The following is a 72,089-nucleotide window of genomic DNA, read 5'->3' as shown; positions in this document are numbered from 1 at the left end:
GCCTGATGATAACCCTAACCCTAACCCTGACACTATCCTAGGGCAGATGCTAACCCTAACGCTAACCCTAACACTATCCTTGAACTGATGCTAACCCTAACCCTAACCCTAACACTATCCTAGGCCTGATGATAACCCTAACCCTAACCCTAACACTATCCTAGGCCTGATGATAACCCTAACCCTAACCCTGACACTATCCTAGGGCTGATGCTAACCCTAACCCTAACACTATCCTAGGGCTGATGCTAACCCTAACCCTAACACTAACACTATCCTATGCCTGATGCTAACCCTATCCCTAACCCTCCTAGGGCTGAGGCTAACCCTAACCCTAACACTATCCAGGGGTGATGCTAACCCTAACCCTAACCCAAACACTATCCTAGGGTTGATGCTAACCCTAACCCTAACACTATCCTAGGGCTGATGCTAACCCTAACCCTAACCCTAACACTATCCTTGGGCTGATGCTAACCCTAACCCTAACACTATCCTGGGCCTGATGCTAACCCTAACCCTAACCCTAACACTATCCTAGGGCTGATGCTAACAATAACCCTAACACTATCCTTGGGCTGATGCTAACCCTAACCCTAACCCTAACAATATCCTAGGGCAGATGCTAACCATAACCCTAACCCTAACACTATCCTTGGGCTGATGCTAACCCTAACCCTAACACTATCCTGGGCCTGATGCTAACCCTAACCCTAACCCTAACACTATCCTAGGGCTGATGCTAACCCTAACCCTAACACTATCCTTGGGCTGATGCTAACCCTAACCCTAAGCCTAACATTATCCTAGGGCAGATGATAACCTTAACGCTAACCCTAACACTATCCTTGAACTGATGCTAACCCTAACCCTAACCCTAACACTATCCTAGCCCTGATGATAACCCTAACCCTAACCCTAACACTATCCTAGGGTTTATGTTAACCCTAACCGTAACACTATCCTAGGGCTGATGCTAACCCTAACCCTAACCCTAACACTATCCTAGGGCGGATGCTAACCCTAACCCTAACCCTAACACTATCCTAGGGCTGATGCTAACCCTAACACTAACACTATCCTAGGGCTGATGCTAACCCTAACCCTAACCCTAACATTATCCTAAGGCTGATGCTAACCCTAACCCTAACTCTAACACTATCTTAGGGCTTAGGCTAACCCTAACCCTAACACTATCCTAGGGCTGATGCTAACCCTAACCCTAACCCTAACACTATCCTAGGGCTGATGCTAACCCTAACCCTAACACTATCCTAGGGCTGATGCTAACCCTAACCCTAACCCTAACACTCTCCAAGGGCTGATGCTAACCCTAACCCTAACCCTAACACTATCCTAGGGCTGATGGTAACCCTAAAACTAACTCTAACGCTATCTTAGGGCTGAGGCTAACCCTAACCCTAACACTATCCTAGGGCTGATGCTAACCCTAAACCTAACCTAACACTATCCTAGGGCTGATGCTAACCCTAACCCTAACACTATCCTAGGCCTGATGATAAAACTAACCCTAACCCTAACACTATCCTAGGGCTGATGATAACCCTAACCCTAACACTAACCTAGGGCTGATGCTAACCCTAACCCTAACACTATCCTTGGGCTGATGCTAACCCTAACCCTAACCCTAACAATATCCTAGGGCAGATGCTAACCCTAACGCTAACCCTAACACTATCCTTGAACTGATGCTAACCCTAACCCTAACCCTAACACTATCCTAGGCCTGATGATAACCCTAACCCTAACCCTAACACTATCCTAGGCCTGATGATAACCCTAACCCTAACCCTGACACTATCCTAGGGCTGATGCTAACCCTAACCCTAACACTATCCTAGGGCTGATGCTAAACCTAACCCTAACCCTAACACTATCCTAATGCGGATGCTAACCCTAACCCTAACCCTAACACTATCCTAGGGCTGAGGCTAACCCTAACACTAACACTATCCTAGGGCTGATGCTAACCCTAACCCTAACCCTAACATTATCCTAGGGCTGATGCTAACCCTAACGCTAACTCTAACACTATCTTAGGGCTTAGGCTAACCCTAACCCTAACACTATCCTAGGGCTGATGCTAACCCTAACCCTAACCCTAACACTATCTTAGGGCTGATGCTAACCCTAACCCTAACACTATACTAGGGCTGATGCTAACCCTAACCCTAACCCTAACACTATCCTAGGGCTGATGCTAACCCTAACCCTAACACTATCCTAGGGCTGATGCTAACCCTAACCCTAACCCTAACACTATCCTAGGGCTGATGCTAACCCTAACGCTAACACTATCCTAGGCCTGATGCTAACCCTAACCCTAACCCTAACACTATCCTAGGGCTGATGCTAACCCTAACGCTAACCCTAACATTATCCCAGGGCTGATGCTAGCCCTAACCCTAACACTATCCTAGGGCTGATGCTAACCCTAACCCTAACCCTAACACTATCCTAGGGTGGATGCTAACCCAACACTAACCCTAACCCTAACACTATCCTAGAGCTGATGCTAACCCTAAACCTAACCGTGACGCTAACCCTAATATTATCCTAGGGCTGATGCTAACCCTAACCCTAACCTTAACACTATCCTAGGGCTGATGCTAACCCTAACCCTAACCCTAACACTATCCTAGGGTGGATGCTAACCCAACACTAACCCTAACCCTAACACTATCCTAGAGCTGATGCTAACCCTAAACCTAACCGTGACGCTAACCCTAATATTATCCTAGGGCTGATGCTAACCCTAACCCTAACCTTAACACTATCCAAGGGCTGATGCTAACCCTAACACTAACACTATCCTAGGGCTGATGCTAACCCTAACCCTACCCCTAACACTATCCTAGGGCTGATGCTAACCCTAACCCTAACCCTAACACTCTCCTAGGGCTGAGGCTAACCCTAACCCTAACACTATCCTACGGCTGATGCTAACCCTAACCCTAACCCTAACACTATCCTAAGGCTGATGGTAACCCTAACACTAACACTATCCTAAGCCTGGTGCTAACCCTAACTCTAACCCTAACACTATCCTAGGGCTGATGCTAACCCTAACCCTAATAATATCCTAGGGCTGATGCTAACAGTAACCCTAACCCTAACACTATCCTAGGGCTGATGCTAACCCTAACCCTAACCCTAACACTATCCTAGGGCTGATGCTAACCCTAACCCTAACACTATCATAGGCCTGATGATAACCCTAACCCTAACCCTAACACTATCCTAGGGCTGATGCTAACCCTAACCATAACACTATCCTAGGCCTGATGCTAACCCTAACCCTAACCCTAACACTATCCTAGGGCTGATGCTAACCCTAACCCTAACACTATCCTAGGGCTGATGCTAACCCTAACCCTAACCCTAACAATATCCTAGGGCTGATGCTAACCCTAACCCTAACACTATCATAGGCCTGATGATAACCCTAACCCTAACCCTAACACTATCCTAGGGCTGATGCTAACCCTAACCCTAACACTATCCTAGGCCTGATGCTAACCCTAACCCTAACGCTAACACTATCCTAGGGCTGATGCTAACCCTAACCCTAACACTATCCTTGGGCTCATGCTAACCCTAACCCTAACCCTAACACTATCCTAGGGCTGATGCTAACCCTAACCCTAACACTATCCTAGGGCTGATGCTAACCCTAAACTTAACCCTAACACTATCCTAGGGCTGATGCTAACCCTAACCCTAACACTATCCTAGGCCTGATGAAAACCCTAACCCTAACACTAACACTATCCTAGGGCTGCTGCTAACCCTAACCCTAACACTATCCTAGGGCTGATGCTAACCCTAACCCTAACCCTAACACTATCCTCAGTCTGATGCTAACCGTAGAACTCACACTATACTAGGCCTGATGATAACCATAACCCTAACCTTAACACTATCCTAGGGCTGATGCTAACCCTAACCCTAACCCTAACACTATCCTAGAGCTGATGCTAACCCTAACCCTAACACTATCCTAGGCCTGATGATAACCCTAACCCTAACCCTGACACTATCCTAGGGCTGATGCTAACCCTAACCCTAACACTATCCTAGGGCTGATGCTAACCCTAACCCTAACCCTAACACTATCCTAGGCCTGATGCTCACCCTATCCCTAACCCTAACACTCTCCTAGGGCTGAGGCTAACCCTAACCCTAACACTATCCTAGGGCTGATGCTAACCCTTACCCTAACCCAAACACTATCCTAGGGTTGATGCTAACCCTAACCCTAACACTATCCTAGGGCTGATGCTAACCATAACCCTAACCCTAACACTATCCTGGGCCTGATGCTAACCCTAACCCTAACCCTAACACTATCCTAGGGCTGATGCTAACCCTAACCCTGACACTATCCTTGGGCAGATGCTAACCCTAACCCTAACCCTAACACTATCCTAGGCCTGATGATAACCCTAACCCTAACCCTGACACTATCCTCGGGCAGATGCTAACCCTAACGCTAACCCTAACACTATCCTTGAACTGATGCTAACCCTAACCCTAACCCTAACACTATCCTAGGCCTGATGATAACCCTAACCCTAACCCTAACACTATCCTAGGCCTGATGATAACCCTAACCCTAACCCTGACACTATCCTAGGGCTGATGCTAACCCTAACCCTAACACTATCCTAGGGCTGATGCTAACCCTAACCCTAACACTAACACTATCCTAGGCCTGATGCTAACCCTATCCCTAACCCTCCTAGGGCTGAGGCTAACCCTAACACTAACACTATCCAGGGGTGATGCTAACCCTAACCCTAACCCAAACACTATCCTAGGGTTGATGCTAACCCTAACCCTAACACTATCCTAGGGCTGATGCTAACCCTAACCCTAACCCTAACACTATCCTTGGGCTGATGCTAACCCTAACCCTAACACTATCCTGGGCCTGATGCTAACCCTAACCCTAACCCTAACACTATCCTAGGGCTGATGCTAACAATAACCCTAACACTATCCTTGGGCTGATGCTAACCCTAACCCTAACCCTAACAATATCCTAGGGCAGATGCTAACCATAACCCTAACCCTAACACTATCCTTGGGCTGATGCTAACCCTAACCCTAACACTATCCTGGGCCTGATGCTAACCCTAACCCTAACCCTAACACTATCCTAGGGCTGATGCTAACCCTAACCCTAACACTATCCTTGGGCTGATGCTAACCCTAACCCTAAGCCTAACATTATCCTAGGGCAGATGATAACCTTAACGCTAACCCTAACACTATCCTTGAACTGATGCTAACCCTAACCCTAACCCTAACACTATCCTAGCCCTGATGATAACCCTAACCCTAACCCTAACACTATCCTAGGGTTTATGTTAACCCTAACCGTAACACTATCCTAGGGCTGATGCTAACCCTAACCCTAACCCTAACACTATCCTAGGGCGGATGCTAACCCTAACCCTAACCCTAACACTATCCTAGGGCTGATGCTAACCCTAACACTAACATTATCCTAGGGCTGATGCTAACCCTAACCCTACCCCTAACACTATCCTAGGGCTGATGCTAACCCTAACCCTAACGCTAACACTATCCTAGGGCTGAGGCTAACCCTAACCCTAACACTATCCTACGGCTGATGCTAACCCTAACCCTAACCCTAACACTATCCTAAGGCTGATGGTAACCCTAACACTAACACTATCCTAAGCCTGGTGCTAACCCTAACTCTAACCCTAACACTATCCTAGGGCTGATGCTAACCCTAACCTAATAATATCCTAGGGCTGATGCTAACAGTAAACCTAACCCTAACACTATCATAGGGCTGATGCTAACCCTAACCCTAACCCTAACACTATCCTAGGGCTGATGCTAACCCTAACCCTAACACTATCATAGGCCTGATGATAACCCTAACCCTAACCCTAACACTATCCTAGGGCTGATGCTAACCCTAACCATAACACTATCCTAGGCCTGATGCTAACCCTAACCCTAACCCTAACACTATCCTAGGGCTGATGCTAACCCTAACCCTAACACTATCGTAGGGCTGATGCTAACCCTAACCCTAACCCTAACACTATCCTAGGGCTGATGCTAACCCTAACCCTAACACTATCATAGGCCTGATGATAACCCTAACCCTAACCCTAACACTATCCTAGGGCTGATGCTAACCCTAACCCTAACACTATCCTAGGCCTGATGCTAACCCTAACCCTAACGCTAACACTATCCTAGGGCTGATGCTAACCCTAACCCTAACACTATCCTTGGGCTCATGCTAACCCTAACCCTAACCCTAACACTATCCTAGGGCTGATGCTAACCCTAACCCTAACACTATCCTAGGGCTGATGCTAACCCTAAACTTAACCCTAACACTATCCTAGGGCTGATGCTAACCCTAACCCTAACACTATCCTAGGCCTGATGAAAACCCTAACCCTAACACTAACACTATCCTAGGGCTGCTGCTAACCCTAACCCTAACACTATCCTAGGGCTGATGCTAACCCTAACCCTAACCCTAACACTATCCTCAGTCTGATGCTAACCGTAGAACTCACACTATACTAGGCCTGATGATAACCATAACCCTAACCTTAACACTATCCTAGGGCTGATGCTAACCCTAACCCTAACCCTAACACTATCCTAGAGCTGATGCTAACCCTAACCCTAACACTATCCTAGGCCTGATGATAACCCTAACCCTAACCCTGACACTATCCTAGGGCTGATGCTAACCCTAACCCTAACACTATCCTAGGGCTGATGCTAACCCTAACCCTAACCCTAACACTATCCTAGGCCTGATGCTCACCCTATCCCTAACCCTAACACTCTCCTAGGGCTGAGGCTAACCCTAACCCTAACACTATCCTAGGGCTGATGCTAACCCTTACCCTAACCCAAACACTATCCTAGGGTTGATGCTAACCCTAACCCTAACACTATCCTAGGGCTGATGCTAACCATAACCCTAACCCTAACACTATCCTGGGCCTGATGCTAACCCTAACCCTAACCCTAACACTATCCTAGGGCTGATGCTAACCCTAACCCTGACACTATCCTTGGGCAGATGCTAACCCTAACCCTAACCCTAACACTATCCTAGGCCTGATGATAACCCTAACCCTAACCCTGACACTATCCTCGGGCAGATGCTAACCCTAACGCTAACCCTAACACTATCCTTGAACTGATGCTAACCCTAACCCTAACCCTAACACTATCCTAGGCCTGATGATAACCCTAACCCTAACCCTAACACTATCCTAGGCCTGATGATAACCCTAACCCTAACCCTGACACTATCCTAGGGCTGATGCTAACCCTAACCCTAACACTATCCTAGGGCTGATGCTAACCCTAACCCTAACACTAACACTATCCTAGGCCTGATGCTAACCCTATCCCTAACCCTCCTAGGGCTGAGGCTAACCCTAACACTAACACTATCCAGGGGTGATGCTAACCCTAACCCTAACCCAAACACTATCCTAGGGTTGATGCTAACCCTAACCCTAACACTATCCTAGGGCTGATGCTAACCCTAACCCTAACCCTAACACTATCCTTGGGCTGATGCTAACCCTAACCCTAACACTATCCTGGGCCTGATGCTAACCCTAACCCTAACCCTAACACTATCCTAGGGCTGATGCTAACAATAACCCTAACACTATCCTTGGGCTGATGCTAACCCTAACCCTAACCCTAACAATATCCTAGGGCAGATGCTAACCATAACCCTAACCCTAACACTATCCTTGGGCTGATGCTAACCCTAACCCTAACACTATCCTGGGCCTGATGCTAACCCTAACCCTAACCCTAACACTATCCTAGGGCTGATGCTAACCCTAACCCTAACACTATCCTTGGGCTGATGCTAACCCTAACCCTAAGCCTAACATTATCCTAGGGCAGATGATAACCTTAACGCTAACCCTAACACTATCCTTGAACTGATGCTAACCCTAACCCTAACCCTAACACTATCCTAGCCCTGATGATAACCCTAACCCTAACCCTAACACTATCCTAGGGTTTATGTTAACCCTAACCGTAACACTATCCTAGGGCTGATGCTAACCCTAACCCTAACCCTAACACTATCCTAGGGCGGATGCTAACCCTAACCCTAACCCTAACACTATCCTAGGGCTGATGCTAACCCTAACACTAACATTATCCTAGGGCTGATGCTAACCCTAACCCTACCCCTAACACTATCCTAGGGCTGATGCTAACCCTAACCCTAACGCTAACACTATCCTAGGGCTGAGGCTAACCCTAACCCTAACACTATCCTACGGCTGATGCTAACCCTAACCCTAACCCTAACACTATCCTAAGGCTGATGGTAACCCTAACACTAACACTATCCTAAGCCTGGTGCTAACCCTAACTCTAACCCTAACACTATCCTAGGGCTGATGCTAACCCTAACCTAATAATATCCTAGGGCTGATGCTAACAGTAAACCTAACCCTAACACTATCATAGGGCTGATGCTAACCCTAACCCTAACCCTAACACTATCCTAGGGCTGATGCTAACCCTAACCCTAACACTATCATAGGCCTGATGATAACCCTAACCCTAACCCTAACACTATCCTAGGGCTGATGCTAACCCTAACCATAACACTATCCTAGGCCTGATGCTAACCCTAACCCTAACCCTAACACTATCCTAGGGCTGATGCTAACCCTAACCCTAACACTATCGTAGGGCTGATGCTAACCCTAACCCTAACCCTAACACTATCCTAGGGCTGATGCTAACCCTAACCCTAACACTATCATAGGCCTGATGATAACCCTAACCCTAACCCTAACACTATCCTAGGGCTGATGCTAACCCTAACCCTAACACTATCCTAGGCCTGATGCTAACCCTAACCCTAACGCTAACACTATCCTAGGGCTGATGCTAACCCTAACCCTAACACTATCCTTGGGCTCATGCTAACCCTAACCCTAACCCTAACACTATCCTAGGGCTGATGCTAACCCTAACCCTAACACTATCCTAGGGCTGATGCTAACCCTAAACTTAACCCTAACACTATCCTAGGGCTGATGCTAACCCTAACCCTAACACTATCCTAGGCCTGATGAAAACCCTAACCCTAACACTAACACTATCCTAGGGCTGCTGCTAACCCTAACCCTAACACTATCCTAGGGCTGATGCTAACCCTAACCCTAACCCTAACACTATCCTCAGTCTGATGCTAACCGTAGAACTCACACTATACTAGGCCTGATGATAACCATAACCCTAACCTTAACACTATCCTAGGGCTGATGCTAACCCTAACCCTAACCCTAACACTATCCTAGAGCTGATGCTAACCCTAACCCTAACACTATCCTAGGCCTGATGATAACCCTAACCCTAACCCTGACACTATCCTAGGGCTGATGCTAACCCTAACCCTAACACTATCCTAGGGCTGATGCTAACCCTAACACTAACCCTAACACTATCCTAGGCCTGATGCTAACCCTATCCCTAACCCTAACACTCTCCTAGGGCTGAGGCTAACCCTAACCCTAACACTATCCTAGGGCTGATGCTAACCCTTACCCTAACCCAAACACTATCCTAGGGTTGATGCTAACCCTAACCCTAACACTATCCTAGGGCTGATGCTAACCATAACCCTAACCCTAACACTATCCTGGGCCTGATGCTAACCCTAACCCTAACCCTAACACTATCCTAGGGCTGATGCTAACCCTAACCCTAACACTATCCTTGGGCTGATGCTAACCCTAACCCTAACCCTAACACTATCCTAGGCCTGATGATAACCCTAACCCTAACCCTGACACTATCCTAGGGCAGATGCTAACCCTAACGCTAACCCTAACACTATCCTTGAACTGATGCTAACCCTAACCCTAACCCTAACACTATCCTATGCCTGATGATAACCCTAACCCTAACCCTAACACTATCCTAGGCCTGATGATAACCCTAACCCTAACCCTGACACTATCCTAGGGCTGATGCTAACCCTAACCCTAACACTATCCTAGGGCTGATGCTAACCCTAACCCTAACACTAACACTATCCTAGGCCTGATGCTAACCCTATCCCTAACCCTCCTAGGGCTGAGGCTAACCCTAACCCTAACACTATCCTAGGGCTGATGCTAACCCTAACCCTAACCCAAACACTATCCTAGGGTTGATGCTAACCCTAACCCTAACACTATCCTAGGGCTGATGCTAACCCTAACCCTAACCCTAACACTATCCTTGGGCTGATGCTAACCCTAACCCTAACACTATCCTGGGCCTGATGCTAACCCTAACCCTAACCCTAACACTATCCTAGGGCTGATGCTAACCATAACCCTAACACTATCCTTGGGCTGATGCTAACCCTAACCCTAACCCTAACAATATCCTAGGGCAGATGCTAACCATAACCCTAACCCTAACACTATCCTTGGGCTGATGCTAACCCTAACCCTAACACTATCCTGGGCCTGATGCTAACCCTAACCCTAACCCTAACACTATCCTAGGGCTGATGCTAACCCTAACCCTAACACTATCCTTGGGCTGATGCTAACCCTAACCCTAAGCCTAACATTATCCTAGGGCAGATGATAACCTTAACGCTAACCCTAACACTATCCTAGGGCTGATGCTAACCCTAACCCTAACCCTAACACTATCCTAGGGCGGATGCTAACCCTAACCCTAACCCTAACACTATCCTAGGGCTGATGCTAACCCTAACACTAACACTATCCTAGGGCTGATGCTAACCCTAACCCTAACAACATTATCCTAAGGCTGATGCTAACCCTAACCCTAACTCTAACACTATCTTAGGGCTTAGGCTAACCCTAACCCTAACACTATCCTAGGGCTGATGCTAACCCTAACCCTAACCCTAACACTATCCTTGGGCTGATGCTAACCCTAACCCTAACACTATCCTAGGGCTGATGCTAACCCTAACCCTAACCCTAACACTCTCCAAGGGCTGATGCTAACCCTAACCCTAACCCTAACACTATCCTAGGGCTGATGCTAACCCTAACCCTAACTCTAACACTATCTTAGGGCTGAGGCTAACCCTAACCCTAACACTATCCTAGGGCTGATGCTAACCCTAAACCTAACCTAACACTATCCTAGGGCTGATGCTAACCCTAACCCTAACACTATCCTAGGCCTGATGATAAAACTAACCCTAACCCTAACACTATCCTAGGGCTGATGCTAACCCTAACCCTAACACTAACCTAGGGCTGATGCTAACCCTAACCCTAACACTATCCTTGGGCTGATGCTAACCCTAACCCTAACCCTAACAATATCCTAGGGCAGATGCTAACCCTAACGCTAACCCTAACACTATCCTTGAACTGATGCTAACCCTAACCCTAACCCTAACACTATCCTAGGCCTGTTGATAACCCTAACCCTAACCCTAACACTATCCTAGGCCTGATGATAACCCTAACCCTAACCCTGACACTATCCTAGGGCTGATGCTAACCCTAACCCTAACACTATCCTAGGGCTGATGCTAACCCTAACCCTAACCCTAACACTATCCTAGGCCTGATGCTAACCCTATCCCTAACCCTAACACTCTCCTAGGGCAGAGGCTAACCCTAACCCTAACACTATCCTAGGGCTGATGCTAACCCTAACCCTAACCCAAACACTATCCTAGGGTTGATGCTAACCCTAACCCTAACACTATCCTAGGGCTGATGCTAACCCTAACCCTAAACTTAACACTATCCTTGGGTTGATGCTAACCCTAACCCTAACACTATCCTGGGCCTGATGCTAACCCTAACCCTAACCCTAACACTATCCTAGGGCTGATGCTAACCCTAACCCTAACACTATCCTAGGGCTGATGCTAACCCTAACGCTAACACTATCCTAGGCCTGATGATAACCCTAACCCTAACCCTAACACTATCCTAGGGCTGATGCTAACCCTAACGCTAACCCTAACATTATCCCAGGGCTGATGCTAGCCCTAACCCTAACACTATCCTAGGGCTGATGCTAACCCTAACCCTAACCCTAACACTATCCTAGGGCGAATGCTAACCCAACACTAACCCTAACCCTAACACTATCCTAGAGCTGATGCTAACCCTAAACCTAACCGTGACGCTAACCCTAATATTATCCTAGGGCTGATGCTAACCCTAACCCTAACCCTAACACTATCCTAGGGCTGATGCTAACCCTAACCCTAACCCTAACACTATCCTAGGGCTGATGCTAACCCTAACCCTAACACTATCCTAGGGCTGATGCTAACCCTAACCCTAACCCTAACACTATCCTAGGGCTGATGCTAACCCTAACGCTAACACTATCCTAGGCCTGATGCTAACCCTAACCCTAACCCTAACACTATCCTAGGGCTGATGCTAACCCTAACGCTAACCCTAACATTATCCCAGGGCTGATGCTAGCCCTAACCCTAACACTATCCTAGGGCTGATGCTAACCCTAACCCTAACCCTAACACTATCCTAGGGCGGATGCTAACCCAACACTAACCCTAACCCTAACACTATCCTAGAGCTGATGCTAACCCTAAACCTAACCGTGACGCTAACCCTAATATTGTCCTAGGGCTGATGCTAACCCTAACCCTAACCTTAACACTATCCTAGGGCTGATGCTAACCCTAACACTAACACTATCCTAGGGCTGATGCTAACCCTAACCCTACCCCTAACACTATCCTAGGGCTGATGCTAACCCTAACCCTAACGCTAACACTATCCTAGGGCTGAGGCTAACCCTAACCCTAACACTATCCTACGGCTGATGCTAACCCTAACCCTAACCCTAACACTATCCTAAGGCTGATGGTAACCCTAACACTAACACTATCCTAAGCCTGGTGCTAACCCTAACTCTAACCCTAACACTATCCTAGGGCTGATGCTAACCCTAACCCTAATAATATCCTAGGGCTGATGCTAACAGTAACCCTAACCCTAACACTATCCTAGGGCTTATGCTAACCCTAACCCTAACCCTAACACTATCCTAGGGCTGATGCTAACCCTAACCCTAACACTATCATAGGCCTGATGATAACCCTAACCCTAACCCTAACACTATCCTAGGGCTGATGCTAACCCTAACCATAACACTATCCTAGGCCTGATGCTAACCCTAACCCTAACCCTAACACTATCCTAGGGCTGATGCTAACCCTAACCCTAACACTATCCTAGGGCTGATGCTAACCCTAACCCTAACCCTAACACTATCCTAGGGCTGATGCTAACCCTAACCCTAACACTATCATAGGCCTGATGATAACCCTAACCCTAACCCTAACACTATCCTAGGGCTGATGCTAACCCTAACCCTAACACTATCCTAGGCCTGATGCTAACCCTAACCCTAACGCTAACACTATCCTAGGGCTGATGCTAACCCTAACCCTAACACTATCCTTGGGCTCATGCTAACCCTAACCCTAACCCTAACACTATCCTAGGGCTGATGCTAACCCTAACCCTAACACTATCCTAGGGCTGATGCTAACCCTAAACTTAACCCTAACACTCTCCTAGGGCTGATGCTAACCCTAACCCTAACACTATCCTAGGCCTGATGAAAACCCTAACCCTAACACTAACACTATCCTAGGGCTGCTGCTAACCCTAACCCTAACACTATCCTAGGGCTGATGCTAACCCTAACCCTAACCCTAACACTATCCTCAGTCTGATGCTAACCGTAGAACTCACACTATACTAGGCCTGATGATAACCATAACCCTAACCTTAACACTATCCTAGGGCTGATGCTAACCCTAACCCTAACCCTAACACTATCCTAGAGCTGATGCTAACCCTAACCCTAACTCTATCCTAGGCCTGATGATAACCCTAACCCTAACCCTGACACTATCCTAGGGCTGATGCTAACCCTAACCCTAACACTATCCTAGGGCTGATGCTAACCCTAACCCTAACCCTAACACTATCCTAGGCCTGATGCTAACCCTATCCCTAACCCTAACACTCTCCTAGGGCTGAGGCTAACCCTAACCCTAACACTATCCTAGGGCTGATGCTAACCCTTACCCTAACCCAAACACTATCCTAGGGTTGATGCTAACCCTAACCCTAACACTATCCTAGGGCTGATGCTAACCATAACCCTAACCCTAACACTATCCTGGGCCTGATGCTAACCCTAACCCTAACCCTAACACTATCCTAGGGCTGATGCTAACCCTAACCCTAACACTATCCTTGGGCTGATGCTAACCCTAACCCTAACACTAACACTATCCTAGGCCTGATGATAACCCTAACCCTAACCCTGACACTATCCTAGGGCAGATGCTAACCCTAACGCTAACCCTAACACTATCCTTGAACTGAGGCTAACCCTAACCCTAACCCTAACACTATCCTGGGCCTGATGCTAACCCTAACCCTAACCCTAACACTATCCTAGGGCTGATGCTAATCCTAACCCTAACACTATCCTTGGGCTGATGCTAACCCTAACCCTAAGCCTAACATTATCCTAGGGCAGATGATAACCTTAACGCTAACCCTAACACTATCCTTGAACTGATGCTAACCCTAACCCTAACCCTAACACTATCCTAGCCCTGATGATAACCCTAACCCTAACCCTAACACTATCCTAGGGTTTATGTTAACCCTAACTGTAACACTATCCTAGGGCTCATGCTAACCCTAACCCTAACCCTAACACTATCCTAGGGCGGATGCTAACCCTAACCCTAACCCTAACACTATCCTAGGGCTGATGCTAACCCTAACACTAACACTATCCTAGGGCTGATGCTAACCCTAACCCTAACAACATTATCCTAAGGCTGATGCTAACCCTAACCCTAACTCTAACACTATCTTAGGGCTTAGGCTAACCCTAACCCTAACACTATCCTAGGGCTGATGCTAACCCTAACCCTAACCCTAACACTATCCTAGGGCTGATGCTAACCCTAACCCTAACACTATCCTAGGGCTGATGCTAACCCTAACCCTAACCCTAACACTCTCCAAGGGCTGATGCTAACCCTAACCCTAACCCTAACACTATCCTAGGGCTGATGCTAACCCTAACCCTAACTCTAACACTATCTTAGGGCTGAGGCTAACCCTAACCCTAACACTATCCTAGGGCTGATGCTAACCCTAAACCTAACCTAACACTATCCTAGGGCTGATGCTAACCCTAACCCTAACACTATCCTAGGGCTGATGCTAACCCTAACCCTAACCCTAACACTCTCCAAGGGCTGATGCTAACCCTAAAGCTAACCCTAACACTATCCTTGAACTGATGCTAACCCTAACCCTAACCCTAACACTATCCTAGGCCTGATGCTAACCCTATCCCTAACCCTAACACTCTCCTAGGGCTGAGGCTAACCCTAACCCTAACACTATCCTAGGGCTGATGCTAACCCTAACCCTAACCCAAACACTATCCTAGGGTTGATGCTAACCCTAACCCTAACACTATCCTAGGGCTGATGCTAACCCTAACCCTAAACTTAACACTATCCTTGGGCTGATGCTAACCCTAACCCTAACACTATCCTGGGCCTGATGCTAACCCTAACCCTAACCCTAACACTATCCTAGGGCTGATGCTAACCCTAACCCTAACACTATCCTAGGGCTGATGCTAACCCTAACCCTAACACTATCCTAGGGCTGATGCTAACCCTAACCCTAACCCTAACACTATCCTAGGGCGAATGCTAACCCAACACTAACCCTAACCCTAACACTATCCTAGAGCTGATGCTAACCCTAAACCTAACCGTGACGCTAACCCTAATATTATCCTAGGGCTGATGCTAACCCTAACCCTAACCTTAACACTATAGAAGGGCTGATGCTAACCCTAACACTAACACTATCCTAGGGCTGATGCTAACCCTAACCCTACCCCTAACACTATCCTACGGCTGATGCTAACCCTAACCCTAACGCTAACACTATCCTAGGGCTGAGGCTAACCCTAACCCTAACACTATCCTACGGCTGATGCTAACCCTAACCCTAACCCTAGCACTATCCTAAGGCTGATGGTAACCCTAACACTAACACTATCCTAAGCCTGGTGCTAACCCTAACTCTAACCCTAACACTATCCTAGGGCTGATGCTAACCCTAACCCTAATAATATCCTAGGGCTGATGCTAACCCTAACCCTAACCCTAACACTATCCTAGGGCTGATGCTAACCCTAACCCTAACACTATCCTAGGGCTGATGCTAACCCTAACCCTAACCCTAACACTATCCTAGGGCTGATGCTAACCCTAACCCTAACACTATCCTAGGGCTGATGCTAACCCTAACCCTAACCCTAACACTCTCCAAGGGCTGATGCTAACCCTAACCCTAACCCTAACACTATCCTAGGGCTGATGCTAACCCTAACCCTAACTCTAACACTATCTTAGGGCTGAGGCTAACCCTAACCCTAACACTATCCTAGGGCTGATGCTAACCCTAAACCTAACCTAACACTATCCTAGGGCTGATGCTAACCCTAACCCTAACACTATCCTAGGCCTGATGATAAAACTAACCCTAACCCTAACACTATCCTAGGGCTGATGCTAACCCTAACCCTAACACTAACCTAGGGCTGATGCTAACCCTAACCCTAACACTATCCTTGGGCTGATGCTAACCCTAACCCTAACCCTAACAATATCCTAGGGCAGATGCTAACCCTAACGCTAACCCTAACACTATCCTTGAACTGATGCTAACCCTAACCCTAACCCTAACACTATCCTAGGCCTGATGCTAACCCTATCCCTAACCCTAACACTCTCCTAGGGCTGAGGCTAACCCTAACCCTAACACTATCCTAGGGCTGATGCTAACCCTAACCCTAACCCAAACACTATCCTAGGGTTGATGCTAACCCTAACCCTAACACTATCCTAGGGCTGAAGCTAACCCTAACCCTAAACTTAACACTATCCTTGGGCTGATGCTAACCCTAACCCTAACACTATCCTGGGCCTGATGCTAACCCTAACCCTAACCCTAACACTATCCTAGGGCTGATGCTAACCCTAACCCTAACACTATCCTAGGGCTGATGCTAACCCTAACGCTAACACTATCCTAGGCCTGATGATAACCCTAACCCTAACCCTAACACTATCCTAGGGCTGATGCTAACCCTAACGCTAACCCTAACATTATCCCAGGGCTGATGCTAGCCCTAACCCTAACACTATCCTAGGGCTGATGCTAACCCTAACCCTAACCCTAACACTATCCTAGGGCGAATGCTAACCCAACACTAACCCTAACCCTAACACTATCCTAGAGCTGATGCTAACCCTAAACCTAACCGTGACGCTAACCCTAATATTATCCTAGGGCTGATGCTAACCCTAACCCTAACCTTAACACTATAGAAGGGCTGATGCTAACCCTAACACTAACACTATCCTAGGGCTGATGCTAACCCTAACCCTACCCCTAACACTATCCTACGGCTGATGCTAACCCTAACCCTAACGCTAACACTATCCTAGGGCTGAGGCTAACCCTAACCCTAACACTATCCTACGGCTGATGCTAACCCTAACCCTAACCCTAGCACTATCCTAAGGCTGATGGTAACCCTAACACTAACACTATCCTAAGCCTGGTGCTAACCCTAACTCTAACCCTAACACTATCCTAGGGCTGATGCTAACCCTAACCCTAATAATATCCTAGGGCTGATGCTAACAGTAACCCTAACCCTAACACTATCCTAGGGCTGATGCTAACCCTAACCCTAACCCTAACACTATCCTAGGGCTGATGCTAACCCTAAGCCTAACACTATCATAGGCCTGATGATAACCCTAACCCTAACCCTAACACTATCCTAGGGCTGATGCTAACCCTAACCATAACACTATCCTAGGCCTGATGCTAACCCTAACCCTAACCCTAACACTATCCTAGGGCTGATCCTAACCCTAACCCTAACACTATCCTAGGGCTGATGCTAACCCTAACCCTAACCCTAACACTATCCTAGGGCTGATGTTAACCCTAACCCTAACACTATCATAGGCCTGATGATAACCCTAACCCTAACCCTAACACTATCCTAGGGCTGATGCTAACCCTAACCCTAACACTATCCTAGGCCTGATGCTAACCCTAACCCTAAAGCTAACACTATCCTAGAGCTGATGCTAACCCTAACCCTAACACTATCCTTGGGCTCATGCTAACCCTAACCCTAACCCTAACACTATCCTAGGGCTGATGCTAACCCTAACCCTAACACTATCCTAGGGCTGATGCTAACCCTAACCCTAACACTATCCTAGGCCTGATGATAACCCTAACCCTAACACTAACACTATCCTAGGGATGATGCTAACCCTAACCCTAACACTATCCTAGGGCTGATGCTAACCCTAACCCTAACCCTAACACTATCCTCAGTCTGATGCTAACCGTAGAACTCACACTATACTAGGCCTGATGATAACCATAACCCTAACCTTAACACTATCCTAGGGCTGATGCTAACCCTAACCCTAACCCTAACACTATCCTAGAGCTGATGCTAACCCTAACCCTAACACTATCCTAGGCCTGATGATAAACCTAACCCTAACCCTGACACTATCCTAGGGCTGATGCTAACCCTAACCCTAACACTATCCTAGGGCTGATGCTAACCCTAACCCTAACCCTAACACTATCCTAGGCCTGATGCTAACCCTATCCCTAACCCTAACACTCTCCTAGGGCTGAGGATAACCCTAACACTAACACTATCCTAGGGCTGATGCTAACCCTTACCCTAACCCAAACACTATCCTAGGGTTGATGCTAACCCTAACCCTAACACTATCCTAGGGCTGATGCTAACCATAACCCTAACCCTAACACTATCCTTGGGCTGATGCTAACCCTAACCCTAACACTATCCTGGGCCTGATGCTAACCCTAACCCTAACCCTAACACTATCCTAGGGCTGATGCTAACCCTAACCCTAACACTATCCTTGGGCTGATGCTAACCCTAACCCTAACCCTAACACTATCCTAGGCCTGATGATAACCCTAACCCTAACCCTGACACTATCCTAGGGCAGATGCTAACCCTAACGCTAACCCTAACACTATCCTTGAACTGATGCTAACCCTAACCCTAACCCTAACTCTATCCTAGGCCTGATGATAACCCTAACCCTAACCCTAACACTATCCTAGGCCTGATGATAACCCTAACCCTAACCCTGACACTATCCTAGGGCTGATGCTAACCCTAACCCTAACACTATCCTAGGGCTGATGCTAACCCTAACCCTAACCCTAACACTATCCTAGGCCTGATGCTAACCCTATCCCTAACCCTAACACTCTCCTAGGGCTGAGGCTAACCCTAACCCTAACACTATCCTAGGGCAGATGCTAACCCTAACCCTAACCCAAACACTATCCTAGGGTTGATGCTAACCCTAACCCTAACACTATCCTGGGGCTGATGCTAACCCTAACCCTAACCCTAACACTATCCTTGGGCTGATGCTAACCCTAACCCTAACACTATCCTGGGCCTGATGCTAACCCTAACCCCAACCCTAACACTATCCTAGGGCTGATGCTAACCCTAACCCTAACACTATCCTTGGGCTGATGCTAACCCTAACCCTAACCCTAACAATATCCTAGGGCAGATGCTAACCATAACCCTAACCCTAACACTATCCTTGGGCTGATGCTAACCCTAACCCTAACACTATCCTGGGCCTGATGCTAACCCTAACCCTAACCCTAACACTATCCTAGGGCTGATGCTAACCCTAACCCTAACACTATCCTTGGGCTGATGCTAACCCTAACCCTAAGCCTAACATTATCCTAGGGCAGATGCTAACCCTAACGCTAACCCTAACACTATCCTTGAACTGATGCTAACCCTAACCCTAACCCTAACACTATCCTAGCCCTGATGATAACCCTAACCCTAACCCTAACACTATCCTAGGGTTTATGTTAACCCTAACCGTAACACTATCCTAGGGCTGATGCTAACCCTAACCCTAACCCTAACACTATCCTAGGGCGGATGCTAACCCTAACCCTAACCCTAACACTATCCTAGGGCTGATGCTAACCCTAACACTAACACTATCCTAGGGCTGATGCTAACACTAACCCTAACCCTAACATTATCCTAAGGCTGATGCTAACCCTAACCCTAACTCTAACACTATCTTAGGGCTTAGGCTAACCCTAACCCTAACACTATCCTAGGGCTGATGCTAACCCTAACCCTAACCCTAACACTATCCTAGGGCTGATGCTAACCCTAACCCTAACACTATCCTAGGGCTGATGCTAACCCTAAGCCTAACCCTAACACTCTCCAAGGGCTGATGCTAACCCTAACCCTAACCCTAACACTATCCTAGGGCTGATGCTAACCCTAACCCTAACTCTAACACTATCTTAGGGCTGAGGCTAACCCTAACCCTAACACTATCCTAGGGCTGATGCTAACCCTAAACCTAACCTAACACTATCCTAGGGCTGATGCTAACCCTAACCCTAACACTATCCTAGGCCTGATGATAACCCTAACCCTAACCCTGACACTATCCTAGGGTTGATGCTAACCCTAACCCTAACACTATCCTAGGGCTGATGCTAACCCTAACCCTAACCCTAACACTATCCTAGGACTGATGCTAACCCTATCCCTAACCCTAACACTCTCCTAGGGCTGAGGCTAACCCTAACCCTAACACTATCCTAGGGCTGATGCTAACCCTAACCCTAACCCAAACACTATCCTAGGGTTGATGCTAACCCTAACCCTAACACTATCCTAGGGTTGATGCTAACCCTAACCCTAACCCTAACACTATCCTTGGGCTGATGCTAACCCTAACCCTAACACTATCCTGGGCCTGATGCTAACCCTAACCCTGACCCTAACACTATCCTAGGGCTGATGCTAACCCTAACCCTAACACTATCCTTGGGCTGATGCTAACTCTAACCCTAACCCTAACAATATCCTAGGGAAGATGCTAACGCTAACGCTAACCCTAACACTATCCTTGAACTGATGCTAACCCTAACCCTAACCCTAACACTATCCTAGGCCTGATGATAACCCTAACCCTAACCCTAACACTATCCTAGGCCTGATGATAACCCTAACCCTAACCCTGACACTATCCTAGGGCTGATGCTAACCCTAACCCTAACACTATCCTAGGGCTGATGCTAACCCTAACCCTAACCCTAACACTATCCTAGGCCTGATGCTAACCCTATCCATAACCCTAACACTCTCCTAGGGCTGAGGCTAACCCTAACCCTAACACTATCCTAGGGCTGATGCTAACCCTAACCCTAACCCAAACACTATCCTAGGGTTGATGCTAACCCTAACCCTAACACTATCCTAGGGCTAATGCTAACCCTAACCCTAACCCTAACACTATCCTAGGGCTGATGCTAACCCTAACCCTAACACTATCCTAGGGCTGATGCTAACCCTAACCCTAACCCTAACACTATCCTAGGGCTGATGCTAACCCTAACGCTAACACTATCCTAGGCCTGATGATAACCCTAACCCTAACCCTAACACTATCCTAGGGCTGATTTTAACCCTAACACTAACCCTAACATTATCCCAGGGATGATGCTAGCCCTAACCCTAACACTATCCTAGGGCTGATGCTAACCCTAACCCTAACCATAACACTATCCTAGGGCGGATGCTAACCCAACACTAACCCTAACCCTAACACTATCCTAGAGCTGATGCTAACCCTAAACCTAACCGTGACGCTAACCCTAATATTATCCTAGGGCTGATGCTAACCCTAACCCTAACCCTAACACTATCCTAGGGCTGATGCTAACCCTAACACTAACACTATCCTAGGGCTGATGCTAACCCTAACCCTACCCCTAACACTATCCTAGGGCTGATGCTAACCCTAACCCTAACGCTAACACTATCCTAGGGCTGAGGCTAACCCTAACCCTAACACTATCCTACGGCTGATGCTAACCCTAACCCTAACCCTAACACTATCCTAAGGCTGATGGTAACCCTAACATTAACACTATCCTAAGCCTGGTGCTAACCCTAACTCTAACCCTAACACTATCCTAGGGCTGATGCTAACCCTAACCCTAATAATATCCTAGGGCTGATGTTAACAGTAACCCTAACCCTAACACTATCCTAGGGCTGATGCTAACCCTAACCCTAACCCTAACACTAACACTATCCTAGGGCTGATGCTAACCCTAACCCTAACACTATCATAGGCCTGATGATAACGCTAACCCTAACCCTAACACTATTCTAGGGCTGATGCTAACCCTAACCATAACACTATCCTAGGCCTGATGCTAACCCTAACCCTAACCCTAACACTATCCTAGGGCTGATGCTAACCCTAACCCTAACACTATCCTAGGGCTGATGATAACCCTAACCCTAACCCTAACACTATCCTAGGGCTGATGCTAACCCTAACCCTAACACTACCATAGGCCTGATGATAACCCTAACCCTAACCCTAACACTATCCTAGGGCTGATGCTAACCCTAACCCTAACACTATCCTTGGCCTGATGCTAACCCTAACCCTAACGCTAACACTATCCTAGGGCTGATGCTAACCCTAACCCTAACACTATCCTTGGGCTCATGCTAACCCTAACCCTAACCCTAACACTATCCTAGGGCTGATGCTAACCCTAACACTAACACCATCCTAGGCCTGATGATAACCCTAACCCTAACCCTAACACTATCCTAGGGCTGATGCTAACCCTAACCCTAACACTATCCTAGGGCTGATGCTAACCCTAACCCTAACCCTAACACTATCCTAGGGCTGATGCTAACCCTAACGCTAACACTATCCTAGGCCTGATGATAACCCTAACCCTAACCCTAACACTATCCTAGGGCTGATGCTAACCCTAACCCTAACCCTAACACTATCCTAGGGCTGATGCTAACCCTAACCCTAACCCTAACATTATCCCAGGGCTGATGCTAGCCCTAACCCTAACACTATCCTAGGGCTGATGCTAACCCTAACCCTAACCCTAACACTATCCTAGGGCGGATGCTAACCCAACACTAACCCTAACCCTAACACTATCCTAGGCCTGATGCTAACCCTAACCCTAACAGTATCCTAGGGCTGATGCTAACCCTAACCCTAACCCTAACACCATCCTAGGCCTGATGCTAACCCTATCCCTAACCCTAACACTCTCCTAGGGCTGAGGCTAACCGTAACCCTAACACTCTCCTACGGCTGATGCGAACCCTAACCCTAACCCAAGCACTATCCTAGGGTTGATGCTAACCCTAACCCTAACACTATCCTAGGGCTGATGCTAACCCTAACCCTAACCCTAACACTATCCTTGGGCTGAATCTAACCCTAACCCTAACACTATCCTGGGCCTGATGCTAACCCTAACCGTAACCCTAACACTATCCTAGGGCTGATGATAACCCTAACCCTAACAATATCCTTGGGCTGATGCTAACCCTAACCCTAACCGTAACACTATCCTAGGGCAGATGCTAACCCTAACGCTAACACGAACACTATCCTTGAATTGATGCTAACCCTAACCCTAACCCTAATACTATCCTAGGCCTGATGATAACCCTAACCCTAACCCTAACACTATCCTAGGGTTTATGTTAACCCTAACCCTAACACTATCCTAGGGCTGATGCTAACCCTAACCATAACCCTAACACTATCCTAGGGCGGATGCTAACCCTAACCCTAACCCTAACACTATCCTAGGGCTGATGCTAACCCTAACACTAACACTATCCTAGGGCTGATGCTAACCCTAACCCTAACCCTTAACATTATCCTAGTGCTGATGCTAACCCTAACCCTAACTCTAACACTATCTTAGGGCTGAGGCTAACCCTAACCCTAACACTATCCTACGGCTGATGATAACCCTAACACTAAACCTAACACTATCCTAGGGCTGATGCTAAACCTAACGCTAACCCTAACACTATCCTTGAACTGATGCTAACCCTAACCCTAACCATAACACTATCCTAGGCCTGATGATAACCCTAACCCTAACCCTAACACTATCCTTAGGTTTATGTTAACCCTAACCTTAACACTATCCTAGGGCTGATGCTAACCCTAACCCTAAACCTAACACTATCCTAGGGTTGATGCTAACCCTAACCCTAACACTATCCTAGGGCTGATGCTAACCCTAACCCTAACCCTAACACTATCCTAAGTCTGATGCTAACCCTAGCCCTCACACTATCCTAGGCCTGATGCTAACCCTATCCCTAACCCTAACACTCTCCTAGGGCTGAGGCTAACCCTAACCCTAACACTATCCTAGGGCTGATGCTAACCCTAACCCTAACCCAAACACTATCCTAGGGTTGATGCTAACCCTAACCCTAACACTATCGTAGGGATGATGCTAACCCTAACCCTATACTTAACACTATCCTTGGGCTGATGCTAACCCTAACCCTAACACTATCCTGGGCCTGATGCTAACCTAACCCTAACCCTTACACTATCCTAGGGCTGATGCTAACCCTAACCCTAACACTATCCTTGGGCTGATGCTAACCCTAACCCTAAGCCTAACATTATCCTAGGGCAGATGCTAACCCTAACGCTAACCCTAACACTATCCTTGAACTGATGCTAACCCTAACCGTAACCATAACAGTATCCTAGCCCTGATGATAACCCTAACCCTAACCCTAACACTATCCAAGTGTTTATGTTAACCCTAACCCTAACACTATCCTAGGGCTGATGCTAACCCTAACCCTAACCCTAACACTATCCTAGGGCTGATGCTAACCCTAACCCTAACCCTAACACTATCCTAGGGCGGATGCTAACCCTAACCCTAACCCTAACACTATCCTAGGGCTGATGCTAACCCTAACCCTAACACTACCATAGGCCTGATGATAACCCTAACCCTAACCCTAACACTATCCTAGGGTTGATGCTAACCCTAACCCTAACACTATCCTAGGCCTGATGCTAACCCTAACCCTAACGCTAACACTATCCTAGGGCTGATGCTAACCCTAACCCTAACACTATCCTTGGGCTCATGCTAACCCTAACCCTAACCCTAACACTATCCTAGGGCTGATGCTAACCCTAACACTAACACTATGCTAGGCCTGATGATAACCCTAACCCTAACCCTAACACTATCCTAGGGCTGATGCTAACCCTAACCCTAACCCTAACACTATCCTAGGGCTGATGCTAACCCTAACACTAACACTATCCTAGGGCTGATGCTAACCCTAACCCTAACCCTTAACATTATCCTAGTGCTGATGCTAACCCTAACCCTAACTCTAGCACTATCTTAGGGCTGAGGCTAACCCTAACCCTAACACTATCCTACGGCTGATGATAACCCTAACACTAAACCTAACACTATCCTAGGGCTGATGCTAAACCTAACGCTAACCCTAACACTATCCTTGAACTGATGCTAACCCTAACTCTAACCATAACACTATCCTAGGCCTGATGATAACCCTAACCCTAACCCTAACACTATCCTTAGGTTTATGTTAACCCTAACCTTAACACTATCCTAGGGCTGATGCTAACCCTAACCCTAAACCTAACACTATCATAGGGATGATGCTAACCCTAACCCTAACACTATCCTAGGGCTGATGCTAACCCTAACCCTAACCCTAACACTATCCTAAGTCTGATGCTAACCCTAGCCCTCACACTATCCTAGGCCTGATGCTAACCCTATCCCTAACCCTAACACTCTCCTAGGGCTGAGGCTAACCCTAACCCTAACACTATCCTAGGGCTGATGCTAACCCTAACCCTAACCCAAACACTATCCCAGGGTTGATGCTAACCCTAACCCTAACACTATCCTAGGGCTGATGCTAACCCTAACCCTAAACTTAACACTATCCTTGGGCTGATGCTAACCCTAACCCTAACACTATCCTGGGCCTGATGCTAACCCTAACCCTAACCCTAACACTATCCTAGGGCTGATGCTAACCCTAACCCTAACACTATCCTTGGGCTGATGCTAACCCTAACCCTAACCCTAACAATATCCTAGGGCAGATGCTAACCATAACCCTAACCCTAACACTATCCTTGGGCTGATGCTAACCCTAACCCTAACACTATCCTGGGCCTGATGCTAACCCTAACCCTAACCCTTACACTATCCTAGGGCTGATGCTAACCCTAACCCTAACACTATTCTTGGGCTGATGCTAACCCTAACCCTAAGCCTAACATTATCCTAGGGCAGATGCTAACCCTAACGCTAACCCTAACACTATCCTTGAACTGATGCTAACCCTAACCCTAACCCTAACACTATCCTAGCCCTGATGATAACCCTAACCCTAACCCTAACACTATCCAAGTGTTTATGTTAACCCTAACCCTAACACTATCCTAGGGCTGATGCTAACCCTAACCCTAACCCTAACACTATCCTAGGGCTGATGCTAACCCTAACCCTAACCCTAACACTATCCTAGGGCGGATGCTAACCCTAACCCTAACCCTAACACTATCCTAGGGCTGATGCTAACCCTAACCCTAACACTACCATAGGCCTGATGATAACCCTAACCCTAACCCTAACACTATCCTAGGGCTGATGCTAACCCTAACCCTAACACTATCCTAGGCCTGATGCTAACCCTAACCCTAACGCTAACACTATCCTAGGGCTGATGATAATCCTAACCCTAACACTATCCTTGGGCTCATGCTAACCCTAACCCTAACCCTAACACTATCCTAGGGCTGATGCTAACCCTAACACTAACACTATCCTAGGCCTGATGATAACCCTAACCCTAACCCTAACACTATCCTAGGGCTGATGCTAACCCTAACCCTAACACTATCCTAGGGCTGATGCTAACCCTAACCCTAACCCTAACACTATCCTAGGGCTGATGCTAACCCTAACGCTAACCCTAAAACTATCCTTGAACTGATGCTAACCCTAACCCTAACCCTAACACTATCCTAGGCCTGATGATAACCCTAACCCTAACCCTAACACTATCCTAGGGTTTATGTTAACCCTAACCCTAACATTATCCTAGGGCTGATGCTAACCCTAACCTTACCACTATCCTGGGCCTGATGCTAACCCTAACCCTAACACTAACACTGTCCTAGGGCTGATGCTAACCCTAACCCTAACACTATCCTAGGGCTGATGCTAACCCTAACCCTAACCCTAACACTATCCTAGGGCTGATGTTAACCCTAACCCTAACACTATCCTAGGGCTGATGCGAACCCTAACCCTAACCCTAACACTATCCTAGGGCTGATGCGAACCCTAACCCTAACCCTAACACTATCCTAGGGCTGATGCTAACCCTAACCCTAACTCTAACACTATCTTAGGGCTGAGGGTAACCCTAACCCTAACACTATCCTACGGCTGATGCTAACCCTAACCATAACCCTAACACTATCCTAGGGCTGATGCTAACCCTAACCCTAACACTATCCTAGGCCTGATGCTAACCCTAACCCTAACCCTAACACTATCCTAGGGCTGATGCTAACCCTAACCCTAACACTATCCTAAGGCTGATGCTAACCCTAACCCTAACCCTAACACTATCCTAGGGCTGATGCTAACCCTAACCCTAACACTATCCTAGGCCTGATGATAACCCTAACCCTAACCCTAACACTATCCTAGGGCTGATGCTAACCCTAACCCTAACACTATCCTAGGGCTGATGCTAACCCTAACCCTAACCCTAACACTATCCTAGGGCTGATGCTAACCCTAACCCTAACCCTAACACTATCCTAGGGCTGATGCTAACCCAAAACCTAACCGTGACGCTAACCCTAATATTATCCTAGGGCTGATGCTAACCCTAACCCTAACCCTAACACTATCCTAGGGCTGATGCTAACCCTAACCCTAACCCTAACACTATCCTAGGGCTGATGCTAACCCTAACCCTAACACTATCCTAGGGCTGATGCTAACCCTAACCCTAACCCTAACACTATCCTAGGGCTGATGCTAACCCTAACGCTAACACTATCCTAGGCCTGATGCTAACCCTAACCCTAACCCTAACACTATCCTAGGGCTGATGCTAACCCTAACGCTAACCCTAACATTATCCCAGGGCTGATGCTAGCCCTAACCCTAACACTATCCTAGGGCTGATGCTAACCCTAACCCTAACCCTAACACTATCCTAGGGCGGATGCTAACCCAACACTAACCCTAACCCTAACACTATCCTAGAGCTGATGCTAACCCTAAACCTAACCGTGACGCTAACCCTAATATTGTCCTAGGGCTGATGCTAACCCTAACCCTAACTTTAACACTATCCTAGGGCTGATGCTAACCCTAACACTAACACTATCCTAGGGCTGATGCTAACCCTAACCCTACCCCTAACACTATCCTAGGGCTGATGCTAACCCTAACCCTAACGCTAACACTATCCTAGGGCTGAGGCTAACCCTAACCCTAACACTATCCTACGGCTGATGCTAACCCTAACCCTAACCCTAACACTATCCTAAGGCTGATGGTAACCCTAACACTAACACTATCCTAAGCCTGGTGCTAACCCTAACTCTAACCCTAACACTATCCTAGGGCTGATGCTAACCCTAACCCTAATAATATCCTAGGGCTGATGCTAACAGTAACCCTAACCCTAACACTATCCTAGGGCTGATGCTAACCCTAACCCTAACCCTAACACTATCCTAGGGCTGATGCTAACCCTAACCCTAACACTATCATAGGCCTGATGATAACCCTAACCCTAACCCTAACACTATCCTAGGGCTGATGCTAACCCTAACCATAACACTATCCTAGGCCTGATGCTAACCCTAACCCTAACCCTAACACTATCCTAGGGCTGATGCTAACCCTAACCCTAACACTATCCTAGGGCTGATGCTAACCCTAACCCTAACCCTAACACTATCCTAGGGCTGATGCTAACCCTAACCCTAACACTATCATAGGCCTGATGATAACCCTAACCCTAACCCTAACACTATCCTAGGGCTGATGCTAACCCTAACCCTAACGCTATCCTAGGCCTGATGCTAACCCTAACCCTAACGCTAACACTATCCTAGGGCTGATGCTAACCCTAACCCTAACACTATCCTTGGGCTCATGCTAACCCTAACCCTAACCCTAACACTATCCTAGGGCTGATGCTAACCCTAACCCTAACACTATCCTAGGGCTGATGCTAACCCTAAACTTAACCCTAACACTATCCTAGGGCTGATGCTAACCCTAACCCTAACACTATCCTAGGCCTGATGAAAACCCTAACCCTAACACTAACACTATCCTAGGGCTGCTGCTAACCCTAACCCTAACACTATCCTAGGGCTGATGCTAACCCTAACCCTAACCCTAACACTATCCTCAGTCTGATGCTAACCGTAGAACTCACACTATACTAGGCCTGATGATAACCATAACCCTAACCTTAACACTATCCTAGGGCTGATGCTAACCCTAACCCTAACCCTAACACTATCCTAGAGCTGATGCTAACCCTAACCCTAACTCTATCCTAGGCCTGATGATAACCCTAACCCTAACCCTGACACTATCCTAGGGCTGATGCTAACCCTAACCCTAACACTATCCTAGGGCTGATGCTAACCCTAACCCTAACCCTAACACTATCCTAGGCCTGATGCTAACCCTATCCCTAACCCTAACACTCTCCTAGGGCTGAGGCTAACCCTAACCCTAACACTATCCTAGGGCTGATGCTAACCCTTACCCTAACCCAAACACTATCCTAGGGTTGATGCTAACCCTAACCCTAACACTATCCTAGGGCTGATGCTAACCATAACCCTAACCCTAACACTATCCTGGGCCTGATGCTAACCCTAACCCTAACCCTAACACTATCCTAGGGCTGATGCTAACCCTAACCCTAACACTATCCTTGGGCTGATGCTAACCCTAACCCTAACACTAACACTATCCTAGGCCTGATGATAACCCTAACCCTAACCCTGACACTATCCTAGGGCAGATGCTAACCCTAACGCTAACCCTAACACTATCCTTGAACTGAGGCTAACCCTAACCCTAACCCTAACACTATCCTGGGCCTGATGCTAACCCTAACCCTAACCCTAACACTATCCTAGGGCTGATGCTAACCCTAACCCTAACACTATCCTTGGGCTGATGCTAACCCTAACCCTAAGCCTAACATTATCCTAGGGCAGATGATAACCTTAACGCTAACCCTAACACTATCCTTGAACTGATGCTAACCCTAACCCTAACCCTAACACTATCCTAGCCCTGATGATAACCCTAACCCTAACCCTAACACTATCCTAGGGTTTATGTTAACCCTAACCGTAACACTATCCTAGGGTTCATGCTAACCCTAACCCTAACCCTAACACTATCCTAGGGCGGATGCTAACCCTAACCCTAACCCTAACACTATCCTAGGGCTGATGCTAACCCTAACACTAACACTATCCTAGGGCTGATGCTAACCCTAACCCTAACAACATTATCCTAAGGCTGATGCTAACCCTAACCCTAACTCTAACACTATCTTAGGGCTTAGGCTAACCCTAACCCTAACACTATCCTAGGGCTGATGCTAACCCTAACCCTAACCCTAACACTATCCTAGGGCTGATGCTAACCCTAACCCTAACACTATCCTAGGGCTGATGCTAACCCTAACCCTAACCCTAACACTCTCCAAGGGCTGATGCTAACCCTAACCCTAACCCTAACACTATCCTAGGGCTGATGCTAACCCTAACCCTAACTCTAACACTATCTTAGGGCTGAGGCTAACCCTAACCCTAACACTATCCTAGGGCTGATGCTAACCCTAAACCTAACCTAACACTATCCTAGGGCTGATGCTAACCCTAACCCTAACACTATCCTAGGGCTGATGCTAACCCTAACCCTAACCCTAACACTCTCCAAGGGCTGATGCTAACCCTAACGCTAACCCTAACACTATCCTTGAACTGATGCTAACCCTAACCCTAACCCTAACACTATCCTAGGCCTGATGCTAACCCTATCCCTAACCCTAACACTCTCCTAGGGCTGAGGCTAACCCTAACCCTAACACTATCCTAGGGCTGATGCTAACCCTAACCCTAACCCAAACACTATCCTAGGGTTGATGCTAACCCTAACCCTAACACTATCCTAGGGCTGATGCTAACCCTAACCCTAAACTTAACACTATCCTTGGGCTGATGTTAACCCTAACCCTAACACTATCCTGGGCCTGATGCTAACCCTAACCCTAACCCTAACACTATCCTAGGGCTGATGCTAACCCTAACCCTAACACTATCCTAGGGCTGATGCTAACCCTAACGCTAACACTATCCTAGGCCTGATGATAACCCTAACCCTAACCCTAACACTATCCTAGGGCTGATGCTAACCCTAACGCTAACCCTAACATTATCCCAGGGCTGATGCTAGCCCTAACCCTAACACTATCCTAGGGCTGATGCTAACCCTAACCCTAACCCTAACACTATCCTAGGGCGAATGCTAACCCAACACTAACCCTAACCCTAACACTATCCTAGAGCTGATGCTAACCCTAAACCTAACCGTGACGCTAACCCTAATATTATCCTAGGGCTGATGCTAACCCTAACCCTAACCTTAACACTATAGAAGGGCTGATGCTAACCCTAACACTAACACTATCCTAGGGCTGATGCTAACCCTAACCCTACCCCTAACACTATCCTACGGCTGATGCTAACCCTAACCCTAACGCTAACACTATCCTAGGGCTGAGGCTAACCCTAACCCTAACACTATCCTACGGCTGATGCTAACCCTAACCCTAACCCTAGCACTATCCTAAGGCTGATGGTAACCCTAACACTAACACTATCCTAAGCCTGGTGCTAACCCTAACTCTAACCCTAACACTATCCTAGGGCTGATGCTAACCCTAACCCTAATAATATCCTAGGGCTGATGCTAACCCTAACCCTAACCCTAACACTATCCTAGGGCTGATGCTAACCCTAACCCTAACACTATCCTAGGGCTGATGCTAACCCTAACCCTAACCCTAACACTATCCTAGGGCTGATGCTAACCCTAACGCTAACCCTAACATTATCCCAGGGCTGATGCTAGCCCTAACCCTAACACTATCCTAGGGCTGATGCTAACCCTAACCCTAACCCTAACACTATCCTAGGGCGGATGCTAACCCAACACTAACCCTAACCCTAACACTATCCTAGAGCTGATGCTAACCCTAAACCTAACCGTGACGCTAACCCTAATATTGTCCTAGGGCTGATGCTAACCCTAACCCTAACCTTAACACTATCCTAGGGCTGATGCTAACCCTAACACTAACACTATCCTAGGGCTGATGCTAACCCTAACCCTACCCCTAACACTATCCTAGGGCTGATGCTAACCCTAACCCTAACGCTAACACTATCCTAGGGCTGAGGCTAACCCTAACCCTAACACTATCCTACGGCTGATGCTAACCCTAACCCTAACCCTAACACTATCCTAAGGCTGATGGTAACCCTAACACTAACACTATCCTAAGCCTGGTGCTAACCCTAACTCTAACCCTAACACTATCCTAGGGCTGATGCTAACCCTAACCCTAATAATATCCTAGGGCTGATGCTAACAGTAACCCTAACCCTAACACTATCCTAGGGCTGATGCTAACCCTAACCCTAACCCTAACACTATCCTAGGGCTGATGCTAACCCTAACCCTAACACTATCATAGGCCTGATGATAACCCTAACCCTAACCCTAACACTATCCTAGGGCTGATGCTAACCCTAACCATAACACTATCCTAGGCCTGATGCTAACCCTAACCCTAACCCTAACACTATCCTAGGGCTGATGCTAACCCTAACCCTAACACTATCCTAGGCCTGATGCTAACCCTAACCCTAACCCTAACACTATCCTAGGGCTGATGCTAACCCTAACCCTAACCCTAACACTATCCTAGGCCTGATGCTAACCCTATCCCTAACCCTAACACTCTCCTAGGGCTGAGGCTAACCCTAACCCTAACACTATCCTAGGGCTGATGCTAACCCTTACCCTAACCCAAACACTATCCTAGGGTTGATGCTAACCCTAACCCTAACACTATCCTAGGGCTGATGCTAACCATAACCCTAACCCTAACACTATCCTGGGCCTGATGCTAACCCTAACCCTAACCCTAACACTATCCTAGGGCTGATGCTAACCCTAACCCTAACACTATCCTTGGGCTGATGCTAACCCTAACCCTAACACTAACACTATCCTAGGCCTGATGATAACCCTAACCCTAACCCTGACACTATCCTAGGGCAGATGCTAACCCTAACGCTAACCCTAACACTATCCTTGAACTGAGGCTAACCCTAACCCTAACCCTAACACTATCCTGGGCCTGATGCTAACCCTAACCCTAACCCTAACACTATCCTAGGGCTGATGCTAACCCTAACCCTAACACTATCCTTGGGCTGATGCTAACCCTAACCCTAAGCCTAACATTATCCTAGGGCAGATGATAACCTTAACGCTAACCCTAACACTATCCTTGAACTGATGCTAACCCTAACCCTAACCCTAACACTATCCTAGCCCTGATGATAACCCTAACCCTAACCCTAACACTATCCTAGGGTTTATGTTAACCCTAACCGTAACACTATCCTAGGGCTCATGCTAACCCTAACCCTAACCCTAACACTATCCTAGGGCGGATGGTAACCCTAACCCTAACCCTAACACTATCCTAGGGCTGATGCTAACCCTAACACTAACACTATCCTAGGGCTGATGCTAACCCTAACCCTAACAACATTATCCTAAGGCTGATGCTAACCCTAACCCTAACTCTAACACTATCTTAGGGCTTAGGCTAACCCTAACCCTAACACTATCCTAGGGCTGATGCTAACCCTAACCCTAACCCTAACACTATCCTAGGGCTGATGCTAACCCTAACCCTAACACTATCCTAGGGCTGATGCTAACCCTAACCCTAACCCTAACACTCTCCAAGGGCTGATGCTAACCCTAACCCTAACCCTAACACTATCCTAGGGCTGATGCTAACCCTAACCCTAACTCTAACACTATCTTAGGGCTGAGGCTAACCCTAACCCTAACACTATCCTAGGGCTGATGCTAACCCTAAACCTAACCTAACACTATCCTAGGGCTGATGCTAACCCTAACCCTAACACTATCCTAGGGCTGATGCTAACCCTAACCCTAACCCTAACACTCTCCAAGGGCTGATGCTAACCCTAACGCTAACCCTAACACTATCCTTGAACTGATGCTAACCCTAACCCTAACCCTAACACTATCCTAGGCCTGATGCTAACCCTATCCCTAACCCTAACACTCTCCTAGGGCTGAGGCTAACCCTAACCCTAACACTATCCTAGGGCTGATGCTAACCCTAACCCTAACCCAAACACTATCCTAGGGTTGATGCTAACCCTAACCCTAACACTATCCTAGGGCTGATGCTAACCCTAACCCTAAACTTAACACTATCCTTGGGCTGATGCTAACCCTAACCCTAACACTATCCTGGGCCTGATGCTAACCCTAACCCTAACCCTAACACTATCCTAGGGCTGATGCTAACCCTAACCCTAACACTATCCTAGGGCTGATGCTAACCCTAACGCTAACACTATCCTAGGCCTGATGATAACCCTAACCCTAACCCTAACACTATCCTAGGGCTGATGCTAACCCTAACGCTAACCCTAACATTATCCCAGGGCTGATGCTAGCCCTAACCCTAACACTATCCTAGGGCTGATGCTAACCCTAACCCTAACCCTAACACTATCCTAGGGCGAATGCTAACCCAACACTAACCCTAACCCTAACACTATCCTAGAGCTGATGCTAACCCTAAACCTAACCGTGACGCTAACCCTAATATTATCCTAGGGCTGATGCTAACCCTAACCCTAACCTTAACACTATAGAAGGGCTGATGCTAACCCTAACACTAACACTATCCTAGGGCTGATGCTAACCCTAACCCTACCCCTAACACTATCCTACGGCTGATGCTAACCCTAACCCTAACGCTAACACTATCCTAGGGCTGAGGCTAACCCTAACCCTAACACTATCCTACGGCTGATGCTAACCCTAACCCTAACCCTAGCACTATCCTAAGGCTGATGGTAACCCTAACACTAACACTATCCTAAGCCTGGTGCTAACCCTAACTCTAACCCTAACACTATCCTAGGGCTGATGCTAACCCTAACCCTAATAATATCCTAGGGCTGATGCTAACCCTAACCCTAACCCTAACACTATCCTAGGGCTGATGCTAACCCTAACCCTAACACTATCCTAGGGCTGATGCTAACCCTAACCCTAACCCTAACACTATCCTAGGGCTGATGCTAACCCTAACGCTAACCCTAACATTATCCCAGGGCTGATGCTAGCCCTAACCCTAACACTATCCTAGGGCTGATGCTAACCCTAACCCTAACCCTAACACTATCCTAGGGCGGATGCTAACCCAACACTAACCCTAACCCTAACACTATCCTAGAGCTGATGCTAACCCTAAACCTAACCGTGACGCTAACCCTAATATTGTCCTAGGGCTGATGCTAACCCTAACCCTAACCTTAACACTATCCTAGGGCTGATGCTAACCCTAACACTAACACTATCCTAGGGCTGATGCTAACCCTAACCCTACCCCTAACACTATCCTAGGGCTGATGCTAACCCTAACCCTAACGCTAACACTATCCTAGGGCTGAGGCTAACCCTAACCCTAACACTATCCTACGGCTGATGCTAACCCTAACCCTAACCCTAACACTATCCTAAGGCTGATGGTAACCCTAACACTAACACTATCCTAAGCCTGGTGCTAACCCTAACTCTAACCCTAACACTATCCTAGGGCTGATGCTAACCCTAACCCTAATAATATCCTAGGGCTGATGCTAACAGTAACCCTAACCCTAACACTATCCTAGGGCTGATGCTAACCCTAACCCTAACCCTAACACTATCCTAGGGCTGATGCTAACCCTAACCCTAACACTATCATAGGCCTGATGATAACCCTAACCCTAACCCTAACACTATCCTAGGGCTGATGCTAACCCTAACCATAACACTATCCCTGGCCTGATGCTAACCCTAACCCTAACCCTAACACTATCCTAGGGCTGATGCTAACCCTAACCCTAACACTATCCTAGGGCTGATGCTAACCCTAACCCTAACCCTAACACTATCCTAGGGCTGATGCTAACCCTAACCCTAACACTATCATAGGCCTGATGATAACCCTAACCCTAACCCTAACACTATCCTAGGGCTGATGCTAACCCTAACCCTAACACTATCCTAGGCCTGATGCTAACCCTAACCCTAACGCTAACACTATCCTAGGGCTGATGCTAACCCTAACCCTAACACTATCCTTGGGCTCATGCTAACCCTAACCCTAACCCTAACACTATCCTAGGGCTGATGCTAACCCTAACCCTAACACTATCCTAGGGCTGATGCTAACCCTAAACTTAACCCTAACACTATCCTAGGGCTGATGCTAACCCTAACCCTAACACTATCCTAGGCCTGATGAAAACCCTAACCCTAACACTAACACTATCCTAGGGCTGCTGCTAACCCTAACCCTAACACTATCCTAGGGCTGATGCTAACCCTAACCCTAACCCTAACACTATCCTCAGTCTGATGCTAACCGTAGAACTCACACTATACTAGGCCTGATGATAACCATAACCCTAACCTTAACACTATCCTAGGGCTGATGCTAACCCTAACCCTAACCCTAACACTATCCTAGAGCTGATGCTAACCCTAACCCTAACTCTATCCTAGGCCTGATGATAACCCTAACCCTAACCCTGACACTATCCTAGGGCTGATGCTAACCCTAACCCTAACACTATCCTAGGGCTGATGCTAACCCTAACCCTAACCCTAACACTATCCTAGGCCTGATGCTAACCCTATCCCTAACCCTAACACTCTCCTAGGGCTGAGGCTAACCCTAACCCTAACACTATCCTAGGGCTGATGCTAACCCTTACCCTAACCCAAACACTATCCTAGGGTTGATGCTAACCCTAACCCTAACACTATCCTAGGGCTGATGCTAACCATAACCCTAACCCTAACACTATCCTGGGCCTGATGCTAACCCTAACCCTAACCCTAACACTATCCTAGGGCTGATGCTAACCCTAACCCTAACACTATCCTTGGGCTGATGCTAACCCTAACCCTAACACTAACACTATCCTAGGCCTGATGATAACCCTAACCCTAACCCTGACACTATCCTAGGGCAGATGCTAACCCTAACGCTAACCCTAACACTATCCTTGAACTGAGGCTAACCCTAACCCTAACCCTAACACTATCCTGGGCCTGATGCTAACCCTAACCCTAACCCTAACACTATCCTAGGGCTGATGCTAACCCTAACCCTAACACTATCCTTGGGCTGATGCTAACCCTAACCCTAAGCCTAACATTATCCTAGGGCAGATGATAACCTTAACGCTAACCCTAACACTATCCTTGAACTGATGCTAACCCTAACCCTAACCCTAACACTATCCTAGCCCTGATGATAACCCTAACCCTAACCCTAACACTATCCTAGGGTTTATGTTAACCCTAACCGTAACACTATCCTAGGGCTCATGCTAACCCTAACCCTAACCCTAACACTATCCTAGGGCGGATGCTAACCCTAACCCTAACCCTAACACTATCCTAGGGCTGATGCTAACCCTAACACTAACACTATCCTAGGGCTGATGCTAACCCTAACCCTAACAACATTATCCTAAGGCTGATGCTAACCCTAACCCTAACTCTAACACTATCTTAGGGCTTAGGCTAACCCTAACCCTAACACTATCCTAGGGCTGATGCTAACCCTAACCCTAACCCTAACACTATCCTAGGGCTGATGCTAACCCTAACCCTAACACTATCCTAGGGCTGATGCTAACCCTAACCCTAACCCTAACACTCTCCAAGGGCTGATGCTAACCCTAACCCTAACCCTAACACTATCCTAGGGCTGATGCTAACCCTAACCCTAACTCTAACACTATCGTAGGGCTGAGGCTAACCCTAACCCTAACACTATCCTAGGGCTGATGCTAACCCTAAACCTAACCTAACACTATCCTAGGGCTGATGCTAACCCTAACCCTAACACTATCCTAGGGCTGATGCTAACCCTAACCCTAACCCTAACACTCTCCAAGGGCTGATGCTAACCCTAACGCTAACCCTAACACTATCCTTGAACTGATGCTAACCCTAACCCTAACCCTAACACTATCCTAGGCCTGATGCTAACCCTATCCCTAACCCTAACACTCTCCTAGGGCTGAGGCTAACCCTAACCCTAACACTATCCTAGGGCTGATGCTAACCCTAACCCTAACCCAAACACTATCCTAGGGTTGATGCTAACCCTAACCCTAACACTATCCTAGGGCTGATGCTAACCCTAACCCTAAACTTAACACTATCCTTGGGCTGATGCTAACCCTAACCCTAACACTATCCTGGGCCTGATGCTAACCCTAACCCTAACCCTAACACTATCCTAGGGCTGATGCTAACCCTAACCCTAACACTATCCTAGGGCTGATGCTAACCCTAACGCTAACACTATCCTAGGCCTGATGATAACCCTAACCCTAACCCTAACACTATCCTAGGGCTGATGCTAACCCTAACGCTAACCCTAACATTATCCCAGGGCTGATGCTAGCCCTAACCCTAACACTATCCTAGGGCTGATGCTAACCCTAACCCTAACCCTAACACTATCCTAGGGCGAATGCTAACCCAACACTCACCCTAACCCTAACACTATCCTAGAGCTGATGCTAACCCTAAACCTAACCGTGACGCTAACCCTAATATTATCCTAGGGCTGATGCTAACCCTAACCCTAACCTTAACACTATAGAAGGGCTGATGCTAACCCTAACACTAAAACTATCCTAGGGCTGATGCTAACCCTAACCCTAACCCTAACACTATCGTAGGGCTGATGCTAACCCTAACCCTAACTCTAACACTATCTTAGGGCTGAGGCTAACCCTAACCCTAACACTATCCTACGGCTGATGCTAACCCGAACCCTAACCCTAACACTATCCTAGGGCTGATGCTAACCCTGACCCTAACCCTAACTCTATCCTAGGGTTGATGCTAACCCTAACCCTAACACTATCCTAGGGCTGATGCTAACTCTAACCCTAACCCTAACACTATCCTAGGGCTGATGCTAACCCTAACCCTAACACTATCCTAGGGCTGATGCTAACCCTAACCCTAACCCTAACACTATCCTATGGCTGATGCTAACCCTAGCCCTAACACTATCCTAGGGCTGATGCTAACCCTAACCCTAACCCTAACACTATCCTAAGTCTGATGCTAACCCTAGCCCTCACACTATCCTAGGCCTGATGATAACCCTAACCCTAACCTTAACACTATCCTAGGGCTGATGCTAACACTAACCCTAACCCTAACACTATCCTAGGGCTGATGCTAACCCTAACACTAACACTATCCTAGGGCTGATGCTAACCCTAACCCTAACCCTAACACTATCCTAGGGCTGATGCTAACCCTAACACTAACACTATCCTAGGCCTGATGCTAACCCTAACACTATCCTAGGGCTGATGCTAACCCTAACCCTAACACTATCCTAGGGCTGATGCTAACCCTAACACTAACACTATCCTAGGGCTGATGCTAACCCTAACCCTAACCCTAACACTCTCCAAGGGCTGACGCTAACCCTAACCCTAACCCTAACACTATCCTAGGGCTGATGCTAACCCTAACCCTAACACTATCCTAGGCCTGATGCTAACCCTAACCCTAACCCTAACACTATCCTAGGGGGGATGCTAACCCTAACAATAACACTATCCTAGGGCTGATGCTAACCCTAACCCTAACACTATCCTAGGGCTGATGCTAACCCTAACCCTAACCCTAACACTATCCTAGGGTTGATGCTACCCTAACGCTAACCCTAACACTATCCTTGAACTGATGCTAACCCTAACCCTAACCCTAACACTATCCTAGGGCTGATGCTAACCCTAACCCTAACACTAACACTAACATAGGGCTGATGCTAACCCTAACCCTAACACTATCCTAGGGCTGATGCTAACCCTAACCCTAACCCTAACACTATCCTAGGGGGGATGCTAACCCTAACAATAACACTATCCTAGGGCTGATGCTAACCCTAACCCTAACCCTAACACTATCCTAGGGCTGATGCTAACCCTAACCCTAACCCAAACACTATCCTAGGGTTGATGCTAACCCTAACCCTAACACTATCCTAGGGCTGATGCTAACCCTAACCCTAACCCTAACACTATCCTAGAGCTGATGCTAACCCTAACCCTAACACTATCCTGGGCCTGATGCTAACCCTAACCCTAACCCTAACACTATCCTAGGGCTGATGCTAACCCTAACACTATCCTTGGGCTGATGCTAACCCTAACCCTAACCCTAACACTATCCTAGGGCAGATGCTAACCCTAACGCTAACCCTAACACTATCCTAGGGCTGATGCTAACCCTAACCCTAACCCTAACACTATCCTAGGGCTGATGCTAACCCTAACCCTAACACTATCCTAGGGCTGATGCTAACCCTAACACTAACCCTAACACTATCCTAGGGCTGATGCTAACCCTAACCCTAACTCTAACACTATCTTAGGGCTGAGGCTAACCCTAACCCTAACACTATCCTACGGCTGATGCTAACCCTAACCCTAACCCTAACACTATCCTAGGGCTGATGCTAACCCTAACCCTAACACTATCCCAGGGCTGATGCTAACCCTAACCCTAACCCTAACACTATCCTAGGGCTGATGCTAACCCTAACCCCAACACTATCCTAGGGCTGATGCTAACCCTAACCCTAACCCTAACACTATCCTAGGGCGGATGCTAGCCCTAACCCTAACCCTAACACTATCCTAGGGCTGATGCTAACCCTAACCCTAACCCTAACACTATCCTAGGGCTGATGCTAACCCTAACCCTAACACTATCCTAGGGCTGATGCTAACCCTAACCCTAACCCTAACACTATCCTAGGGCGGATGCTAGCCCTAACCCTATCCCTAACACTATCCTAGGGCTGATGCTAACCCTAACACTAACACTATCCTAGGGTTGATGGTAACCCTAACCCTAACCCTAACATTATACTAGGGCGGATGCTAACCCTAACCCTAACCCTAACACTATCCTAGGGCTGATGCTAACCCTAACACTAACACTATCCTAGGCCTGATGCTAACCCTAACCCTAACGCTAACACTATCCTAGGGCTGATGCTAACCCTAACCCTAACACTATCCTAGGGCTGATGCTAACCCTAACACTAACACTATCCTAGGGCTGATGCTAACCCTAAACCTAACCCTAACACTCTCCAAGGGCTGATGCTAACCCTAACCCTAACCCTAACACTATCCTAGGGCTGATGCTAACCCTAACCCTAACTCTAACACTATCTTAGGGCTGAGGCTAACCCTAACCCTAACACTATCCTACGGCTGATGCTAACCCGAATTCTAACCCTAACACTATCCTAGGGCTGATGCTAACCCTAACCATAACACTATCCTAGGCCTGATGCTAACCCTGACCCTAACCCTAACTCTATCCTAGGGTTGATGCTAACCCTAACCCTAACACTATCCTAGGGCTGATGCTAACTCTAACCCTAACCCTAACACTATCCTAGGGCTGATGCTAACCCTAACCCTAACACTATCCTAGGGCTGATGCTAACCCTAACCCTAACCCTAACAGTATCCTAGGGCTGATGCTAACCCTAACCCTAACACTATCCTAGGGCTGATGCTAACCCTAACCCTAACCCTAACACTATCCTAAGTCTGATGCTAACCCTAGCCCTCACACTATCCTAGGCCTGATGATAACCCTAACCCTAACCTTAACACTATCCTAGGGCTGGTGCTAACCCTAACCCTAACCCTAACACTATCCTAGAGCTGATGCTAACCCTAACCCTAACACTATCCTAGGCCTGATGATAACCCTAACCCTAACCCTGACACTATCCTAGGGCTGATGCTAACCCTAACCCTAACACTATCCTATATCTGATGCTAACTCTAACCCTAACCCTAACACTATCCTAGGCCTGATGTTAACCCTATCCCTAACCCTAACACTCTCCTAGGGCTGAGGCTAACCCTAACCCTAACACTATCCTAGGGCTGATGCTAACCCTAACCCTAACCCAAACACTATCCTAGGGTTGATGCTAACCCTAACCCTAACACTATCCTAGGGCTGATGCTAACCCTAACCCTAACCCTAACACTATCCTTGGGCTGATGCTAACCCTAACCCTAACACTATCCTGGGCCTGATGCTAACCCTAACCCTAACCCTAACACTATCCTAGGGCTGATGCTAACCCTAACCCTAACACTATCCTTGGGCTGATGCTAACCCTAACCCTAACCCTAACACTATCCTAGGGCAGATGCTAACCCTAACGGTAACGCTAACACTATCCTTGAACTGATGCTAACCCTAACCCTTACCCTAACACTATCCTAGGCCTGATGATAACCCTAACCCTAACCCTAACACTATCCTAGGATTTATGTTAACCCTAACCCTAACACTATCCTAGGGCTGATGCTAACCCTAACCCTAACCCTAACACTATCCTAGGGCGGATGCTAACCCTAACCCTAACCCTAACACTATCCTAGGGCTGATGCTAACCCTAACACTAACACTATCCTAGGGCTGATGCTAACCCTAACCCTAACCCTAACATTATCCTAGGGCGGATGCTAAACCTAACCCTAACCCTAACACTATCCTAGGGCTGATGCTAACCCTAACACTAACACTATCCTAGGGCTGATGCTAACCCTAACCCTAACCCTAACACTCTCCAAGGGCTGACGCTAACCCTAACCCTAACCCTAACACTATCCTAGGCCTGATGCTAACCCTAACCCTAACCCTAGCACTATCCTAGGGCTGATGCTAACCCTATCCCTAACACTATCCTAGGGCTGATGCTAACCCTAACCCTAACCCTAACATTATCCTAGGGCTGATGCTAACCCTAACCCTAACACTATCCTAGGCCTGATGATAACCCTAACCCTAACCCTAACACTATCCTAGGGCTGATGCTAACCCTAACCCTAACACTATCCTAGGGCTGATGCTAACCCTAACCCTAACCCTAACACTATCCTAAGTCTGATGCTAACCCTAGACCTCACACAATACTAGGCCTGATTATAACCATAACCCTAACTTTAACACTATCCTAGGGCTGATGCTAACCCTAACCCTAACCCTAACACTATCCTAGAGCTGATGCTAACCCTAACCCTAACACTATCCTAGGCCTGATGATAACCCTAACCCTAACCCTGACACTATCCTAGGGCTGATGCTAACCCTAACCCTAACACTATCCTAGGGCTGATGCTAACCCTAACCCTAACACTAACACTATCCTAGGCCTGATGCTAACCCTATCCCTAACCCTAACACTCTCCTAGGGCTGAGGCTAACCCTAACCCTAACACTATCCTAGGGCTGATGCTAACCCTAACCCTAACCCAAACACTATCCTATGGTTGATGCTAACCCTAACTCTAACACTATCCTAGGGCTGATGCTAACCCTAACCCTAACCCTAACACTATCCTTGGGCTGATGCTAACCCTAACCCTAACACTATCCTGGGCCTGATGCTAACCCTAACCCTAACCCTAACACTATCCTAAGGCTGATGCTAACCCTAACCCTAACACTATCCTTGGGCTGATGCTAACCCTAACCCTAACCCTAACAATATCCTAGGGCAGATGCTAACCCTAACCCTAACCCTAACACTATCCTTGGGCTGATGCTAACCCTAACCCTAACACTATCCGGGGCCTGATGCTAAGCCTAACCCTAACCCTAACGCTATCCTAGGGCTGATGCTAACCCTAACCCTAACACTATCCTAGGGCAGATGCTAACCCTAACGCTAACCATAACACTATCCTTGAACTGATGCTAACCCTAACCCTAACCCTAACACTATCCTAGGCCTGATGATAACCCTAACCCTAACCCTAACACTATCCTAGGTTTTATGTTAACCCTAACCCTAACACTATCCTAGGGCTGATGCTAACCCTAACCCTAACCCTAACACTATCCTAGGGCGGATGCTAACCCTAACCCTAACCCTAACACTATCCTAGGGCTGATGCTAACCCTAACACTAACACTATCCTAGGGCTGATGCTAACCCTAACCCTAACCCTAACAGTATCCTAGGGCTGATGCTAACCCTAACCCTAACACTATCCTAGGGCTGATGCTAACCCTAACCCTAACCCTAACACTATCCTAAGTCTGATGCTAACCCTAGCCCTCACACTATCCTAGGCCTGATGATAACCCTAACCCTAACCTTAACACTATCCTAGGGCTGGTGCTAACCCTAACCCTAACCCTAACACTATCCTAGAGCTGATGCTAACCCTAACCCTAACACTATCCTAGGCCTGATGATAACCCTAACCCTAACCCTGACACTATCCTAGGGCTGATGCTAACCCTAACCCTAACACTATCCTATATCTGATGCTAACTCTAACCCTAACCCTAACACTATCCTAGGCCTGATGTTAACCCTATCCCTAACCCTAACACTCTCCTAGGGCTGAGGCTAACCCTAACCCTAACACTATCCTAGGGCTGATGCTAACCCTAACCCTAACCCAAACACTATCCTAGGGTTGATGCTAACCCTAACCCTAACACTATCCTAGGGCTGATGCTAACCCTAACCCTAACCCTAACACTATCCTTGGGCTGATGCTAACCCTAACCCTAACACTATCCTGGGCCTGATGCTAACCCTAACCCTAACCCTAACACTATCCTAGGGCTGATGCTAACCCTAACCCTAACACTATCCTTGGGCTGATGCTAACCCTAACCCTAACCCTAACACTATCCTAGGGCAGATGCTAACCCTAACGGTAACGCTAACACTATCCTTGAACTGATGCTAACCCTAACCCTTACCCTAACACTATCCTAGGCCTGATGATAACCCTAACCCTAACCCTAACACTATCCTAGGATTTATGTTAACCCTAACCCTAACACTATCCTAGGGCTGATGCTAACCCTAACCCTAACCCTAACACTATCCTAGGGCGGATGCTAACCCTAACCCTAACCCTAACACTATCCTAGGGCTGATGCTAACCCTAACACTAACACTATCCTAGGGCTGATGCTAACCCTAACCCTAACCCTAACATTATCCTAGGGCGGATGCTAAACCTAACCCTAACCCTAACACTATCCTAGGGCTGATGCTAACCCTAACACTAACACTATCCTAGGGCTGATGCTAACCCTAACCCTAACCCTAACACTCTCCAAGGGCTGACGCTAACCCTAACCCTAACCCTAACACTATCCTAGGCCTGATGCTAACCCTAACCCTAACCCTAGCACTATCCTAGGGCTGATGCTAACCCTAACCCTAACACTATCCTAGGGCTGATGCTAACCCTAACCCTAACCCTAACATTATCCTAGGGCTGATGCTAACCCTAACCCTAACACTATCCTAGGCCTGATGATAACCCTAACCCTAACCCTAACACTATCCTAGGGCTGATGCTAACCCTAACCCTAACACTATCCTAGGGCTGATGCTAACCCTAACCCTAACCCTAACACTATCCTAAGTCTGATGCTAACCCTAGACCTCACACAATACTAGGCCTGATTATAACCATAACCCTAACTTTAACACTATCCTAGGGCTGATGCTAACCCTAACCCTAACCCTAACACTATCCTAGAGCTGATGCTAACCCTAACCCTAACACTATCCTAGGCCTGATGATAACCCTAACCCTAACCCTGACACTATCCTAGGGCTGATGCTAACCCTAACCCTAACACTATCCTAGGGCTGATGCTAACCCTAACCCTAACACTAACACTATCCTAGGCCTGATGCTAACCCTATCCCTAACCCTAACACTCTCCTAGGGCTGAGGCTAACCCTAACCCTAACACTATCCTAGGGCTGATGCTAACCCTAACCCTAACCCAAACACTATCCTATGGTTGATGCTAACCCTAACTCTAACACTATCCTAGGGCTGATGCTAACCCTAACCCTAACCCTAACACTATCCTTGGGCTGATGCTAACCCTAACCCTAACACTATCCTGGGCCTGATGCTAACCCTAACCCTAACCCTAACACTATCCTAAGGCTGATGCTAACCCTAACCCTAACACTATCCTTGGGCTGATGCTAACCCTAACCCTAACCCTAACAATATCCTAGGGCAGATGCTAACCCTAACCCTAACCCTAACACTATCCTTGGGCTGATGCTAACCCTAACCCTAACACTATCCGGGGCCTGATGCTAAGCCTAACCCTAACCCTAACGCTATCCTAGGGCTGATGCTAACCCTAACCCTAACACTATCCTAGGGCAGATGCTAACCCTAACGCTAACCATAACACTATCCTTGAACTGATGCTAACCCTAACCCTAACCCTAACACTATCCTAGGCCTGATGATAACCCTAACCCTAACCCTAACACTATCCTAGGTTTTATGTTAACCCTAACCCTAACACTATCCTAGGGCTGATGCTAACCCTAACCCTAACCCTAACACTATCCTAGGGCGGATGCTAACCCTAACCCTAACCCTAACACTATCCTAGGGCTGATGCTAACCCTAACACTAACACTATCCTAGGGCTGATGCTAACCCTAACCCTAACCCTAACATTATCCTAGGGCTGATGCTAACAATAACCCTAACTCTAACACTATCTTAGGGCTGAGGCTAACCCTAACCCTAACACTATCCTACGGCTGATGCTAACCCTAACACTAACCCTAACACTATCCTAGGGCTGATGCTAACCCTAACCCTAACACTATCCTAGGGCTGATGCTAACCCTAACCCTAACACTAACACTATCCTAGGGCTGATGCTAACACTAACCCTAACACTATCCTAGGGCTGATGCTAACCCTAACCCTAACCCTAACACTATCCTAGGGCTGATGCTAACCCTAACCCTAACACTATCCTAGGCCTGATGATAACCCTAACCCTAACCCTAACACTATCCTAGGGCTGATGCTAACCCTAACCCTAACACTATCCTAGGGCTGATGCTAACCCTAACCCTAACCCTAACACTATCCTAGGGCTGATGCTACCCTAACGCTAACCCTAACACTATCCTTGAACTGATGCTAAACCTAACCCTAACCCTAACACTATCCTAGGGCTGATGCTAACCCTAACCCTAACACTAACACTAACATAGGGCTGATGCTAACCCTAACCCTAACACTATCCTAGGGCTGATGCTAACCCTAACCGTAACCCTAACACTATCCTAGGGCTGATGCTAACCCTAACCCTAACACTATCCTAGGGCTGATGCTAACCCTAACCCTAACCCTAACACTATCCTAGGCCTGATGATAACCCTAACCCTAACCCTAACACTATCCTAGGCCTGATGATAACCCTAACCCTAACCCTAACACTATCCTAGGGTTTATGTTAACCCTAACCCTAACACTATCCTAGGGCTGATGCTAACCCTAACCCTAACCCTAACACTATCCTAGGGCGGATGCTAACCCTAACCCTAACCCTAACACTATCCTAGGGCTGATGCTAACCCTAACACTAACACTATCCTAGGGCTGATGCTAACCCTAACCCTAACCCTAACACTATCCTAGGGCTGATGCTAACCCTAACCCTAACACTATCCTAGGGCTGATGCTAACCCTAAGCCTAACCCTAACACTATCCTAGGGCTGATGCTAACCCTAACCCTAACACTATCCTAGGCCTGATGATAACCCTAACCCTAAGCCTAACACTATCCTAGGGCTGATGCTAACCCTAACCCTAACACTATCCTAGGGCTGATGCTAACCCTAACCCTAACCCTAACACTATCCTAGGGTTGATGCTACCCTAACGCTAACCCTAACACTATCCTTTAACCGATGCTAACCCTAACCCTAACCCTAACACTATCCTAGGGCTGATGCTAACCCTAACCCTAACACTAACACTAACATAGGGCTGATGCTAACCCTAACCCTAACACTATCCTAGGGCTGATGCTAACCCTAACCCTAACCCTAACACTATCCTAGGGCTGATGCTAACCCTAACCCTAACACTATCCTAGGGCTGATGCTAACCCTAACCCTAACCCTAACACTATCCTAGGGCGGATGCTAACCCTAACAATAACACTATCCTAGGGCTGATGCTAACCCTAACCCTAACCCTAACACTATCCTAGGGCTGATGCTAACCCTAACCCTAACCCAAACACTATCCTAGGGTTGATGCTAACCCTAACCCTAACACTATCCTAGGGCTGATGCTAACCCTAACCCTAACCCTAACACTATCCTAGAGCTGATGCTAACCCTAACCCTAACACTATCCTGGGCCTGATGCTAACCCTAACCCTAACCCTAACACTATCCTAGGGCTGATGCTAACCCTAACCCTAACACTATCCTTGGGCTGATGCTAACCCTAACCCTAACCCTAACACTATCCTAGGGCAGATGCTAACCCTAACGCTAACCCTAACACTATCCTAGGGTGGATGCTAACCCTAACCCTAACCCTAACACTATCCTAGGGTGATGCTAACCCTAACACTAACACTATCCTAGGGCTGATGCTAACCCTAACCCAAACCCTAACACTATCCTAGGGCTGATGCTAACCCTAACCCTAACCCAAACACTATCCTAGGGCTGATGCTAACCCTGACACTAACACTATCCTAGGGCTGATGCTAACCCTAACCCTAACACTATCCTAGGGCTGATGCTAACCTTAACCCTAACCCTAACACTATTCTAGGGTTGATGCTAACCCTAACCCTAACACTATCCTAGGGCTGATGCTAAGCCTAACCCTAACCCTAACACTATCCTAGGGCTGATGCTAACCCTAACCGTAACCCTAACACTAACCTAGGGCTGATGCTAACCCTAACCCTAACACTATCCTAGGGCTGATGCTAACCCTAACCCTAACCCTAACACTATCCCAGGGCTGATGCTAACCCTAACCCTAACACTATCCTAGGGCTGATGCTAACCCTAACCCTAACCCTAACACTATCCTAGGGCTGATGCTAACCCTAACACTAACACTATCCTAGGGCTGATGCTAACCCTAACCCTAACCCTAACACTATCCTAGGGCTGATGCTAACCCTAACCCTAACCAAAACACTATCCTAGGGTTGATGCTAACCCTAACCCTAACACTATCCTAGGGCTGATGCTAACCCTAACCCTAACCCTAACACTATCCTTGGGCTGATGCTAACCCTAACCCTAACACTATCCTGGGCCTGATGCTAACCCTAACCCTAACCCTAACACTATCCTAGGGCTGATGCTAACCCTAACCCTAACACTATCCTTGGGCTGATGCTAACCCTAACCCTAACCCTAACACTATCCTAGAGCAGATGCTAACCCTAACGCTAACCCTAACACTATCCTTGAACAGATGCTAACCCTAACCCTAACCCTAACACTATCCTAGGGTTTATGTTAACCCTAACCCTAACACTATCCTAGGGCTGATGCTAACCCTAACCCTAACCCTAACACTATCCTAGGGCGGATGCTAGCCCTAACCCTATCCCTAACACTGTCCTAGGACTGATGCAAACCCTAACACTAACACTATCCTAGGGCTGATGCTAACCCTAACCCTAACCCTAACATTATCCTAGGGCGGATGCTAACCCTAACCCTAACCCTAACACTATCCTAGGGCTGATGCTAACCCTAACACTAACACTATCCTAGGCCTGATGCTAACCCTAACCCTAACCCTAACACTATCCGAGGGCTGATGCTAACCCTAACCCTAACACTATCCTAGGGCTGATGCTAACCCTAACACTAACACTATCCTAGGGCTGATGCTAACCCTAAACCTAACCCTAACACTCTCCAAGGGCTGATGCTAACCCTAACCCTAACCCTAACACTATGTAGGGCTGATGCTAACCCTAACCCTAACTCTAACACTATCTTAGTGCTGAGGCTAACCCTAACCCTAACACTATCCTACGGCTGATGCTAACCCGAACCCTAACCCTAACACTATCCTAGGGCTGAGGCTAACCCTAACCATAACACTATCCTAGGGCTGATGCTAACCCTAACCCTAACCCTAACTCTATCCTAGTGTTGATGCTAACCCTAACCCTAACACTATCCTAGGGCTGATGCTAACTCTAACCCTAACCCTAACACTATCCTAGGGCTGATGCTAACCCTAACCCTAACACTATCCTAGGGCTGATGCTAACCCTAACCCTAACCCTAACACTATCCTAGGGCTGATGCTAACCCTAACCCTAACCCTAACACTATCCTAAGTCTGATGCTAACCCTAGCCCTCACACTATCCTAGGCCTGATGATAACCCTAACCCTAACCTTAACACTATCCTAGGGCTGATGCTAACCCTAACCCTAACCCTAACACTATCCTAGAGCTGATGCTAACCCTAACCCTAACACTATCCTAGGCCTGATGATAACCCTAACCCTAACCCTGACACTATCCTAGGGCTGATGCTAACCCTAACCCTAACACTATACTATATCTGATGCTAACCCTAACCCTAAACCTAACACTATCCTAGGCCTGATGCTAACCCTATCCCTAACCCTAACACTCTCCTAGGGCTGAGGCTAACCCTAACCCTAACACTATCCTAGGGCTGATGCTAACCCTAACCCTAACCCAAACACTATCCTCGGGTTGATGCTAACCCTAACCCTAACACTATCCTAGGGCTGATGCTAACCCTAACCCTAACCCTAACATTATCCTAGGGCGGATGCTTACCCTAACCCTAACCCTAACACTATCCTAGGGCTGATGCTAACCCTAACACTAACACTATCCTAGGCCTGATGCTAACCCTAACCCTAACCCTAACACTATCCTAGGGCTGATGCTAACCCTAACCCTAACACTATCCTAGGGCTGATGCTAACCCTAACACTAACACTATCCTAGGGCTGATGCTAACCCTAACCCTAACCCTAACACTCTCCAAGGGCTGATGCTAACCCTAACACTAACACTATCCTAGGGCTGATGCTAACCCTAACCCTAACCCTAACACTCTCCAAGGGCTGATGCTAACCCTAAACCTAACCCTAACACTATCCTAGGGCTGATGCTAACCCTAACCCTAACACTATCCTAGGGCTGATGCTAAGCCTAACCCTAACCCTAACACTATCCTAGGGCTGATGTTAACCCTAACCCTAACACTATCCTAGGGCTGACGCTAACCCTAACCGTAACCCTAACACTAACCTAGGGCTGATGCTAACCCTAACCCTAACACTATCCTAGGGCTGATGCTAACCCTAACCCTAACCCTAACACTATCCCAGGGCTGATGCTAACCCTAACCCTAACACTATCCTAGGGCTGATGCTAACCCTAACCCTAACCCTAACACTATCCTAGGGCTGATGCTAACCCTAACACTAACACTATCCTAGGGCTGATGCTAACCCTAACCCTAACCCTAAAACTATCCTAGGGCTGATGCTAACCCTAACCCTAACCAAAACACTATCCTAGGGTTGATGCTAACCCTAACCCTAACACTATCCTAGGGCTGATGCTAACCCTAACCCTAATCCTAACACTATCCTTGGGCTGATGCTAACCCTAACCCTAACACTATCCTGGGCCTGATGCTAACCCTAACACTAACACTATCCTAGGCCTGATGCTAACCCTAACCCTAACCCTAACACTATCCTAGGGCTGATGCTAACCCTAACCCTAACACTATCCTAGGGCTGATGCTAACCCTAACACTAACACTATCCTAGGGCTGATGCTAACCCTAACCCTAACCCTAACACTCTCCAAGGGCTGATGCTAACCCTAACACTAACACTATCCTAGGGCTGATGCTAACCCTAACCCTAACCCTAACACTCTCCAAGGGCTGATGCTAACCCTAAACCTAACCCTAACACTATCCTAGGGCTGATGCTAACCCTAACCCTAACACTATCCTAGGGCTGATGCTAAGCCTAACCCTAACCCTAACACTATCCTAGGGCTGATGTTAACCCTAACCCTAACACTATCCTAGGGCTGACGCTAACCCTAACCGTAACCCTAACACTAACCTAGGGCTGATGCTAACCCTAACCCTAACACTATCCTAGGGCTGATGCTAACCCTAACCCTAACCCTAACACTATCCCAGGGCTGATGCTAACCCTAACCCTAACACTATCCTAGGGCTGATGCTAACCCTAACCCTAACCCTAACACTATCCTAGGGCTGATGCTAACCCTAACACTAACACTATCCTAGGGCTGATGCTAACCCTAACCCTAACCCTAACACTATCCTAGGGCTGATGCTAACCCTAACCCTAACCAAAACACTATCCTAGGGTTGATGCTAACCCTAACCCTAACACTATCCTAGGGCTGATGCTAACCCTAACCCTAACCCTAACACTATCCTTGGGCTGATGCTAACCCTAACCCTAACACTATCCTGGGCCTGATGCTAACCCTAACCCTAACCCTAACACTATCCTAGGGCTGATGCTAACCCTAAACCTAACACAATCCTTGGGCTGATGCTAACCCTAACCCTAACCCCAACACTATCCTAGAGCAGATGCTAACCCTAACGCTAACCCTAACACTATCCTTGAACAGATGCTAACCCTAACCCTAACCCTAACACTATCCTAGGGTTTATGTTAACCCTAACCCTAACACAATCCTAGGGCTGATTCTAACCCTAACCCTAACCCTAACACTATCCTAGGGCGGATGCTAGCCCTAACCCTATCCCTAACACTATCCTAGGGCTGATGCAAACCCTAACACTAACACTATCCTAGGGCTGATGCTAACCCTAACCCTAACCCTAACATTATCCTAGGGCGGATGCTAACCCTAACCCTATCCCTAACACTATCCTAGGGCTGATGCAAACCCTAACACTAACACTATCCTAGGGCTGATGCTAACCATAACCCTAACCCTAACATTATCCTAGGGCGGATGCTAACCCTAACCCTAACCCTAACACTATCCTAGGGCTGATGCTAACCCTAACACTAACACTATCCTAGGCCTGATGCTAACCCTAACCCTAACCCTAACACTATCCGAGGGCTGATGCTAACCCTAACCCTAACACTATCCTAGGGCTGATGCTAACCCTAACACTAACACTATCCTAGGGCTGATGCTAACCCTAAACCTAACCCTAACACTCTCCAAGGGCTGATGCTAACCCTAACCCTAACCCTAACACTATGTAGGGCTGATGCTAACCCTAACCCTAACTCTAACACTATCTTAGTGCTGAGGCTAACCCTAACCCTAACACTATCCTAGGGCTGAGGCTAACCCTAACCATAACACTATCCTAGGCCTGATGCTAACCCTAACCCTAACCCTAACTCTATCCTAGGGTTGATGCTAACCCTAACCCTAACACTATCCTAGGGCTGATGCTAACTCTAACCCTAACCCTAACACTATCCTAGGGCTGATGCTAACCCTAACCCTAACACTATCCTAGGGCTGATGCTAACCCTAACCCTAACCCTAACACTATCCTAGGGCTGATGCTAACCCTAACCCTAACCCTAACACTATCCTAAGTCTGATGCTAACCCTAGCCCTCACACTATCCTAGGCCTGATGATAACCCTAACCCTAACCTTAACACTATCCTAGGGCTGATGCTAACCCTAACCCTAACCCTAACACTATCCTAGAGCTGATGCTAACCCTAACCCTAACACTATCCTAGGCCTGATGATAACCCTAACCCTAACCCTGACACTATCCTAGGGCTGATGCTAACCCTAACCCTAACACTATACTATATCTGATGCTAACCCTAACCCTAAACCTAACACTATCCTAGGCCTGATGCTAACCCTATCCCTAACCCTAACACTCTCCTAGGGCTGAGGCTAACCCTAACCCTAACACTATCCTAGGGCTGATGCTAACCCTAACCCTAACCCAAACACTATCCTCGGATTGATGCTAACCCTAACCCTAACACTATCCTAGGGCTGATGCTAACCCTAACCCTAACCCTAACATTATCCTAGGGCGGATGCTAACCCTAACCCTAACCCTAACACTATCCTAGGGCTGATGCTAACCCTAACACTAACACTATCCTAGGCCTGATGCTAACCCTAACCCTAACCCTAACACTATCCTAGGGCTGATGCTAACCCTAACCCTAACACTATCCTAGGGCTGATGCTAACCCTAACACTAACACTATCCTAGGGCTGATGCTAACCCTAACCCTAACCCTAACACTCTCCAAGGGCTGATGCTAACCCTAACACTAACATTATCCTAGGGCTGATGCTAACCCTAACCCTAACCCTAACACTCTCCAAGGGCTGATGCTAACCCTAAACCTAACCCTAACACTATCCTAGGGCTGATGCTAACCCTAACCCTAACACTATCCTAGGGCTGATGCTAAGCCTAACCCTAACCCTAACACTATCCTAGGGCTGATGTTAACCCTAACCCTAACACTATCCTAGGGCTGATGCTAACCCTAACCGTAACCCTAACACTAACCTAGGGCTGATGCTAACCCTAACCCTAACACTATCCTAGGGCTGATGCTAACCCTAACCCTAACCCTAACACTATCCCAGGGCTGATGCTAACCCTAACCCTAACACTATCCTAGGGCTGATGCTAACCCTAACCCTAACCCTAACACTATCCTAGGGCTGATGCTAACCCTAACCCTAACCAAAACACTATCCTAGGGTTGATGCTAACCCTAACCCTAACACTATCCTAGGGCTGATGCTAACCCTAACCCTAACCCTAACACTATCCTTGGGCTGATGCTAACCCTAACCCTAACACTATCCTGGGCCTGATGCTAACCCTAACCCTAACCCTAACACTATCCTAGGGCTGATGCTAACCCTAACCCTAACACAATCCTTGGGCTGATGCTAACCCTAACCCTAACCCTAACACTATCCTAGAGCAGATGCTAACCCTAACGCTAACCCTAACACTATCCTTGAACAGATGCTAACCCTAACCCTAACCCTAACACTATCCTAGGGTTTATGTTAACCCTAACCCTAACACAATCCTAGGGCTGATTCTAACCCTAACCCTAACCCTAACACTATCCTAGGGCGGATGCTAGCCCTAACCCTATCACTAACACTATCCTAGGGCTGATGCAAACCCTAACACTAACACTATCCTAGGGCTGATGCTAACCCTAACCCTAACCCTAACATTATCCTAGGGCGGATGCTAACCCTAACCCTAACCCTAACACTATCCTAGGGCTGATGCTAACACTAACACTAACACTATCCTAGGCCTGATGCTAACCCTAACCCTAACCCTAACACTATCCTAGGGCTGATGCTAACCCTAACCCTAACACTATCCTAGGGCTGATGCTAACCCTAACACTAACACTATCCTAGGGCTGATGCTAACCCTAAACCTAACCCTAACACTCTCCAAGGGCTGATGCTAACCCTAACCCTAACCCTAACACTATGTAGGGCTGATGCTAACCCTAACCCTAACTCTAACACTATCTTAGTGCTGAGGCGAACCCTAACCCTAACACTATCCTACGGCTGATGCTAACCCGAACCCTAACCCTAACACTATCCTAGGGCTGAGGCTAACCCTAACCATAACACTATCCTAGGCCTGATGCTAACCCTAACCCTAACCCTAACTCTATCCTAGGGTTGATGCTAACCCTAACCCTAACACTATCCTAGGGCTGATGCTAACTCTAACCCTAACCCTAACACTATCCTAGGGCTGATGCTAACCCTAACCCTAACACTATCCTAGGGCTGATGCTAACCCTAACCCTAACCCTAACACTATCCTAGGGCTGATGCTAACCCTAACCCTAACCCTAACACTATCCTAGAGCTGATGCTAACCCTAACCCTAACACTATCCTAGGCCTGATGATAACCCTAACCCTAACCCTGACACTATCCTAGGGCTGATGCTAACCCTAACCCTAACACTATACTATATCTGATGCTAACCCTAACCCTAAACCTAACACTATCCTAGGCCTGATGCTAACCCTATCCCTAACCCTAACACTCTCCTAGGGCTGAGGCTAACCCTAACCCTAACACTATCCTAGGGCTGATGCTAACCCTAACCCTAACCCAAACACTATCCTCGGGTTGATGCTAACCCTAACCCTAACACTATCCTAGGGCTGATGCTAACCCTAACCCTAACCCTAACATTATCCTAGGGCGGATGCTAACCCTAACCCTAACCCTAACACTATCCTAGGGCTGATGCTAACCCTAACACTAACACTATCCTAGGCCTGATGCTAACCCTAACCCTAACCCTAACACTATCCTAGGGCTGATGCTAACCCTAACCCTAACACTATCCTAGGGCTGATGCTAACCCTAACACTAACACTATCCTAGGGCTGATGCTAACCCTTACCCTAACCCTAACACTCTCCAAGGGCTGATGCTAACCCTAAACCTAACCCTAACACTATCCTAGGGCTGATGCTAACCCTAACCCTAACACTATCCTAGGCCTGATGCTAACCCTAACCCTAACCCTAACACTATCCTAGGGCTGATGCTAACCCTAACCCTAACACTATCCTAGGGCTGAAGCTAACCCTAAACCTAACCCTAACACTATCCTAGGGCTGATGCTAACCCTAACCCTAACACTATCCTAGGCCTGATGCTAACCCTAACCCTAACCCTAACACTATCCTAGGGCTGATGCTAACCCTAACCCTAACACTATCCTAGGGCTGATGCTAACCCTAACCCTAACCCTAACACTATCCTAAGTCTGATGCTAACCCTAGACCTCACACTATACTAGGCCTGATGATAACCATAACCCTAACCTTAACACTATCCTAGGGCTGATGCTAACCCTAACCCTAACCCTAACACTAACCTAGAGCTGATTCTAACCCTAACCCTAACACTATCCTAGGCCTGATGATAAACCTAACCCTAACCCTGACACTATCCTAGGGCTGATGCTAACCCTAACCCTAACACTATCCTAGGGCTGATGCTAACCCTAACCCTAACCCTAACACTATCCTAGGCCTGATGCTAACCCTATCCCTAACCCTAACACTCTCCTAGGGCTGAGGCTAACCCTAACCCTAACACTATCCTAGGGCTGATGCTAACCCTAACCCTAACCCAAACACTATCCTAGGGTTGATGCTAACCCTAACCCTAACACTATCCTAGGGCTGATGCTAACCCTAACCCTAACCCTAACATTATCTTAGGGCTGATGCTAACCCTAACCCTAACTCTAACACTATCTTAGGGCTGAGGCTAACCCTAACACTAACACTATCCCACGACTGATGCTAACCCTAACCCTCACCCTAACACTATCCTAGGGCTGATGCTAACCCTAACCCTAACACTATCCTAGGGCTGATGCTAACCCTAACCCTAACCCTAAAACTATCCTAGGGCTGATGCTAACCCTAACCCTAACACTATCCTAGGGCTGATGCTAACCCTAACCCTAACCCTAACACTATCCTAGGGCTGATGCTAACCCTAACCCTAACACTATCCTAGGCCTGATGATAACCCTAACCCTAACCCTAACACTATCCTAGGGCTGATGCTAACCCTAACCCTAACACTATCCTAGGGCTGATGCTAACCCTAACCCTAACCCTAACACTATCCTAGGGCTGATGCTACCCTAACGCTAACCCTAACACTATCCTTGAACTGATGCTAACCCTAACCCTAACCCTAACACTATCCTAGGGCTGATGCTAACCCTAACCCTAACACTAACACTAACATAGGGCTGATACTAACCCTAACCCTAACACTATCCTAGGGCTGATGCTAACCCTAACCCTAACCCTAACACTATCCTTGGGCTGATGCTAACCCTAACCCTAACACTATCCTGGGCCTGATGCTAACCCTAACCCTAACCCTAACACTATCCTAGGGCTGATGCTAACCCTAACCCTAACACAATCCTTGGGCTGATGCTAACCCTAACCCTAACCCTAACACTATCCTAGAGCAGATGCTACCCCTAACGCTAACCCTAACACTATCCTTGAACAGATGCTAACCCTAACCCTAACCCTAACACTATCCTAGGGTTTATGTTAACCCTAACCCTAACACAATCCTAGGGCTGATTCTAACCCTAACCCTAACCCTAACACTATCCTAGGGCGGATGCTAGCCCTAACCCTATCCCTAACACTATCCTAGGGCTGATGCAAACCCTAACACTAACACTATCCTAGGGCTGATGCTAACCCTAACCCTAACCCTAACATTATCCTAGGGCGGATGCTAACCCTAACCCTAACCCTAACACTATCCTAGGGCTGATGCTAACCCTAACACTAACACTATCCTAGGCCTGATGCTAACCCTAACCCTAACCCTAACACTATCCTAGGGCTGATGCTAACCCTAACCCTAACACTATCCTAGGGCTGATGCTAACCCTAACACTAACACTATCCTAGGGCTGATGCTAACCCTAAACCTAACCCTAACACTCTCCAAGGGCTGATGCTAACCCTAACCCTAACCCTAACACTATGTAGGGATGATGCTAACCCTAACCGTAACTCTAACACTATCTTAGTGCTGAGGCTAACCCTAACCCTAACACTATCCTACGGCTGATGCTAACCCGAACCCTAACCCTAACACTATCCTAGGGCTGAGGCTAACCCTAACCATAACACTATCCTAGGCCTGATGCTAACCCTAACCCTAACCCTAACTCTATCCTAGGGTTGATGCTAACCCTAACCCTAACACTATCCTAGGGCTGATGCTAACTCTAACCCTAACCCTAACACTATCCTAGGGCTGATGCTAACCCTAACCCTAACACTATCCTAGGGCTGATGCTAACCCTAACCCTAACCCTAACACTATCCTAGGGCTGATGCTAACCCTAACCCTAACCCTAACACTGTCCTAAGTCTGATGCTAACCCTAGCCCTCACACTATCCTAGGCCTGATGATAACCCTAACCCTAACCTTAACACTATCCTAGGGCTGATGCTAACCCTAACCCTAACCCTAACACTATCCTAGAGCTGATGCTAACCCTAACCCTAACACTGTCCTAGGCCTGATGATAACCCTAACCCTAACCCTGACACTATCCTAGGGCTGATGCTAACCCTAACCCTAACACTATACTATATCTGATGCTAACCCTAACCCTAAACCTAGCACTATCCTAGGCCTGATGCTAACCCTATCCCTAACCCTAACACTCTCCTAGGGCTGAGGCTAACCCTAACCCTAACACTATCCTAGGGCTGATGCTAACCCTAACCCTAACCCAAACACTATCCTCGGGTTGATGCTAACCCTAACCCTAACACTATCCTAGGGCTGATGCTAACCCTAACCCTAACCCTAACATTATCCTAGGGCGGATGCTAACCCTAACCCTAACCCTAACACTATCCTAGGGCTGATGCTAACCCTAACCCTAACTCTAACACTATCTTAGGGCTGAGGCTAACCCTAACACTAACACTATCCCACGACTGATGCTAACCCTAACCCTCACCCTAACACTATCCTAGGGCTGATGCTAACCCTAACCCTAACACTATCCTAGGGCTGATGCTAACCCTAACCCTAACCCTAACACTATCCTAGGGCTGATGCTAACCCTAACCCTAACACTATCCTAGGGCTGATGCTAACCCTAACCCTAACCCTAACACTATCCTAGGGCTGATGCTAACCCTAACCCTAACACTATCCTAGGCCTGATGATAACCCTAACCCTAACCCTAACACTATCCTAGGGCTGATGCTAACCCTAACCCTAACACTATCCTAGGGCTGATGCTAACCCTAACCCTAACCCTAACACTATCCTAGGGCTGATGCTACCCTAACGCTAACCCTAACACTATCCTTGAACTGATGCTAACCCTAACCCTAACCCTAACACTATCCTAGGGCTGATGCTAACCCTAACCCTAACACTAACACTAACATAGGGCTGATGCTAACCCTAACCCTAACACTATCCTAGGGCTGATGCTAACCCTAACCCTAACCCTAACACTATCCTTGGGCTGATGCTAACCCTAACCCTAACACTATCCTGGGCCTGATGCTAACCCTAACCCTAACCCTAACACTATCCTAGGGCTGATGCTAACCCTAACCCTAACACAATCCTTGGGCTGATGCTAACCCTAACCCTAACCCTAACACTATCCTAGAGCAGATGCTAACCCTAACGCTAACCCTAACACTATCCTTGAACAGATGCTAACCCTAACCCTAACCCTAACACTATCCTAGGGTTTATGTTAACCCTAACCCTAACACAATCCTAGGGCTGATTCTAACCCTAACCCTAACCCTAACACTATCCTAGGGCGGATGCTAGCCCTAACCCTATCCCTAACACTATCCTAGGGCTGATGCAAACCCTAACACTAACACTATCCTAGGGCTGATGCTAACCCTAACCCTAACCCTAACATTATCCTAGGGCGGATGCTAACCCTAACCCTAACCCTAACACTATCCTAGGGCTGATGCTAACCCTAACACTAACACTATCCTAGGCCTGATGCTAACCCTAACCCTAACCCTAACACTATCCTAGGGCTGATGCTAACCCTAACCCTAACACTATCCTAGGGCTGATGCTAACCCTAACACTAACACTATCCTAGGGCTGATGCTAACCCTAAACCTAACCCTAACACTCTCCAAGGGCTGATGCTAACCCTAACCCTAACCCTAACACTATGTAGGGCTGATGCTAACCCTAACCGTAACTCTAACACTATCTTAGTGCTGAGGCTAACCCTAACCCTAACACTATCCTACGGCTGATGCTAACCCGAACCCTAACCCTAACACTATCCTAGGGCTGAGGCTAACCCTAACCATAACACTATCCTAGGCCTGATGCTAACCCTAACCCTAACCCTAACTCTATCCTAGGGTTGATGCTAACCCTAACCCTAACACTATCCTAGGGCTGATGCTAACTCTAACCCTAACCCTAACACTATCCTAGGGCTGATGCTAACCCTAACCCTAACACTATCCTAGGGCTGATGCTAACCCTAACCCTAACCCTAACACTATCCTAGGGCTGATGCTAACCCTAACCCTAACCCTAACACTGTCCTAAGTCTGATGCTAACCCTAGCCCTCACACTATCCTAGGCCTGATGATAACCCTAACCCTAACCTTAACACTATCCTAGGGCTGATGCTAACCCTAACCCTAACCCTAACACTATCCTAGAGCTGATGCTAACCCTAACCCTAACACTATCCTAGGCCTGATGATAACCCTAACCCTAACCCTGACACTATCCTAGGGCTGATGCTAACCCTAACCCTAACACTATACTATATCTGATGCTAACCCTAACCCTAAACCTAGCACTATCCTAGGCCTGATGCTAACCCTATCCCTAACCCTAACACTCTCCTAGGGCTGAGGCTAACCCTAACCCTAACACTATCCTAGGGCTGATGCTAACCCTAACCCTAACCCAAACACTATCCTCGGGTTGATGCTAACCCTAACCCTAACACTATCCTAGGGCTGATGCTAACCCTAACCCTAACCCTAACATTATCCTAGGGCGGATGCTAACCCTAACCCTAACCCTAACACTATCCTAGGGCTGATGCTAACCCTAACACTAACACTATCCTAGGCCTGATGCTAACCCTAACCCTAACCCTAACACTATCCTAGGGCTGATGCTAACCCTAACCCTAACACTATCCTAGGGCTGATGCTAACCCTAACACTAACACTATCCTAGGGCTGATGCTAACCCTAAACCTAACCCTAACACTCTCCAAGGGCTGATGCTAACCCTAAACCTAACCCTAACACTATCCTAGGGCTGATGCTAACCCTAACCCTAACACTATCCTAGGCCTGATGCTAACCCTAACCCTAACCCTAACACTATCCTAGGGCTGATGCTAACCCTAACCCTAACACTATCCTAGGGCTGATGCTAACCCTAAACCTAACCCTAACACTATCCTAGGGCTGATGCTAACCCTAACCCTAACACTATCCTAGGCCTGATGCTAACCCTAACCCTAACCCTAACACTATCCTAGGGCTGATGCTAACCCTAACCCTAACACTATCCTAGGGCTGATGCTAACCCTAACGCTAACCCTAACACTATCCTTGAACTGATGCTAACCCTAACCATAACCCTAACACTATCCTACGGCTGATGCTAATCCTAACCCTAACACTATCACTAACCTAGGGCTGATGCTAACCCTAACGCTAACACTATCCTAGGGCTGATGCTAACCCTAACCCTAACCCTAACACTATCCTAGGGCTGATGCTAACCCTAACACTAACATTATCCTAGGGCTGTTGCTAACCCTAACCCTAACCCTAACACTATCCTAGGGCTGATGCTAACCCTAACCCTAACCCAAACACTATCGTAGGGTTGATGCTAACCCTAACCCTAACGCTATCCTAGGGCTGATGCTAACCCTAACCCTAACCCTAACAGTATCCTTGGGCTGATGCTAACCCTAACCCTAACACTATCCTGGGCCTGATGCTAACCCTAACCCGAACCCTAACACTATCCTAGGGCTGATGCTAACCCTAACCCTAACACTATCCTAGGGCTGATGCTAACCCTAACACTAACACTATCCTAGGGCTGATGCTAACCCTAACCCTAACCCTAACACTCTCCAAGGGCTGATGCTAACCCTAACCCTAACCCTAACACTATCCTAGGGCTGATGCTAACCCTAACCCTAACCCTAACACTATCCTGGGCCTGATGCTAACCCTAACCCTAACCCTAACACTATCCTAGGGCTGATGCTAACCCTCACCCTAACACTATCCTTGGGCTGATGCTAACCCTAACCCTAACCCTAACACTATCCTAGGGCAGATGCTAACCCTAACCCTAACCCTAACACTATCCTAGGGTTTATGTTAACCCTAACCCTAACACTATCCTAGGGCTGATGCTAACCCTAACCCTAACCCTAACACTATCCTAGGGCGGATGCTAACCCTAACCCTAACCCTAACACTATCCTAGGGCTGATGCTAACCCTAACACTAACACTATCCTAGGGCTGATTCTAACCCAAACCCTAACCCTAACATTATCCTTGGGCGGATGCTAACCCTAACCCTAACCCTAACACTATCCTAGGGCTGATGCTAACCCTAACACTAACACTATCCTAGGCCTGATGCTAACCATAACCCTAACCCTAACACTATCCTACGGCTGATTCTAACCCTAACCCTAACACTATCCTAGGGCTGATGCTAACCCTAACACTAACACTATCCTAGGGCTGATGCTAACACTAACCCTAACCCTAACACTCTCCAAGGGCTGATGCTAACCCTAACCCTAACCCTAACACTATCCTAGGGCTGATGCTAACCCTAACCCTAACTCTAACACTATCTTAGGGCTGAGGCTAACAATAACCCTAACACTATCCTACGGCTGATGCTAACCCTAACCCTAACCCTAACACTCTCCGAGGGCTGATGCTAACCCTAACCCTAACACTATCCTAGGCCTGATGCTAACCCTATCCCTAACCCTAACACTCTCCTAGGGCTGAGGCTAACCCTAACCCTAACACTATCCTAGGGCTGATGCTAACCCTAACCCTAACCCAAACACTATCCTCGGGTTGATGCTAACCCTAACCCTAACACTATCCTAGGGCTGATGCTAACCCTAACCCTAACCCTAACATTATCCTAGGGCGGATGCTAACCCTAACCCTAACCCTAACACTATCCTAGGGCTGATGCTAACCCTAACACTAACACTATCCTAGGCCTGATGCTAACCCTAACCCTAACCCTAACACTATCCTAGGGCTGATGCTAACCCTAACCCTAACACTATCCTAGGGCTGATGCTAACCCTAACACTAACACTATCCTAGGGCTGATGCTAACCCTAACCCTAACCCTAACACTCTCCAAGGGCTGATGCTAACCCTAAACCTAACCCTAACACTATCCTAGGGCTGATGCTAACCCTAACCCTAACACTATCCTAGGCCTGATGCTAACCCTAACCCTAACCCTAACACTATCCTAGGGCTGATGCTAACCCTAACCCTAACACTATCCTAGGGCTGATGCTAACCCTAAACCTAACCCTAACACTATCCTAGGGCTGATGCTAACCCTAACCCTAACACTATCCTAGGCCTGATGCTAACCCTAACCCTAACCCTAACACTATCCTAGGGCTGATGCTAACCCTAACCCTAACACTATCCTAGGGCTGATGCTAACCCTAACCCTAACCCTAACACTATCCTAAGTCTGATGCTAACCCTAGACCTCACACTATACTAGGCCTGATGATAACCATAACCCTAACCTTAACACTATCCTAGGGCTGATGCTAACCCTAACCCTAACCCTAACACTAACCTAGAGCTGATTCTAACCCTAACCTTAACACTATCCTAGGCCTGATGATAACCCTAACCCTAACCCTGACACTATCCTAGGGCTGATGCTAACCCTAACCCTAACACTATCCTAGGGCTCATGCTAACCCTAACCCTAACCCTAACACTATCCTAGGCCTGATGCTAACCCTATCCCTAACCCTAACACTCTCCTAGGGCTGAGGCTAACCCTAACCCTAACACTATCCTAGGGCTGATGCTAACCCTAACCCTAACCCAAACACTATCCTAGGGTTGATGCTAACCCTAACCCTAACACTATCCTAGGGCTGATGCTAACCCTAACCCTAACCCTAACATTATCTTAGGGCTGATGCTAACCCTAACCCTAACTCTAACACTATCTTAGGGCTGAGGCTAACCCTAACACTAACACTATCCCACGACTGATGCTAACCCTAACCCTCACCCTAACACTATCCTAGGGCTGATGCTAACCCTAACCCTAACACTATCCTAGGGCTGATGCTAACCCTAACCCTAACCCTAACACTATCCTAGGGCTGATGCTAACCCTAACCCTAACACTATCCTAGGGCTGATGCTAACCCTAACCCTAACCCTAACACTATCCTAGGGCTGATGCTAACCCTAACCCTAACACTATCCTAGGCTTGATGATAACCCTAACCCTAACCCTAACACTATCCTAGGGCTGATGCTAACCCTAACCCTAACACTATCCTAGGGCTGATGCTAACCCGAACCCTAACCCTAACACTATCCTAGGGCTGATGCTACCCTAACGCTAACCCTAACACTATCCTTGAACTGATGCTAACCCTAACCCTAACCCTAACACTATCCTAGGGCTGATGCTAACCCTAACCCTAACACTAACACTAACATAGGGCTGATGCTAACCCTAACCCTAACACTATCCTAGGGCTGATGCGAACCCTAACCCTAACCCTAACACTATCCTAGGGCTGATGCTAACCCTAACCCTAACCCTAACACTATCCTAGGGCGGATGCTAACCCTAACACTAACACTATCCTAGGGCTGATGCTAACCCTAACCCTAACCCTAACACTATCCTAGGGCTGATGCTAACCCTAACCCTAACCCAAACACTATCCTAGGGTTGATGCTAACCCTAACCCTAACACTATCCTTGGGCTGATGCTAACCCTAACCCTAACCCTAACACTATCCTTGGGCTGATGCTAACCCTAACCCTAACACTATCCTGGGCCTGATGCTAACCCTAACCCTAACCCTAACACTATCCTAGGGCTGATGCTAACCCTAACCCTAACACTATCCTTGCGCTGATGCTAACCCTAACCCTAACCCTAACACTTTCCTAGGGCAGATGCTAACCCTAACGCTAACCCTAACACTATCCTTGAACTGATGCTAACCCTAACCCTAAGCCTAACACTATCCTAGGCCTGATGATAACCCTAACCCTAACCCTAACACTATCCTAGGGCTGATGCTAACCCTAACGCTAACCCTAACACTATCCTTGAACTGATGCTAACCCTAACCATAACCCTAACACTATCCTAGGGCTGATGCTAATCCTAACCCTAACACTATCACTAACCTAGGGCTGATGCTAACCCTAACACTAACACTATCCTAGGGCTGTTGCTAACCCTAACCCTAACCCTAACACTATCCTAGGGCTGATGCTAACCCTAACCCTAACCCAAACACTATCCTAGGGTTGATGCTAACCCTAACCCTAACGCTATCCTAGGGCTGATGCTAACCCTAACCCTAACCCTAACACTATCCTTGGGCTGATGCTAACCCTAACCCTAACACTATCCTGGGCCTGATGCTAACCCTAACCCGAACCCTAACACTATCCTAGGACTGATGCTAACCCTAACCCTAACACTATCCTAGGGCTGATGCTAACCCTAACACTAACACTATCCTAGGGCTGATGATAACCCTAACCCTAACCCTAACTCTCTCCAAGGGCTGATGCTAACCCTAACCCTAACCCTAACACTATCCTAGGGCTGATGCTAACCCTAACCCTAACCCTAACACTATCCTGGGCCTGATGCTAACCCTAACCCTAACCCTAACACTATCCTAGGGCTGATGCTAACCCTAACCCTAACACTATCCTAGGGCTGATGCTAACCCTAACACTAACACTATCCTAGGGCTGATTCTAACCCAAACCCTAACCCTAACATTATCCTAGGGCGGATGCTAACCCTAACCCTAACCCTAACACTATCCTAGGGCTGATGCTAACCCTAACACTAACACTATCCTAGGCCTGATGCTAACCCTAACCCTAACCCTAACACTATCCTACGGCTGATGCTAACCCTAACCCTAACACTATCCTAGGGCTGATGCTAACCCTAACACTAACACTATCCTAGGGCTGATGCTAACACTAACCCTAACCCTAACACTCTCCAAGGGCTGATGCTAACCCTAACCCTAACCCTAACACTATCCTAGGGCTGATGCTAACCCTAACCCTAACTCTAACACTATCTTAGGGCTGAGGCTAACCCTAACCCTAACACTCTCCTACGGCTGATGCTAACCCTAACCCTAACCCTAACACTCTCCTAGGGCTGATGCTAACCCTAACCCTAACACTATCCTAGGCCTGATGCTAACCCTAACCCTAACCCTAACACTATCCTAGGGCTGATGCTAACCCTAACCCTAACACTATCCTAGGGCTGATGCTAACCCTAACCCTAACCCTAACACTATCCTAAGTCTGATGCTAACCCTAGACCTCACACTATACTAGGCCTGATGATAACCATAACCCTAACCTTAACACTATCCTAGGGCTGATGCTAACCCTAACCCTAACCCTAACACTATCCTAGAGCTGCTGCTAACCCTAACCCTAACACTATCCTAGGCCTGATGATAACCCTAACCCTAACCCTGACACTATCCTAGGGCTGATGCTAACCCTAACCCTAACACTATCCTAGGGCTGATGCTAACTCTAACCCTAACCCTAACACTATCCTAGGCCTGATGCTAACCCTATCCCTAACCCTAACACTCTCCTAGGGCTGAGGCTAACCCTAACCCTAACAATATCCTAGGTCTGATGCTAACCCTAACCCTAACCCAAACACTATCCTAGGTTTGATGCTAACCCTAACCCTAACACTATCCTAGGCCTGATGATAACCCTAACCCTAACCCTAACACTATCCTTGGGCTGATGCTAACCCTAACACTAACACTATCCTGGGCTTGATGCTAACCCTAACCCTAACCCTAACACTATCCTAGGGCTGATGCTAACCCTAACCCTAACACTATCCTTGGGCTGATGCTAACCCTAACCCTAACCCTAACAATATCCTAGGGCAGATGCTAACCCTAACCCTAACCCTAACACTATCCTTGGGCTGATGCTAACCCTAACCCTAACACTATCCTGGGCCTGATGCTAACCCTAACCCTAACCCTAACACTATCCTAGGGCTGATGCTAACCCTAACCCTAACACTATCCTTGGGCTGATGCTAACCCTAACCCTAACCCTAACAATATCCTAGGGCAGATGCTAACCCTAACGGTAACCCTAACACTATCCTTGAACTGATGCTAACCCTAACCCTAACCCTAACACTATCCTAGGCCTGATGATAACCCTAACCCTAACCCTGACACTATCCTAGGGTTTATGTTAACCCTAACCCTAACACTATCCTGGGCTGATGCTAACCCTAACCCTAACCCTAACACTATCCTAGGGCGGATGCTAACCCTAACCATAACCCTAACACTATCCTAGGGCTGATGCTAACCCTAACCCTAACACTATCCTAGGGCTGATGCTAACCCTAACCCTAACCCTAACACTATCCTAGGGCTGATGCTAACCCTAACACTAACACTATCCTAGGGCTGATGCTAACACTAACCCTAACCCTAACACTATCCTAGGGCTGATGCTAACCCTAACCCTAACACTATCCTAGGGCTGATGCTAACCCTAACCCTAACCCTAACACTATCCTAGGGCTGATGCTAACCCTAACCCTAACACTATCCTAGGGCTGATGCTAACCCTAACCCTAACCCTAACACTATCCTAGGGTTGATGCTACCCTAACGCTAACCCTAATACTATCCTTTAACTGATGCTAACCCTAACCCTAACCCTAACACTATCCTAGGGCTGATGCTAACCCTAACCCTAACACTAACACTAACATAGGGCTGATGCTAACCCTAACCCTAACACTATCCTAGGGCTGATGCTAACCCTAACCCTAACCCTAACACTATCCTAGGGCTGATGCTAACCCTAACCCTAACACTATCCTAGGGCTGATGCTAACCCTAACCTAACCCTAACACTATCCTAGGGCGGATGCTAACCCTAACAATAACACTATCCTAGGGCTGATGCTAACCCTAACCCTAACCCTAACACTATCCTAGGGCTGATGCTAACCCTAACCCTAACCCAAACACTATCCTAGGGTTGATGCTAACCCTAACCCAAACACTATCCTAGGGCTGATGCTAACCCTAACCCTAACCCTAACACTATCCTAGAGCTGATGCTAACCCTAACCCTAACACTATCCTGGGCCTGATGCTAACCCTAACCCTAACCCTAACACTATCCTAGGGCTGATGCTAACCCTAACCCTAACACTATCCTTGGGCTGATGCTAACCCTAACCCTAACCCTAACATTATCCTAGGGCAGATGCTAACCCTAACGCTAACCCTAACACTATCCTAGGGTGGATGCTAACCCTAACCCTAACCCTAACACTATCCTAGGGCTGATGCTAACCCTAACACTAACACTATCCTAGGGCTGATGCTAACCCTAACCCAAACCCTAACACTATCCTAGGGCTGATGCTAACCCTAACCCTAACACAAACACTATCCTAGGGCTGATGCTAACCCTAACACTAACACTATCCTAGGGCTGATGCTAACCCTAACCCTAACACTATCCTAGGGCTGATGCTAACCTTAACCCTAACCCTAACACTATTCTAGGGTTGATGCTAACCCTAACCCTAACACTATCCTAGGGCTGATGCTAAGCCTAACCCTAACCCTAACACTATCCTAGGGCTGATGTTAACCCTAACCCTAACACTATCCTAGGGCTGATGCTAACCCTAACCGTAACCCTAACACTAACCTAGGGCTGATGCTAACCCTAACCCTAACACTATCCTAGGGCTGATGCTAACCCTAACCCTAACCCTAACACTATCCCAGGGCTGATGCTAACAATAACCCTAACCCAAACACTATCCTAGGGTTGATGCTAACCCTAACCCTAACACTATCCTTGGGCTGATGCTAACCCTAACCCTAACCCTAACACTATCCTTGGGCTGATGCTAACCCTAACCCTAACACTATCCTACGGCTGATGCTAACCCTAACCCTAACCCTAACACTCTCCAAGGGCTGATGCTAACCCTAAACCTAACCCTAACACTATCCTAGGGCTGATGCTAACCCTAACCCTAACACTATCCTAGGGCTGATGCTAAGCCTAACCCTAACCCTAACACTATCCTAGGGCTGATGTTAACCCTAACCCTAACACTATCCTAGGGCTGACGCTAACCCTAACCGTAACCCTAACACTAACCTAGGGCTGATGCTAACCCTAACCCTAACACTATCCTAGGGCTGATGCTAACCCTAACCCTAACCCTAACACTATCCCAGGGCTGATGCTAACCCTAACCCTAACACTATCCTAGGGCTGATGCTAACCCTAACCCTAACCCTAACACTATCCTAGGGCTGATGCTAACCCTAACACTAACACTATCCTAGGGCTGATGCTAACCCTAACCCTAACCCTAACACTATCCTAGGGCTGATGCTAACCCTAACCCTAACCAAAACACTATCCTAGTGTTGATGCTAACCCTAACCCTAACAATATCCTAGGGCTGATGCTAACCCTAACCCTAACCCTAACACTATCCTTGGGCTGATGCTAACCCTAACCCTAACACTATCCTGGGCCTGATGCTAACCCTAACCCTAACCCTAACACTATCCTAGGGCTGATGCTAACCCTAACCCTAACACAATCCTTGGGCTGATGCTAACCCTAACCCTAACCCCAACACTATCCTAGAGCAGATGCTAACCCTAACGCTAACCCTAACACTATCCTTGAACAGATGCTAACCCTAACCCTAACCCTAACACTATCCTAGGGTTTATGTTAACCCTAACCCTAACACAATCCTAGGGCTGATTCTAACCCTAACCCTAACCCTAACACTATCCTAGGGCGGATGCTAGCCCTAACCCTATCCCTAACACTATCCTAGGGCTGATGCAAACCCTAACACTAACACTATCCTAGGGCTGATGCTAACCCTAACCCTAACCCTAACATTATCCTAGGGCGGATGCTAACCCTAACCCTATCCCTAACACTATCCTAGGGCTGATGCAAACCCTAACACTAACACTATCCTAGGGCTGATGCTAACCCTAACCCTAACCCTAACATTATCCTAGGGCGGATGCTAACCCTAACCCTAACCCTAACACTATCCTAGGGCTGATGCTAACCCTAACACTAACACTATCCTAGGCCTGATGCTAACCCTAACCCTAACCCTAACACTATCCGAGGGCTGATGCTAACCCTAACCCTAACACTATCCTAGGGCTGATGCTAACCCTAACACTAACACTATCCTAGGGCTGATGCTAACCCTAAACCTAACCCTAACACTCTCCAAGGGCTGATGCTAACCCTAACCCTAACCCTAACACTATGTAGGGCTGATGCTAACCCTAACCCTAACTCTAACACTATCTTAGTGCTGAGGCTAACCCTAACCCTAACACTATCCTAGGGCTGAGGCTAACCCTAACCATAACACTATCCTAGCCCTGATGCTAACCCTAACCCTAACCCTAACTCTATCCTAGGGTTGATGCTAACCCTAACCCTAACACTATCCTAGGGCTGATGCTAACTCTAACCCTAACCCTAACACTATCCTAGGGCTGATGCTAACCC

The sequence above is a fragment of the Lemur catta genome, chromosome 10 (genome assembly GCF_020740605.2).
Source record: "Lemur catta isolate mLemCat1 chromosome 10, mLemCat1.pri, whole genome shotgun sequence".
Lineage (NCBI taxonomy): Eukaryota > Metazoa > Chordata > Mammalia > Primates > Lemuridae > Lemur > Lemur catta.
Note: the sequence above shows the minus strand (reverse complement) of the source record.